The following is a 72,089-nucleotide window of genomic DNA, read 5'->3' as shown; positions in this document are numbered from 1 at the left end:
TTTAAAATAAATTTAAGTTAACTTCGGTGAATATTTTGGTTAAACGGACCTGAACCCGTGATTTGATGGTCCCGGAGGGTTCGTAGGAAAATATGGGACCTGGGTGTATGCCCAAAATCGAATTTCGAGGTCCCAAGCCAGAGAAATGAATTTTTAAAGAAAATTGTTTTCTGAAATTTTAAGAGTTTTTGGAAATGTGAATGTATTGGAATTTGATGGTATCGGGCCGCTATTTTGGTTACGGATCCCTGTACAGGTATTATATGGTATTTAAGTTGAGCCTGTAAAATTTGATAAGAAACGGACTTGAAATGACGTGAATCGGACCCTCGGTTGTTAAAGATGGAACTTAAGAGTTCATGAGAGTTTTCTTTGATTTTGATGCTAAATTCGTTGTTAAAGGTGTTAATTTGGCGATTTGATCACACGAGTAAGTCCATATGATGTTTTTGAGTTAGTATGCATATTTGGTTTGGAGCCCCAAGGGCTCGGGTGAGTTTCGGATAGGTCTCGGGATGTTTTTACACTTAGGAGAAAAATTGCAGGTTCAGAGAAGTTGCAGGTCTCTAGATCCAGGTCTCGCAGTCCGTGGTGGAACCTTCGCGAACGCGGTTGGAATTATGCAGTCAGCGGTTGGCAAGACCATACCTTTGCGGCCGCACTCGATTTCTTGCGGTCCATGGTGGAGCTCCGTGGCCCAGTCCTTTTTATGCAGTTTGCGGAGAGGGTCTGAGAGGAGTATATTTAAGCGGGACTTTTCAGTTATTTCTCATTTTTTTCAAAACCCTAAAACATAAGAGGCGATTTTTCAAACATTCTTTCTTCCCCAAAACACTAGTAAGTGATTTTTAACTTATTTCTTTCACTCCTTAACTTCTTTTTACAAGATTTCATCCTAGAATTTAGGGTTTTCATGGTGGAATTGGGCAAAACCTAAGAATACTGAAATTTGGGGATTTAGAACTCAAATTGAGGTCGGATTCCAAAACTAATTATATATTCGGGTTCGGGGGTAAATGGGTAATCTGGTTTTGGTCCAAATTTCGGGTTTGTCCAAGCGGGCCCGGGGTCGATTTTTGACCTTTTGGGGAAATCTTTATAAAACCTATTTTCATGTATTAGAATTGATTCATTTAGCATTATTAATATCGTTAAGTAAATTGTGGCTAGATACAAGCGAATTGGTGGTGGAAACAAGAGGTAAAGCGGTAGTTGAGGCTTGAATTGTGTTCGTGGCATCGAGGTAAGTATTTCGTCTAACCTTAGCTTGAGGCATTAGGAGTCGTGTCTTATTTGGTATGTGTTAATTGTTGTGTACGACGTATAGACATGGTGATGAGTATCTATACGTTAGTGTCAAGCATGCCCGTGAGTCTTATACTATGATTAACGTGACCCCGTTTCATATTGTTCATGCTTTATATAATGATTTCTATTGATGAAAAAGACTTGTGAAAGTATTTTTGGTAATTGAACATTGTAGAGCATTGGCTCAGGTTGAGAATTGAGTTGTGAAGTACATGTGGAAAAGAGAAGAGGTTTATGATATTATCTCTCTTGTTGGGATGTTATTGCTTTGATATTATTTCCCTTGCCGGGACGTTATTATTCATGATATTGCTTTCCCTTGCCAGGATCTTATTGTAATTTTATTGATTCCCTTGCCAGGATCTTATTGTAATTTTATTGATTCTCTTGCCCTTATTGCTTTGTGATTGTTGTTTGGGTAATGAAGAGTATTAAAGCACGAAGGGTGGTACCGTGTATGATTTTGAGAGTGTTAATGCACGAAGGGTGATGCCGTGCCAATATTGTGAGGTAAAAGCACCAAGAGTGATGCTGTGCCGCACGATGTACAATTCCGTGCTGATTATATTTATTTTATGTTGAGGACGAGAGAAAAAGCACGAAGGGTGATGTCGTGCAGTTTTTATGGATTCTTATGGTGAGGACGAGAATAAAAGCATGAAGGGTGATGCCGTGCACTTGTCTTTTATTTCTTATTTTTTGCTGGTAATTGAACTTTGGTGATCCTTATATTTATCTGTTGTTCTTCTGTTATTATTTGATGTTCCCCGCAGCATGTTTCCCCCTCCCATACTTAACTGTACATTTCTGCTTTTATTTCCCGTTGTATATGATTTAACTACACAGGTTTATTTGTTAGTTTTGTCCTAGCCTCGTTACTACTTCGCCGAGGTTAGGCTAGGCACTTACCAGCACATAGGGTTGGTTGTACTGATACTACACTCTGCACTGTGTGTAGATCTCGGTGCTGCAGCTTTTGGACAGCAGTGAGGGTGCTGTCTTCAGTCCATTCAGGCGACTCGGGGTAGTCTTGTCGGCGTTCGCAGACCCTGGCGTCTCCTTCTATCTTTCTCTACTGTTTCTTCTATGTATTTATGAAACAACTTATATTTATCTTTCGGACCCTTATTTGTAGTACTTTTAGATAGTATGTGATATTGTGATACCAAATTCTAGGTAGAGTTGTACTTAGACTTCCGCAGCTTTTGTATTAATCTAAATTATCAAATTTCATCTTACGCACTGATCTTGTTATTGTTATTTCTGCTACTTATGTTATGTTGTTTTGTAATTACTAAGGGATTAAAACATGAAAATGGTTAAATAATTGGACTAGTCGGCTTGCCTAGCTTTCACTAGTAGGCTCCATCACGACTCCCGAGGGTGGGAAATTCGGGTCGTGATAAGTTGGTATTAGAGCCATAGGTTGCTTAGGTCTCACAATTCATAGACAAGCTTAGTAGAGTCTGAGGGATTGGTACGGAGACGTCTGTATTTATCCCTAGAGGCTACAGAGTTAGGAAAAACTTCACATCTATTCTTTCCTGTCATGCGGTTTGGTTTCTCAACGCTAATTGAATTTCTACTCTGTTCTTTCGCATATGGTGAGAACACACACTTTCTTATCCTCTGATCAGTAGCCCGAGCCCCCAGCAGCAGCTCCCACTAGGGGCAAATGGCGAGGGCAAGGCCATGCTAGAGGGCGAGGCAGGGGTAGAGCTTAGCCCAGAGCAGCAGCACCAGTGGTAGAGCCTCAGGTTGAGTTTGATAATGAGGTTCCACCCAAGCAATTCCGGTGGGCCCAACTCAGGTCCCAGAAGGGTTCATTGCTACTCCAGTATTCCAGGATGCTCTGGTCCGTCTAGTGGTAGGCCTTATGGAGAGTGTCACCCGGGCAGGCTTGCTTCTTGTAGCACCAGCCATCTCTCAGGCTGGAGGAGGAGCCTAGACTCTCGCTACTCGCACTCTGGAGCAGATGGCTCCCTAGTTTTAGACTCCAACAACTCAGCCAGTTGGAGCAGTCCAGCCGGGTGTGGTAGCTCAGACCGGTGATGGAGCAGCTATGACTACTGATGCCTTGTGGAGATTGGACAGGTTTACCAAGATCTTCACTACCACTTTCAGCGATGCATCTTCTGAGGATCCCCAGGATTATTTAGACAGCTGTCATGAGGTTCTCAGGAACATGGGGATAGTGGAGACCAATGGGGTCGACTTTGCTACTTTCCGTTTGTCTGGATCCGCCAAGACTTGGTGGAGAGATTATTGTTTGGCTAGACCCGTTGGGTCACCAGCTTTGACTTGGGATCGGTTTTCTCAGCTATTTCTGGAGAAGTTTCTTCCTATCACTTAGAGGGAGAACTATCAGAGGCAGTTTGAGCGTCTCCAGCAGGGTTCTATGACTGTTATTTAGTACGAGACCAGATTTATTGACTTGGCCCGTCATGTTCTTCTTACACTTCCCACTGAGAGAGAGAGTGAGGAGTTTCATTGAGGGACTCATTCAGCCTATTCGATTGTAGATGGCTAAGGAGACGGGGAGCAAGATGTCTTTCCAGGATGCGGCCAATGTGGCCAGGAGAGTTGAGATGGTTCTATCATAGGGGGTGGTCAGGGGTCTGACAAGAGGCCTCGTCACTCGGGCAGATTTATTGGTGCCTCACCTGGAGACAGGGATTCTTTTGGTAGGGGTCATCCTCCCAGGCCGTTTCATTCAACATTTCAGGCTTCTCATGGTGCTCCAGGTGGCTGTGGTTCTCGTATGCAGTATTCCGATTAGGTTCCCTATAGTACATCGCCAGCTCCTATCATTGCATCTCTGCTCCAGAGTTTTCAGAGTGGTTATTCAGGCCATAAGGGTCAGTAGTCTCATCCTCCAAGAGCTTGTTATACATGTGGTGATATGGGGCATATTTCTAGATTTTTCCCTCGAGCACTGAGCAACTCTCAACATCAAGGTTCCGTGCCATGGTTCAGGCACCAAGTGTTCCACAGCCTGCTCAGCCAGCTAGAGGTGGAGGTAGAGGTGCTATAGGAGGAGGTAGAGGTATTAGAGATGGAGCTCAGGCCGCTAGAGGTGGAGGCTAGCCAGTAGAAGGCCGTCCCAGAGATGTAGTTCAGAGTGATGGGGCCCAGCCCCGATGTTATGCTCTTCCAGCCAGGCCTGAGGCTGAGGCTTCCGATGCAGTTATCACAAGTACTATTTTGGTTTGTAGTAGAGATGCTTCAGTTCTATTTGATCTAGGATCTATATACTCCTATGTGTCATCTTATTTTGCACCATATCTGGTCATGCCTAGTAATTCTTTGAGTGCTCCTGTATATGTGTCTACATCGGTGGGTGATTCTATTATGGTAGATCATGTCTATCGTTCATGTATAGTTGTGGTTGGGGGTCTTGAGACTCGAGTAGATTTGTTATTGTTGGACATGGTTGATTTTGATGTCATATTGGGGATGGACTGGTTATCACCTTACCACGCCATCTTGGACTATCATGCCAAGACTATGACCTTAGCCTTGCCGGGTTTATCTCTTTTAGAGTGGAGAGGGACTCCTGGTCATTCTACTCGTAGCATTATCTCATATATGAAGGCTCGATGAATGGTCAAGAAGGGCTGTTTGGCCTATTTAGCATATGTTCGTGATTCTAGTGCTGAGGTTCCTTCTATGGATTTAGTGCCTGTTTTTCATGAGTTTCCTGAGGTATTTCCTTTAGACCTGCCGAGTATGCCACCCGATATGGAGATTGACTTCTGCATTGATTTGGCTCCGGGCACTCAGCCTATTTCTATTCCGTCGTATCGTATGGCCCCACCAGAGTTAAAAGAATTGAAGGAGCAGCTGCAAGACTTGCTTGATAAAGGCTTCATTAGACCTAGTGTCTCGCCTTGGGGTGCACCGGTGTTGTTTGTTAAGAAGAAGGACGGATCGATGAGGATGTGTATAGATTACCAGCAGTTGAACAAGGTTACAATCAAGAATAAGTATCCATTGCTGAGGATTGATGATTTGTTTGATCAGCTTCAGGGTGCCAAGGTATTTTGGAAGATTGATTCAAGATCAGGCTACCATCAGTTGAGGATTAGGGCATCCGATGTCCCTAAGACAACTTTCTGCACTCGGTACGGGCATTATGAGTTCTTGGTGATGTCATTCGGGTTGACAAATGCCCCAGCAACTTTTATGAACTTGATGAATCGAGTGTTCAGACATTACTTGGATTCGTTCGTGATAGTCTTCATTGATGGTATTTTGATCTATTCCTGCAGCCGGGAGGAGCATGAGAAACATCTAAGAGTTGTTCTTCAGACTTTGAGAGATAGTCAGTTGTATGACAAGTTTTTGAAGTGTGAGTTTTAGTTGAGTTCAGTTGCATTCTTGGATCACATTGTTTCAGCAGAGGGTATTTAGGTGGATCCGAAGAAGATAAAGGCAGTCAAGAACTGGCCTAGACCCCCATCAGCTATAGAGATCTGAAGTTTCTTGGGTTTGGCGGGCTATTATCATCGGTTTATAGAGGGCTTTTCATCTATTGCAGCCCCGATGACCAGGTTGACCCAGAATGGTGCCCAGTTCAGGTGGTCGGACGAGTGTGAGGTGAGCTTTTAGAAGCTCAAGACAACCATGAATACGACACCGGTGTTGGTTTTTTCCACAGGTTCAGGGCCATATACAGTTTATTGTGATTTATCTCGTATTGAACTTGGTGCGGTGTTGATGTAGGATGACAAGGTCATTGCTTATGCTTCGTGGTAGTTAAAGATTCATGAGAAGAACTATCCAGTTCATGATTTGGAGTTAGCGGCCATTGTTCACGCATTGAAGATTTGGAGGCATTATCTGTATGGGGTGTCATGTGAGATGTTCACGGATCACAAGAGTCTGCAGTATTTGTTCAAGCATAAGGAGCTAAATTTGAGGTAGAGAAGATGGTTGGAGTTATTGAAAGACTATGATATCACCATCTTATATCATCCAGGGAAGGCCAATGTGGTGACCGATGCTTTGAGTAGGAAGTCAGCCAATATGAGCAGTTTGGCGTATATTCCAGTCGGTGAAAGACCGCTTGCTTTGGATGTTCAGGCTTTGGCCAATCAGTTCGTGTGGTTGGATGTTTCTAAGCCCAGCCGTGTGTTAGATTGCACAGTCGTTCGTTCTTCTTTATTGGAGCGTATCCGAGATTGGTAGTATGATGATCCTCATTTGTGTGTCCTTAAGGACACGGTGCAGCACGGCGGTGCCAAGCAGGTTACATTAGGAGATGATGGAGTTTTGAGGCCGCAGGGTAGAGTTTGTGATCCTAATGTGGATGGGCTTTAAGAGTTGATTTTAGAGGAGGCTCTTAGTTCCTGGTACTCTATTCATCCGGGCACCGCTAAGATGTATCAGGATTTGCGGCAGCATTATTGGTGGAGGAGGATGAAGAAGGATATTATTGCATATGTGGCTTGGTGTTTGAATTGTCAGCAGGTAAAGTATGAGCATCAGAGGCCTGGGGTTTGTTCCAGAAGATTGAGATTCCTGAGTCGAAGAGGGAGCGTATCACTATGGACTTCGTTGTTGGACTCCCACGGACTCAGAGGAAGTTTGATGCAGTGTGGGTTATTGTTGATAGGCTGACCAAGTCAGCACATTTCATTCCTGTGGTAGTCTCCTATTCTTTCGAGAGGTTAGCCGAGATCTATATCCGGGAGATTGTTCGTCTTCATGGTGTGCCCGTGTCTATCATTTTGGACCGAGGTACGCAGTTTACCTCACATTTCTGGAGAGCAGTTCAGCGTGAGTTGGGCACACGGGTCGAGTTGAGCACATTATTTCATCCTCAGACGGATACTATTCAGATTTTGGAGGATATGCTACGAGCTTGTGTCATTGACTTTGGAGGCTCGTGGGATCAATTCTTGCCTTTAGTGGAGTTTGCCTACAACAACAGCTACCAGTCGAGTATCCAGATGGCTCCTTATGAGACTTTATATGGTAGGAGGTGTCGGTCGCTAGTTGGATGGTTTGAGCCGGGAGAGGCTCGGTTGTTGGGTACGGATCTAGTACAGGATGCCTTGGACAAGGTCAGGATCATTCAGGATAGGCTTTGCACAGCTCAGTCCAGGCAAAAGAGTTATGTCGACCGTAAGGTTCATGATGTGGCATTCATGGTCGGTGAATGGGTGTTGCTTCGGGTGTCGCCTATGAAGGGCGTGATGAGATTTGGGAAGAGGGGCAAGCTTAGCCCTAGATTCATTGGCCCATTTGAGATTCTTGATCGAGTGGGAGAGGTGGATTATAGACTTGCACTACCGCCGAGCTTATCAGCCATGTATCCAGTGTTTCATGTGTCCATGCTTCGGAAGTATTACGGCGATCCATCCCATGTGTTAGATTTCATCACTGTCCAGTTGGACAAGGACTTGTCCTATGAGGAAGAGCCGGTAGCTATTCTAGACTGGCAGGTTCGTTAGTTGAGATCGAAGAGTTTCCCTTCTGTTCGTGTTCAGTGGAGAGGTTAGCCTGTTAAGGCAGCGACCTGGGAGTCCGAGTCTGATATGCGGAGCCGATATCCCCATCTTTTCTCCGACTCAGGTACTTCCTTCTTATGTCCGTTTGATACAAACAGTTGTTTTAGAGGTGGAGAATGTGATGACCCAAAAGGTCATCACTTGTCTTGGAAATAAATTCCGTGTTCCGAGGCCTTAAAACCTTTTTTTGTCTCACCTCGTTATGCGTGCGCAATTTGAGCATGTATCCGGAAAGCTATTATGTAAAAATCTATGAAAAATGATAAACTTTGCTTTTAAAATGAATTTAAGTTGACTTTGGTCAATATTTTGGGTAAACAGACCCGGACCCATGATTTGACGGTCCTGGAGGGTCCGTAGGAAAATATGGGACTTGGGTATATGCCTGGAATTGAATTCTGAGGTCCCAAGCCCGAGAAATGAATTTTTAAAGAAAATTATTTTCTGAAATTTTAAGAGTTTTTGGAAATGTGAATGTATTGGAATTTGATGGTATCGGACTCGTATTCTAATTCCGGAACCCGGTACAGGACTTACATGGTATTTAAGTTGAGCCCGTAAAATTTGATAAGAAACGGACTTGAAATGACATAAATTGGACCCTCGATTGTTAAAAATGGAACTTAAGAGTTCATGAGAGTTTCCTTTGATTTCGATGGTAAATTTGTTGTTAATGGTGTTAATTTGGCGATTTGATCGCACGAGTAAGTCCATATGATGTTTTTGAGTTAGTATGCATATTTGTTTTGAAGCCCCGAGGGCTCGGGTGAGTTTCGGATAGGTTTCAGGATGTTTTTACACTTAGGAAAAAAATTGCAGGTTCGGTAAAGTTGCAGGTCTCTGAAGCCAGGTCTCGCGGTCCATGGTGGAACCTTCGCGACCGCGGTGGGGACTTCGCGACCGCGGTGGGAATTATGCGGTCCACAGAGGGCAAGGCCATACCTTCGCGGCCGCGCTCGATTTTTTCCGGTCCGCGGTGGAGCTCCGTGGCCGCAGTCCTTTTTATGCGGTCCGCGGAGAGGGTCTGAGAGGAGTATATTTAAACGGGACTTTTCTGTTATTTCTCATTTTTTCAAAACCATAAAACATAAGAGGCAATTTTTCAAACACTCTTTCTTCCCCAAAACACTAGTAAGTGATTTTTAACTTATTTCTTTCACTCCTTAACTTATTTTTGCAAGATTTCATCCTAGAATCTAGGGTTTTCATGGTGGAATTGGGGATTTTGGGTCCCTAAGAATATTGAAATTTGGGGATTTAGACCTCAAATTGAGGTCGGATTCAAAAACTAATTATATATTTAGGTTCAGGGGTGAATGGGTAATCGGGTTTTGGTCCGAATTTCGGGTTTGGACCAAGCAGGTCCGGGGTCGATTTTTGACTTTTTGGGGAAATATTTATAAAACCTATTTTCATGCATTAGAATTCATTCATTTAGCATTTATTAATATCGTTAAGTGAATTGTGGCTAGATACAATCGAATTGGTGGTAGAAACAAGAGGTAAAGCGGTTGTTAAGGCTTGAATTGTGTTTGTGGCATCGAGGTAAGTGTTTGTGTCTAACCTTAGCTTGAGGAATTAGGAGTCGTGTCTTATTTGCTATGTGTTAATTGTTGAGTACAACGTATAGGCATGGTGACGGGTATCTATCGTTGGTGTCAAGCATGCTCGTGAGTCTTATACTATGATTAATGTGACTCCGTTTCATAATGTTCATGCTTTATATAATGATTTCTATTGATGAACAAGACTTGTGAAAATATTTTTGATAATTGAACATTGTAGAGCATTGGCTCAGGTTGAGAATTGAGTTATTGAATATTGTAGAGTATTGACTCAAGTTAAGAATTGAATTGTGAAGTAAATGTGGAAAAAAGAAGAGGTCTATGATATTATCTCCCTTGCCGGGATGTTATTGCTTTAATATTATTTCCCTTGTCGGGACGTTATTATTCATGATATTCCTTTCCCTTGTCGGGATATTGTTGTTGTGCTATTGTTTCCCTTGCCAGGATCTTATTGTAATTTTATTGATTCCCTTGCCCTTATTGCTTTGTGATAGTTGTTTGGTTAAGGAAGAGTGTTAAAGCACGAAGGGTGATGCCGTGCATGATATTTGTGAGAGAGTGTAAAGCACGAAGGGTGATGCCGTGTATATTTTGAGAGTGGTAATGCACGAAGGGTGATGTCGTGCCAATATTGTGAGGTAAAAGCACGAAGGGTGATGCCGTGCCGCACGATGTACAATTATGTGCCAATTTTATTGATTTTATGGTGAGGACGAGAGTAAAAGCACGAAGGGTGATGCCGTGCAGATTTTATTAATTCTTATGGTGAGGACGAGCGTAAAAGCACGAAGGGTGATGTCGTGCACTTGTCTTTTATTTCTGATTCTTGCTAGTAATTGAACTTTGGTGATCCTTATATTTATCTGTTGTTCTTCTGTTATTTTTTTGATGTTCCCCGCTGCATGTTTCCCCCTCAAATCCTTAACTCTACATTCCTGCTTTTATTTTCCGCTGTATATGATTTAACTGCACAAATTTATTTGGTAGTCTGGTCCTAGCCTCGTCACTACTTCGCCGAGGATAGGCTAGATACTTACCAGCACATGGGGTCGGTTGTGCTGCTACTACACTCTGCACTGTGTGCAGATCTTGGTGCTGCAGCTTTTGGACCGCAGTGAGGGTGTTGTCTTCAGTCCATTTAGGCGACCCGGGTAGTCTTGTCGGCATCCGCAGACCCTGGCGTCTCCTTCTATCTTTCTCTACTATTTCTTCTATGTATTTCCGAAACAGCTTGTATTTATCTTTCGGACCCTTATTTGTAGTACTCTTAGACAGTCTGTGACATTGTGACACCAAATTTTGGGTAGAGTTGTACTTAAACTTTCGCAGTTTGTATTAATCTAAATTATCAAATTTCATCTTCCGCACTGATCTTGTTATTGTTATTTCCGCTGCTTATGTTATGTTGTTTTGGAATTATTAAGGGATTAAAAAATAAAAATGGTTAAATAATATGGACTAGTCGGCTTGCCTAGCTTTCACTAGTAGGAGCCATCACGACTCTCGAGGGTAGAAAATCCGGGTTGTGACATCGGGGACCCTATCTCGATCTTTAGAGAAAATTGTGGCATGGTGAAAAACTCTTGAGTGTGGGTTTTATCAGCACAACTATTTTGAAACCACTTCTTGAGACGTTGTACCGGTGTGGGATGAAAAAGTTAGTAGATAACAATGTCACCTCACTCTATGGTAAGCAAAAGGAATGAAGCGCCACACCAGGTTGAAGTTAAGAGAGATGAACAACAGTGTAAAGTTCGCATATCTTCTGATACGGGAAGAACAACAACCCAGTATAATCCCACTTAGTGGGGTAAAGCTTTAAAAAAGGGAGCTTTGGCGTAACTGGTAAAGTTGCTGCCATGTGACTTTGTGGTCACAGATTTGAAACATAAAAATAGGTGATTAGAGGAAAAGATCGAGAAGGAAAAGGGCTAAAAGTTGATGAAGAAGGAATGAATGTAGTTTTTGTTCAGCCAAGTAGCCTCCTATTTATAGAAAGCAGTGACGTTTCGGCGGCACTAGTGGCCGACCAATGCTGGCATACATTCAATGCTTTTGGGAAAATGGACCGGCGGGACGTTTAATGCTTTTGGAAATATGGACCGGCAGGATGTTTCGATCACTTCAAGCGCCTACGTCACGAGCATGACATCATCGCGAGGGGATCAGGAAAATCGAGGTTCAAATCATTTCTTATCATCTTATTCTAAGAAATGCGGGGACTATATGTACGGTCAAAACAAAGGAGCTCGATTATAAAGTCTTAAATTGGGCTATGAGTCCGAGTCCGGGCGACTCGAAGTGGGTGTCGGACTCGGGTGAAGGATACACACCTCGAGGAAGCAGATCGAAGGCCTGACACGACCTACATCGAGGGCAGTACATTCTCGAGGGTGCTCAAGAAAGAGCGGGTATTTCTCAAGGATACGTGGATCAAGGCATAAATTAAAGGATAAGATTTGTACGAAATGGTACAGATCCGTACTAGGTTGTTATACACCTGTACCAATAGAATTCTTACTTCAATTAGGAATGTACTATATTGGGGTTTTCTCCTCCTATATAAAGGGGACCCCAATCATTTTGTAAGAATCATCTCACATTATTCACTGCAATAGAATATTCTACTCTGCTTTTCTTGTTTAACGTGCTCAACAAGTGTTCTTCAGCTTTATTGCTTTTACCTTATTATTCATACTACATTATTCTTAGCTGACCTCGAGGTTCCCAAGAAAGTCAAGCTCGAGGTCCTCATTGTCATAGTAACACTGGTTTGGTTAATCAATTCTTCTTATTTAAACTTAATATTACTTGTATATCCACTAATATTAGAATAAATCACATATCTTTAAAATCACAAATTACATTTAATTGTTACCCCATTTTTCAAGGTAAACACACACTGCATGGATCAACGTTAATATTAATGTAATTCACACTTGCACAAATTGTCATACACGTATAAATGTTGATAGGAGAAGAATGTACCATAAAAGTGGCAGCAATCGGCAATGATCTCCGCAGCGAATGTAATGATTAAAATAGCGTGTTGATATTACGACCCTTTCCATCGACCGGTCCAACGAAACATAAATCAACTTTCAGTGGCATATGTTCGTGATTCTTGCTACAAAGTAATTTTTTTTAATTTTTAAGAATTAGATATGTATAACAGAATATATACATCACAACCTATTAAGTCTCGGAAACATAAATTGAAACAGAAATTTTAACTTCACCAATACATTCCTTCAAAATTAGCAGTCTAGGAACTTATAGGCACATTATCGCTATATTATCTCCTAAGCCAGTTCCCCATCAGGAACATCTGGAGAAAGACATGCTAGTAATTTTTGATGTATTTGGACATTAAGGAATCATAGATGTTTTGATGGTATTTGGGAAATTTACATACGGGTACGATTTTGTTATAACTAATTTACATCCACTAACATTTTCCCATACATGAGAATTCGGTGAAATTCCCAAAAATGGAGTGATCAAGATAGTTATAATATAATTGAATAAGATGTTTATAACTTTGAATCCACAACATCTTATTTAACTTTCACAAACATCTTCCGAGACATAAGCAGTTCCGTGAAATTCCAAAAGTGAGGTGATCGAAGTAGTTATAACAAAATTGAATAAGATGTTATAACTTTACATCCACAACATCCTATATAACGCTCATAATTTCATCTGCCTTTCTATTGATCAACACCTTGCATACATCTGTTCTAGTGGTATTCGTAAATTTAATCTTGAATAATATTCAACTCTTTTCCAACAAAACAATGAAACTGAATTAAGCAGTTGTGCAGTATGACATGATATATTGACAAACTTAAATGAATACACAAACAATAAAAGAATATGTACATACAAAAAAAAATAGAGAAGTTCTAGACGACAGAGAAGAAAAGTGCCAAGCACAATGTCACGACCCAAAATCTCACCTGTTGTGATGGCGCCTATCGTGGCACTAGGCAAGCCTCAACTCAATATCTCAATACAGTAGAAATTTGAAATAAAGGCGGAAGCAGTTAATATTAAATAAAACCTTTTAGAACAGAATATAATTCCAAAATACTAATCAATCCATTCCCAAAACCCGGTGTCACTGAGTACATGAGCATCTAAATGATAACAACATCCGACTGATCAAACACTGTCTGGAAATATAGAACAGTACAACATGAAAGGAAAGGAGAGTCAAGGTTAGCGAACGCCATGCAACTACCTCAATAGTCTCCTAAATCTGACTCCTCAATCAGCAACCGCCGTGACCAGAAGTGTCTTGATTTGTACACGAGGTATAGGGGGTAACGTGAGTACACCAATTCAGTAAGTAACAAAAATAAATAAGGAACTGAGAAGTAGTGATGAGCTATGCAAATACAATTATCTCAATAACTTTCAAATAAGAGCAGTCATACATTCAATTTAACAGTTTAAGTCACATCAGTACGTACTTAATAAGCCAGATATCAAATTTGACTGAGCAGTAAATATTATCTTTCAATAATTTTTAAAACAGTGATATGACATCTACGATGCAACAATAGTGCAGCCGATGCTTTCTCTCAAAGTAACAGTCACTCTGTCCTCCCATTCACTCCAACCTCACAATCACTTATTCTTCACATTCACTCATTCCTCCCAGTCGCTTAGCACTCGGCACTCGGCACTCGCACTCAGCACTCGCACTCAGTAGGTACCTGTGCTCACTGGGGGTGTGTACAGACTCCGGAGGGGCTCCTTTAGCCAGGCGCTATAACAAGCCACCTCGTGGCATAAATCACTCAGGTCCTCGGCCTCACTCAATCATAAAACAGTAATAACATGTTGTGGCGTGCAACCCGATCCCATAAATATCCTCACAGATCAGGCCCTCGGCCTCACTCAGTCATAAATCTCTCCAGTCTCGGGCTCTCAAAAATCATATAAACAACCCAAACATAGGTAATGTCATGTATCAACAACGAACAACAAGAGACAGAGGCATAATAAGCAAGAAAAGCTATGACTGAGTACAAAACAACAATTAGCAGCTAATTCAGTAAGTACACGACCTCGCAGGTCTCAATAGTGATCACATAAGGCCTAAACGTGATTTCTAATATGAATTACAATCAATTTCCATGAAAACAGAGGGAACATATATTAAACAGTAGGCCAATTGATTCCACGGTCTCACGGGACGGACTAAGTCACAATCCCTACGGTGTACGCCCATACGCCCGTCACCTAGCATGTGCGTCACCTTAAAAAAATAGTCATACGACATAATATCTCGGGTTTCATACCCTCAGGACCAGATTTATAACCGTTACTTACATCAATCTGAGCAAAATCCTACTCCGCAATGCCTTTGCCTCTCAAATCGGCCTTCGAATGCCTCGAATCTAGCCACAAACAATTCAATTCAATCAATACCATTTATAGGAATTAATTCCCTAGGAAATTCTACATTTTTCATTAAAAATCCGAAATTACACTCAAAATTAGCTCGTGGGCCCCACGTCTCGAAATCCGGCGAAACTCATAAAATTCGATAACCCATTCCGATACGAGTTCAACCATACCAAAATTATCAAATTCCGACAACAACTCGACCTCCAAATCTTAAGTTTTCATTTTTGAAAAGTTTAGCAAAAATTCCAATTTCTTCCATTTAAATTCGAATTAAACGATAAATATAACCATGTATTTCTGAAATATAATCACTTTCGGATATAGAACACTTACCCCTAATGTTTTCCTTGAAAAATCTGTTGAAAATCGCTTTTCCCGAGCTCTACAATCGTCAAAAATGAATACAAATGGCTAATTCCCGAATATAAGTTGTTTTCCAGGAAAGTCGCATCTATGAAATGCGACTTGCACTTATTTCCAGCCAAAACAAAAGGCAGTCCCAGTCTTCACTAAATCTATTATAACTTTCTGTACAAATGTCGGAATGATGAATGGTTTAATTTTCTGGAAACTGGAATGCAAGGGCTACAACTTTCATGTTTTGCAAATTTTTAGATTCCTTATGGATTTCGAGATATAAGCTTCCAAAGTAGCCTCCTTGCATCAAATATTTCTGGAAAATTTCAAAATAGCTTTACCAACTCTTATTCAATTTTGATAATAACTTTCTGTACAGATATTCAAATAGTTAATGGTTTAGCTTTCTGGAAACGTAGATGCAAGGGCTACAACTTTCATGTTTTGAAAATTTTCAGATTCCTTATGTATTTCGAGATATAAGCTTCCAAAGTAGCCTCCTCGCATCAAATATTTCTAGAAAATTTCAAAACAGCTTTACCAACCCTTATTCCATCAATCCTAACTTTTTGTACAAATATCAAAATAATTAATGGTTAGCTTTCTGGAAACTAGGATGTAAGGACTACAACTTTCATGTTATGCAAATTTACAGATTCCTTATGTATTTTGAGAAGCTTCCGAAATAGGCTCCACGATTGCACAGTTGTTGTCCAATACAACTTCTACAGCAGAAAATTCCAGCAACCCTTTTTGTCCGATTTTCATTCCGTTAACCTTTCAAAATCCACCCGAGGCCCTCGGGACATTAACCAATTATACCAACATGTCCCAAAATACAATAAGAACTTAATCAAGGCTTCAAACCACGTCAAACAATACCAAAATTACGAATCGCGCATCGAATTGAATTATGAGTTTTCGAATCTTCCAAATTCTACATTTTGCGCCGAAACATATCAAATCAATCCGGAATGACTTTAAATTTTGCACACAAGTCATAAATAAAATAACAAAGCTATGAAAATTTTTAGAACTGGATTCCGACCCCGATATCAAAAGTCAATCCCCCTGGTCAAACTTCCAAACTTAAATTTCTTATTTTCGCCATTTCAATCCTATTTTAGCTATGGACCTCGTAATAAATATCCGGACACACTCCTAAGCCCGAAATCACCATATAGAGCTATTGGAACCATCAAAAATCCATTCCGGGGTCATTTACACATATTTCACCTTCTTGTCAATTTATTCAACTTAAGCTTTCTTCTTGAAGACTAACTGTCTCAATTTATTTCAAAACCTCACCGGACCCAAACCAATTACCCCGGCGAGTTATATAACAGTTGTAAAGCATGAATTTAGCAGTAAATAGGGGAAAATGGACTGTAATATTCAAAACAACTGGCCGGATCGTTACATCCTCCCCCTCTTAAACAAACATTCTTCCTTGAACGGGTTTAGAAAAATACCTGGAGTCTCAAATAGGTGTGGATATTTTGTCTGCATCTCCTGTTCAGTCTCTCAAGTTGCTTCTCCGACTGGCTATTCTCTCCACTGTACTTTCACTGAAGTTATGTTCTTTGACCTCAACTTTCGAACCTGTCGATCTAAAATTGCCACTGGCTCTACATCATAAGTCAAATTACCATCCAACTGAACTGTACTGAAATCCAAAACATGGGACAGATCCCCAATATACTTCCAGAGCATAGATACATGAAACACTGGATGAACACCTGATAGGCTAGGTGGCAAAGCAAGTTCATAGGCCACTTCTCCGATCCTTGTAAGTATTTCAAAAGGTCCAATATACCTAGGACTCAACTTGCCCTTCTTCCTAAATCTCATAACGCCCTTCATAGGCGAAACCTTTAGCAGAACCTTCTCCCCAGCCATGTAAGACACATCGCGGGCCTTCCTATCGGCATAACTCTTCTGTCTAGACTGCGTCGTGCGAAGCCGCTCCTGAATCAATTTAGCCTTGTCCAAGGCATCCTGTACGCAATAGCCTAGCCTCACCCAGCTCAAACCAACCCATCAGAGACTGACACCGTCTCCCATATAAAGTCTCATACGGAGCCATCTGAATGCTTGACAAGTGGCTATTATTATAAGCAAACTCCGCTAGCGGTAGGAACTGATCGCAAGAACCCCCAAAATCAATAACACATGCACGTAACATATCCTCCAATATCTGAATAGTGCGCTCGGACTGTCCGTCCGTCTGAGGGTGAAATGTTGTACTCAGTTGTACCTGTGTACCTAACTATCGTTGCACTGCCCTCCAAAACTGTGATGTAAACTGTGTGCCCCTATCAGAAATAATGGAAACGGGCACCCCATGAAGGCGAACAATCTCGCGGATATAGATCCCTGCTAACCACTCCGAAGAATAAGTAGTGCCAACTAGAATAAAATGTGCGGACTTAGTTAACCTATCCACAATCACCCAAATGGCATCAAATTTCCTTGAAGTTCGTGGAAACCCCACTACAAAGTCCATGGTAATACGCTCCCACTTCCACTCCGTAATATCAAGTCTCTGAAGTAATCCGCCCGGCCTCTGATGCTCATACTTTACCTGCTAACAATTTAAACACCGAGCTACAAACCCAACTATGTCTTTCTTCATTTTTCTCCACCAATAGTGCTGCCTCAAATCCTGATACATCTTTGTGGCACCCAAATGAATAGAATACCATGAATTGTGGGCTTCTTCAAGAATCAATTCAAGTAACTCATCTACATTTGGCACACAAATTCGATCTTGCATCCTCAATACCCCATCATCTCCGATAGTAACATCTTTGGCATCACCGTGCTGAATTGTGTCCTTCAAGACATATAAATGGGGATCAACATACTGGCGCTCTCTAATGCGGTCATATAAAGAAGACCGAGATACCACACAAGCTATAACCCGATTGGGCTCCGAAATATCTAATCTCACAAACTGATTGGCCAAGGATTGAACCTCCAGTGCTAATGGCCTCTCTGCTACCAGTAGATATGCTAAACCGCCCAAACTTTTCTACTCAATGCATCAGCCACCACATTGGCCTTCCCCGGATGATATAGAATGGTGATATCATAATCTTTAAGTAACTCTAACCACCTCCGCTATCGCAAATTAAGATCCTTCTGTTTGAATAGATGTTGTAGACTCCGATGGTCAGTATAGACCTCACAATGGACACCGTACAAATAATGCTGCCAAATCTTCAAGGCATGAATAATAGCTGCCAATTCAAGGTCGTGCACAGGATAATTCTTCTCATGTACCTTCAATTGTCTGGATGCGTAGGCAATCACCCTACTGTCTTGCATTAACACCGCTCCGAGACCAATACACGATGATTCACAATACACAGTATACGAACCGGTACTTGTAGGCAAAACTAATACTGGAGCAGTAGTCAAAGTTGTCTTCGGCTTTTGGAAGCTCTCCTCACACTCCTCGGACCATCTAAACGGAGCACCTTTCTAGGTCAACCTGGTCATAGGTGCAACAATAGAAGAGAAACCTTGTACAAATCGACGATAATACCCTGCCAAGCCAAGAAAACTCCGAATCTCTATAACTGAGGACGGCCTGGGCCAACTCTAAACTGCCTCTATCTTTGTCGGATCCACCTTGATTCATTCACAGGACACTATGTGTCCCAAGAATGCCACAAAACTAAGCCAGAACTCACACTTAGAGAATTTGGCATAAAGTTTCTCCTCCCTCAGCCTCTGTAATACAATACCCAAGTGTTGCGCATGCTGCTCCTGGCTACGTGAGTACACCAGGATATCATCAATAAATACCACGACAAATGAATCCAGATACGGCTAAAATACACTATTCATTAAGTGCATAAATATTGCTGGGGCGTTAGTCAACCCAAAAGACATCACAAGAAATTCATAGTGACCATAACGGGTCCTGAATGTCGTCTTTAGAATATCTAAATCCCGAATTTTTATGGTGATAGCCAGACCGCAAATTAATTTTTGAAAATACCTTGGCACCTTGTAGCTGATCAAACAGGTCATCAATACGAGGCAATGGGTACCTGTTTTTTACTGTAACCTTGTTCAGCTGTCGATAATCAATACACATGCGCATGGATCCATCTTTCTTCTTCACAAATAAGACTGGAGCACCCCACAGTGATACACTAGGACGAATGAAGTCTTTAACAAGCAGCTCTTGCAACTGCTCCTTTAATTCTTTCAATTCTGCTGGGGCCATCCGATATGGTGGAATAGAAATGGGCTGAGTGCCCGGTACCAAATCAATACCGAAATCAATATCTCTGTCTGGTGGCATACCCGACAAATCTATAGGAAACACATCCGAGAAGTCTCGCACTATCGGTACAGAATCAATAGTAGGAATGTTTGCATCAACATCTTTTACAAAAGCCAAATATGATAGACACCCCTTCCAAACCATTCGATGGGCCTTTAAGTAAGAAATTACTCTACTAGGAACATATTCTAGAGAACCTTTCCACTTGACCTTGGGAAATCCCGGTATCTCCAGTGTCACAGTTTTTGCATGACATTCAAGGATAGCATGACATGGAGACAACCAATCCATACCCAAAATCACGTCGAAATCAACCATACTGAGCAATAAGAGATCAACTCTGGTCTCCAGTTCCCCAATAGTTACCACACATGACCGATACACACGGTCCATAATAATAGTATCGCCCACCGGTGTAGATACAAGAACAAATGAAGTTAAGGACTCACGGGGGCCATTCCAGATAACGAGCAAAATATGATGAAACATATGAGTATGTGGAACCAGGGTCAAATAATATAGAAGCTTCCCTGTGGCATACTGAGACAATACCTGTGATCACTGCATCTGAAGCAATGACATCTGGTATGGCGGGAAGGGCATAGAATCGGGCCTGAACGCCACCTGATCGACCTCCCCTCTAGAGTGACCTCTAGCTGACTGGGCTCCACCCCGAGCTGGCTGGGCGGGTGGTGAAGCAACTGGTGCTGGAGTCATAGTCTAACTCCTCTGCTTCACTGGACCTCCCTGGCGCCGAGGACACTGCCTCCGTATATGTCCAAACTCTCTGCACTCAAAGCAATTCCCCGATATTGGTGGTGGGGACTGAGGAGAACCCCGAGCACTGGAATAACTAGCAGAAGAACCTGACATAGATGAGCCCTGAACCGATGGAGAACGTGACAGACTCTAAGCTGGAAGAGCACTGAGAGATGAGTGACCCTGCTGAGAAGTATGAAAACCATGGCCAGATGATGAACCATGGTGAGCTGGACGAGCAGTCTGAACATGTCTAAAATGACGACCCCTGTCGTGGTGAGACTGACCTCCAGAAGGAACACCACCAAAACTATTGGATCCACGAGGCCTCTTGGCCTCCCTCTCTACTCGCTCCTGGCGATGGACCGACTCTATATCCTGAGAATGTCAACAACCTCCTCAAAAAAAGCACCAATCAACCTCTCTCTAGTCATAAGAATTCACAGATGATAGGCGAGGCCATCAACGAACCTCATAATCCTCTCTCTATCTATGGGAACCAACCAAATAGCATGACGGGCTAACTCAGAAAATCTCATCTCATATTGCATCACAGTCATATTATCTTAACATAACTACTCGAACTATTTGCGCAACTCCTCTCTGCGGGATTGTAGTACATACTTCTCCAGGAAGATAACAGAGAATTGCTGCCATGTAAGGGGCACTGTACCAACCGTCCTACGCCTTTCATAACTCTTCCACCAAGTGAAGGCAGCTCCAGAGAACTGGAAAGTAGTGAACAAGACCCTACTGGTCTCTAAAATACCTGTTGTACGAAGAATCCTCTGACACTTATCCATGAAACCCTGGGCATCTTCGCCCTCTGCACCGCTGAAGGTCGGAGGCTGAAGTCTACCAAACCTCTCCAATCTATATTGCTCATCATCAGGCATGGCAGGAACCATATAGTCCTGAACAGCTGGAACCAGCTGGGCTTGTGGTACCCCAGTGTCTGCAGTCCCTGCACCACCTGATCTGGAGTACGGGCAACAAGGGTATGAGTACCTTCCCCGGCCTAAGAAGTGGCAGGTGCGGCCTGAGCCGAAACCACCTGGGCAAGACAAGTGCAAACATTCAGTATCTGGGCCAAAGTCTCCAGAATGCCTGGAATCACAATAGGCACAACTGGTGCCTGAGCTGGCTCTGTCGGCTCAGCCATATCTGCAATCTGCTCCTGAGCTGGAGCAACTGGTGGTACTACAGGTGCTGCTCCAACTGCTGAATGAGCTAGACCTCGACCTCTACCACGGCCCCGACCTCTACCAAGGCCCCAACCTCTCGCGACCCTGGCTGGTAGTACTAGTGGCTGGCCGTCTGATCCGAAAGTACGTGTCCTCACCATCTGTGAGAGAATGAAATAACAGAAATTTTAGTTTACAGAATTAACAAGTACGTGCGACAGAATACAAGAAAGTGAAATGTTCCTAAGGGTTCTACAGGCTCTCAAAGATAAGTACAGACGTCTCCGTACCAATCCGTAAGACTCTACTAATCTTGCTCATGACTCGTGAGACCTATGTAACCTAGGCTTTGATGCCAACTTGTCACGAGCCAAAATCTCACCTATCGTGATGGCGCCTATCAGGGTACTAGGCAAGCCTCAACTCAATATCTCAACACAGTAGAAATTTTAAATAAAGGCGGAAGCAGTTAATATTAAATAAAAACTTTTAGAACAAAATATAATTCCAAAAGTACTAATCAATCCATTCCTAAAACCCGGTGTCACTGAGTGCGTAAGCATCTAAATGATAACAACATCCGACTAATCAAACACTGTTTGGAAATGTAGAACAGTACAACATGAAAGGAAATGAGAGTCAAGGTCAGCGAACACCATGCAGCTACCTCAATAGTCTCTTGAATCTGACTCCTCAATCAGCAACCGCCGTGACTAGAAATGTCTAGATCTATACACGAGGTACAAGGGGTAACGTGAGTACACCAACTCAATAAGTAATAGAAATAAATAAGGAACTGAGAAGTAGTGACGAGCTATGCAAATACAATTATCTCAATAACTTTCAAATAAGAGTAGTCATACTTTCAATTTAACAGTTTATGTCACATCAGTACGTACTCAATAAGCCAGATATCAAATTTGACTGAGCAGTAAATATTATCTTCCAATAATTTTCAAAACAGTGATATGACATCTACGATGCAACAATAATGCAGCCAATGCTTTCTCTCAGAGTAACAGTCACTCTGTCCTCCCATTCACTCCAACCTCACAATCATTCATTCCTCACATTCACTCATTCCTCCCAGTCGCTCAGCACTCAACACTCGCACTCAACACTCGCACTCAACACTCGCACTCAGTAGGTACCTGTGCTTACTGGGGGTATGTACAGATTCCGGAGGGGCTCCTTCAGCCCAAGCACTATAACAAGCCACCTCGTGGCATAAATCACTCAGGCCTTCGGCCTTACTCAATCATTAATAAGTAACAAATGCTGCGGCGTGCAGTCCGATCCCATAAATATTCTCGTAGATCAGTCCCTCGGCCTCACACAGTCATAAATCTCTCCAATCTCTCGAGCTCTCAAAAATTATATAAACAGCCCAAACATAAGTAATGTCATGTATCAACAATGAACAACAAGAGACGGAGGCATAATAAGCAAGAAAAGCTATTACTGAGTACAAAATAACAATTAGCAGCTAATTCAGTAAGTACACGACCTCGCAGGTCTCAACAGTGATCACATAAGGCCTAAACATGATTTCTAACATGAAGTACAATCAATTTCCATGAAAACAGAGGGAACATATATTAAACAGTAGGCCAATTGATTCCACAGTCTTGCGGGACGGACTAAGTCACAATCCCTACGGTGTACGCCCGTCACCTAGCATGTGAGTCACCTTAAAAAATAGTCATACGACATAATATCTCGGGTTTCATACCCTCAGGACCTGATTTATAACCGTTACTTACCTCAATCCGAGCAAAATCTAACTCCGCAATGCCTTTGCCTCTCAAATCGGCCTCCGAATACCTCGAATCTAGCCACAAACAATTCAATTCAATTCAATCAATACCATTTATAGGAATTAATTCCCTAGGAAATTCTACATTTTCCATTAAAAATCAGAAATTGCACTCAAAATTAGCCCGTGGGGCCCACGTCTCGGAATCCGACGAAACTCATAAATCCAGCAACCCATTCCGATACGAGTTCAACCATACCAAAATTATCAAATTCCGACAACAACTCGACCTCTAAATCTTAAGTTTTCGTTTTTGAAAAGTTTTGCAAAAATTCCAATTTCTTCCATTTAAATCCGAATTAAACGATGAATATAACCATGTATTTATGAAATATAATCACTTTCGGATATAGAACACTTGCCCCAAATGTTTCCCCTGAAAAATCTGTTAAAAATCGCTTTTCCCGAGCTTTACAATTGTCAAAATCGAATACAAATAGCTAATTCCCGAATATAAGTTGTTTTCCAGGCAAGTCGCATCTATGAAATGCGACTTGCACTTATTTCCAGCGAAAACAAAAGGCGGTCCTGGCCTTCACTAAATCTGTCATAACTTTCTTTACAAATCTTGAAATGATAAATGGTTTAACTTTCCGGAAACTAGAATGCAAGGTCTATAACTTACATGTTTTGCAAATTTTTAGATTCCTTATGGATTTCGAGATATAAGCTTCCAAAGTAGCCTCTTTGCATCAAACATTTCTGGAAAATTTCAAAACAGCTTTCCCAATCCTTATTCAATTGATAATAACTTTCTGTACAAATATTCAAATAGTTAATGGTTTAGATTTCTGGAAATGTGGATGCAAGGGCTATAACTTTCATGTTTTGAAAATTTTTAGATTCCTTATGTATTTCGAGATATAAGCTTCCAAAATAGCCTCCTCGCATCAAACATTTCTGGAAAATTTCAAAACAGCATTACCAACCCTTATTCTGTCGATTATAACTTTCTATACAAATATCAAATTAATTAATGGTTTAGCTTACCGGAAACTAGGATGTAAGGGCTATAACTTTCATGTTTTGTAAATTTACAAATTCCTTATGTATTTTGAGATATAAGCTTCTGAAATAGGCTTCACGATTGTACAGTTGCTGTCCAATACAGCTTCTGCAGCAGAAAATTCCAGCAACCCTTTTTGTCTAATTTCCATTCCGTTATCCTTTCGAAATCCACCCGAGGCCCTCGGGACCTTAACCAATTATACCAACATGTCCCAAAATACAATACGAACTTAATCAAGGCTTCAAACCACGTCAAACAACACCGAAATTACGAATCGCGCATCGAATTGAATTATGAATTTTCGAATCTTCCAACTTCTACATTTGCGCCGAAACATATCAAATCAATCCGGAATGACTTCAAATTTTGCACACAAGTCATAAATGAAATAACAAAGCTATAAAAAAATTTTAGAACTGGATTCCGACCCCGATATCAAATGTCAACCCCCTGGTCAAACTTCCAAACTTAAATTTCTTATTTTTGCCATTTCAATCCTATTTTAGCTACGGACCTCGTAATAAATATCCGGACACACTCCTAAGCCCGAAATCACCATACGGATCTATTGGAATCATCAAAAATCCATTCCGGGGTCATTTACACATATTTCACCTTCCGGTCAATTTATTCAACTTAAGCTCTCTTCTTGAAGACTAAGTGTCTCAATTCATTTCAAAACCTCACCGGACCCAAACCAATTACCCCGACGAGTTATATAATAGTTGTAAAGCATGAATTTAGCAGTAAATGAGGGAAAATGGACTGTAATATTTAAAACAACTGGCCGGATCGTTACACACAATCTCTCTGAAGACGCATTCCACAAAGAAGGTCCATAGAGCAAGATACAAAAATTGTTCAACTTTAGACAACATACTTGGTGAATTTTTAAGTTCAATTAATGAGAAAAGAAGAAAGGAAATTGTGAGTTTAAAGGTATCATATAATCATTCCTTTGTCAAACTTGTCAATTGTTTATATTGTTCACAGCATAGGAAACGAAGATGCTCTATTAGGTAATATCACAATATGATAAAGAAAGAGTTTTTGTTGCTTTACATAAGTCATGACAGGGTTAGAATTACCATCAAATATGATTAGTGGCTTCCATAAAATTCATAAGCTTCATATAAGATATCAATGACTCTCGGTTATAATTAACTAAAACATGATGGAAACAAAAATATCTAAATCATAAATAATCCTTTTCCCCCAGTTTATCCTCAAGGTGTCTGAGGCATGACTAATAATATAAATTGAAGCAATTTTGCAGTCACGACTTCAATGACAGTAGAGAGATATGATTTTTTTTACACCTTAAATACATAAATATAGAAATAAACAAATTCTACGCAGAACAGAGCATGCCCATTTGAAACTTAACAAAAGGAGAAGAAAAAATAACTTTGTAAGACAACAATAGATTTTTAATACCTTTTTATCTTGTAGAACCAATTCAATCGAGAAAGTAGTGTCTGCGTTATAACAATCTAGTACTTCACACAAACGGATAACCTAAATTCAACTTCAATTGTATTTTCAAAATTGTTATATCCTTGATAAAGTCACCGCGAATAGCTATATTTTGCAAAAGCAGTAAGTTACAACCAAAATCCATAACAATGTTAAGCCACAAATGGTGTAATCACGGCCAAACTCGATTGGTATCACGGCCAAAATATCCATCAACTTTCTATGCCAACCTCTTTTGAGTTTGTAGAGGGTATCGAGTATAATGGAAGTGGATATCGTGGGTTTCAATCATGACGCGTAGGAGGTTAGACAGTTGAGCGATAATTTTAGGTTTTGCAGAATTTTTTTATGGAAAGTAGTATTTAAATTTGCAAATTGTAAATAATAATCTAAAATTGATTTTCTTTTTTAGAGAGAAAAAAACGTGTCCTTTAATGGTGCCATGTAAAATCAGTTATTTTAAAAATAAAAAAATCTGAAATTTTGAATTCTGAAAAAAAGCATTAGAAGCTCCTATAAAGTTGGAGAATTGTCCAAAATATTTATATGTGTCAATTTAATATTATGCCACTTGTCATCATAATATTTCTTTGCCTCTCTTATTATACTGTGTATTCTAACTTAATCAAATAACCAAACCTGCAAAAGATAATTTAGAGGAAATCACGAAAATGTCGAACCAAACAAATTTGGTTAATGTAAACCTAAGGTAATCAGACTTAGATATATGTTGCCAATTTGCCATGCAATTAGGGATCTTCTTCAGAATTCTTCTCCTAGTTGCTAAATAAAATGAAGATTCTAAACCTGCTATAGTCTCTGTTATTACTCCCTGATCATTAAAGTTGAAAGACCAAACACATGCTTCAACAGATATACAAAGATCAAATGTCATTCAGATAAAGAGTATAAGTACTTTTGTGCCCCGTAGTTTATGTGAGAAAGATCATATCAGCTTCATAAATCATAGCAAAGAGTATTTCTATTATTATTAGAGCAGAATAATCACTTAAGTAAAGATAGATAAACAACAAGGAAAGAAGTTCAGAATAATTGACAGATTAAAGGCATGCTATGTTAACATGCATGGTAAATTTCACAAATGGTCATATAACTATGACTTTTTTTCACCAAAGTCATATAACTTTGTTTTCTCACACAAAAATCATATAACTATGACTTTTTTCACCAAAATCATACAACTTTATTTTCTCACATAAAAATAAAAAACTTTCACTAACTCACCCAAAAATCATAGTTGTCGAAAAATAATTTTTGGGTAGTATTATATTTTTTTTATTTTTATTTTCAGTCTAATTAATAATTACCCAATTAAAATAGGAAAAAAATATGAGTATATTTTTAGCCGCTCCTAAAAATAATAGAAAAGACATTTTATGGATTATACAAGAATATATTAAGATTGTTGGTCAAACCAAAAAGTACTTATAAGGTGTAAAACAATAAGTTTGGGGTGACAAACCTATAAACTTATAAAATGTAAAATATTTACTAACCACCGTGGAGTTATGTTTAATGTTTGTAATGCTACACACTATGTCAAGGAGTGTTCTCTTAGCGCTTTACTTTATGATTTTGTTGCTGAGGCATTTGACTTGGATTATCCCGGTAAAATCCCCGGTTATTATCCTTCGATTGTGGGTTCTTTCAATGGATTGCTTTGTCTTGCTGTCGCAGCAACTGACAGATTATTATATAACTTGTTTCTATGGAATCCATCAATTAGAAAGTATAAGAAATTGCCTAATTATACACTTGATGTAAGCCGCCGTTACAATTTGGACAAACATCGTTACAGTTTCAGATTTGGTTTTGCATATGATGCTTTCCGAGATGATTACAAGGTATTGGGTATTTTTCCTATTAACAGAAATGGACGATTGTGTCATGTTAAGGTCAAAATATATAGTCTAAAGTCTGATTCGTGGAGAGATATTGATGATTTTCAGGGTAGGCAGCTGTTGTCTGTATCGGGTAAGCTTGTGAATCAGAAACTCCATTGGCTTGACAGGGACCGGAACATCATTTCGATTGATTTGGCTGATGAGAAATGGGCAGAGGTAGAGAAGCCCTCTGATTTTAAAGGGTGTGATTTTTTGGTGCTAGGAGTGTTTGGAAATGATCTTTCTGCATTTTGTAATTACGAGCGGATGACTCATGTAGATATCTGGGTTATGAAGGAGTATGGGGTAAAAGAATCTTGGACAAAGATGTTTACCATCAACTTTCCTGATCGTCCTACGGAATATATTTTTACTCCACCCATTTTTATGTCAAATGAAGGTGAAGTTTTGCTTCACTTTGGATCATGTTTCACGAAATACAATCTAAAGGATGACTCGACCAGATATCTAGATGTTACTAACTTTGCTCCATGTCTTGAGGAGGCAGAAATCTATGTTACGAGCCTAGTTTGTCCCTTTTTTACAGAAGGGACCACGAAGGCAACATCAACGGAGCTGAAATAACTCGGACGAAGACAATCCTGTGACTATTCTATTAACTTGTAAGAGTTACAGCGTATCCATTTTTCTTAAGTGCTGTTAAAATTGTGGTCCATATTGCTTGGGGATCTTGTTAGTCATTGAACTATTTTCAAGAAACAATAATCTTTCGCAAGAGCGGTTATTTTGGTTGTATTACCTGATGTCTTGACCTTCAAACTGATGATGAATGCCTTGTGCTCTGCAACTATAGGAGTTATTCTTGTTCTTATCTGGAAAATCAATATCTTTGCCCTTTTCTATTCTCATCCTTTTCATTATATGTGGATTTTTAATATTCTACTCTTGCAGAAGAGAAAACATACCTGCAGCTGAAATATAGACCAAATAGTTAAATGCCAAAAATGTGTCTTTTAGACAAAAGTTTGTTACATGGCCACAGCTAATTATTACTCCCGCTGTCCCAAAAGTGATGATACTTTTCGAATTTCAAGAGTCAAACGAGTTGTTCTTTAACCACGACCTTTCATATACCTTCTTTAAATATTTTGAATTGTTAGTTATTGTGACACATAGTACCTTTTATATAGTTTCCAATTATATAAATTTTATTTAAAAAAAAAACTTAAAGATTCTATGTTCGAATTTATGGTCAAAGTTAAGAAGTTTGACTTTTGAAATCCGAAAAGTATCATCTTTTTGGGACGGAGGGAGTACCATACATTTTCACTATAGTTTGTAACTCTTGAGATTAAATTACTTTAAATGGGTAAGATATTAGGAGTTCCGGAAAGTTTCGCACTAAATATTTTGTTATCTAGTACCCCTTCCTTGAAAAATAATGCCTACTGCTGCATGTCAATTAAATTGAGATATATTCACTTAAATAGGAATTTATGTTAATTGATGCTAGTTTTCAAATGTCATAATGTTCTTAGGTAAAGCTCTTTCAGTTATTCTGGATCTACATGAGTGTTTGCAGTTTTGGGTTCAGTATTGAGCCACTTTAAATGTTTTCCAAAATAAGATATTGAATTGGATCTAAGGTCATATCTTCATGGATTGCAATTGAATGATCATCTCAATGTGTTTTGTTGGACTGGCTCAAGCTGTAGCAACCATAGTCAACTAGATTTAATTCCCTTTTTATGTCCAATTCTTATGTTCACATTTGAATTGATAGAGTTTGTTAGTACTGAAGTTTCACGCCAATATACTCAAATTTTCAGTACAATTACATGAAAGAACTAGTATTGAGATTCTGTCTTACATTGGACCTGCAATGCACTCATAGAAATGTTTTCAGAGACTGTGCAACAAAAAAGGTGACATCACTTGTAAATCTGTTATAAGGTTGGTATATTTTAAAAGCTTCTGCTATAATTAGAAGATATTTCTCTAGCCAGTAGCCTCAAGTGAAATTGAGATGTTGCTTTCCTTCTATCAGGTTTTTTCACCAAACTATACCCTTCGACCTGAAAGGAGCAACTCTAGCGGAAATCACCTACCTGAATTTAAAATGCTTTTCCTCATTTAAAAATAAAATAAAAATCCACTTGGCATTTTAATTAACCCCTCCCCGATCTAATTATTAACCATAACACACACACAAACCCTTCTTTCACCCCCCCCCCCCCCAAGACTCTCATATGTTACCCTCACACGCACACAGACAGAGAAAGGGGTTGTATTTGTGCATCAAAGATGAAGAACACCATCAACAACACTGAGCTCCCAGCGATTACATTCTCCGAACTAGATCTTTTTCACAAACTGCCTAAAAATACTCGTAAACTGCCTCGCCGGAAGACGAACAATTTCCCCACCCCCTCAATGAAGTTGCGGAGAGATATTGGAGGAGCAAGGAGCAAGACTGAAACTCCTCTTCTCTAGTGGAAGTCTAACGAGCATATTCATCGCAATGCTTGTATGATGAAAGAAAAGTCGCCGTCGGAGCTTGATTGGAAATGTAGCCGGGATGTTAGGAGTGTGGTTTTTGCTAGGAAGTTAGCTGCTAGACTGTTTACGCAACAGCTACCACAAGAGCTCCACCCGTTGAAACTACCTCAAACAGCCACCATCTCCTCCTCCTTCGTTTACGTCATCCTGAACTCCATTTTTACCGTCAACGAAACTCCAAAATCAGTTGTTTTTCAGTAACCAGAGGTCCACCAATTTTCATCTTTCTTACGCAGCTCTTTTCAGTTAAGTAGAGGTAGGGTTTGTCGTTCGTGGTCGGCGGTGAGGGGTTGGGATGGGAGCGTGGATTCTATGATTTCTGTTAGATTGGGGTTTTGGGTAGGGGGTGAAAGAAGGGGTGTGTGACACACGACCCTAACGCCGAATCCGATCGTGATGGCGCCTCTCGTGAAGACAAGGCCAGCCAGTCCAACATAGTATACTTCTTTAAGCAGTTAAATACCATAAAACAGTTTAAAGCATGATTTAATAACAATAATTCGCGAAAATATAGATAACAATAGAAGAAACCATCCCGACACAACCCAAACCGGGGTGTCACAAGTCATGAGCAACTAAGGATCCTGATACAAGTCTACTAAATACAATATCTGGTACAACTGTTTGAAGAATATAAAAGTAATAAGATAAGGGAGACACGGGGGCTGCGGACACCAACAGCTACCTCGTAGTCTCCGAAACACCGCCTAGACTGGAGGGATCTGCACTCAGGAGTGGGACCTACTGCGCCTGAATCTGCACACATGGGTGCAGGGAATAAAGTGAGTATTCAAACTCAGTGAGTAATAAATGTAATAATGGCTGAACGCAAGAAACCACGTGAAAATACAAAACAATCTATACCAAAGCAGTAAAATCACTTAAAACAGTAAATCAGTGAAATATCAAGTAAACTTCCTTTTTCAACCAGTAAAACAAGTAATTTGGCAGGTAATTAACAAATAGAGATCCGCCCCTTGGGCAACAACTCAGAATAGTACCAGCCCTTCGGGCTCACTCTCAGAACAGTATCAGCCCCTCGGGCTCACTCTCAGATTACAATGGGTACCCGCGCTCACTGGGGGTGTGCAGACTCCGGAGGGGCCCCTTACGGCCCAAGCGCAATATCAAGTCATCTCGTGGCATCAACTCTCGGCTCTCGACCTCACATCACTCAAGCCACCTCGTGGCGTATAAATGTATCTCAGGCCCTCGGCCTCATATCACTCAGTGTATCCTCACATCTGGCCCTCGGTCGCACTCAGTCCAAAAAAATTATCACAAGCCCCTCGGGCATTAGTAAAACAGTAGTTCTCAGCCCAAAACATCATTTAGAAATATCATTTAAGTCTCAAAACTAAGTAAAAGTGGCTGAGTTGTAAAACAGTAGGAAACCACAGGACTAAGTTCAAGTAATAAATCAAAACAGTGAGGAAATAGTGATAAAAAACCCCGGAGGGTTCAAATAGTTGGCACGAAGCCCAAATATGGCAATCAGCCCAAACCATTATGATAACAAACAAGTTTCAATCAAATACACGGTAAAAACATCAATCGGGACGGACCAAATCACAATCCCCAATAGTAAACGACCCCACGCTCATCATCAAGCGCGTGTCTCACCTCAATATAGCACTATGATGTGCAATCCGGGGTTTCAAACCCTCAGGACATCATTTACAATCATTACTCACCTCGAATCGGCTAATTCTCTAGCTCGCGACGCCTTTGCCGCTCGAATTGGCCTCCACGCGCGTCGAATCTATCCAAAATCTAAGCGAATACGTCACATTAGGCTAAGGGAACAAAGCCCAAGCGAAAACAATCGAATTACCACAAAATTCCAGAAATTGGTCAAACCCGACCCCCGGGTCCACATCTTGGAATTTGACAAAATTCACAAAATTAGAATCCTTATACTCTCACGAGTCTATCCATACGAAAATTATCCAATTCCGATACCATTTGGTCCGTCAAATCATCATTTTATATTTTTGAAAGATTTCACAATTTTCTTCCCAAATTTCATCCCAAATCACGAATTAATGATGAATTCAATGATAGATTCATGTACTCTAGCCAAATCTGAGTAAGAATCACTTACCCCGATGAATTTCTTGAAAAACTTTCAAAAAATCGTCAAAATCCGAGCTCTCTAGGTCAAAATATCAAATAAAACCCAAAACCTCATATTTATAGAGTACCCCACAGATTTCCACCTCCGCGGGCATCACAAAATCAACCGCGGTCCGCATAAAACCAGTGCGGTCCGCACAAAAACGACTATGGCCGCACAGGCTTTCCTCTGCAGTGACAGGCTTTAGTATATTGGCCATAACTTTGGCTACAGATGTCCAAATTCCAATATCTTTACCTTTATGGAAACTAGACACGAAGGGCTACAACTTTAGTTTTTGAATCATCTCAAAAATCCCTGTAAATTAAAAGATATGAACTTCCGAAGTAGGACCAGTGGAATGTTCTTCACCGCGGCCGCACACCATTTTGTGCGGTTCGCACTGCACCTACCGCGGCCGCACACCATTTTCGTGCGGTCCGCACAACACTCACCACGGACGCACTTCATTTTGTGAGGACCACGCTGGTGAGTTCTGAGGTATGCAGCCCTTCTGGACCTGCTACAACTATGATTTTTGGCCTAAAGCATCCCGGAACCTACCCGGAACTCGCCCGAATCCCCGGGACTTCAAACCAATTGTACCAACACATCCCATGACATCGTTCAAACTTGTTCAAAACCTCGGGACGCTCACAACAACATCAAATCACCAATTTAACATGGGATTCAAGCCTAAGAACTCCAAGAACTTTTAAATTATGCTTTCGATCAAAAGTCTATCAAATCTCACCCGAATGACCTGAAATTTTGTACACACATCCCAAATGACACAACGAAGCTACTGCAACTCTCGAAATTCCTTTCCGACCCCTATATCAAAATCTCGCCTATCAACCAGAAATCGCCAAACTATTAACTTCGCCAATTCAAGCCTAAATCTTCTCTACAGCTCCAAAACCCATTTCGATCGCGCTCCTAAATCACAAATCACCTCCCGAAGCTAACCGAACCATCGGAACTCACATCCGAGTCCTCTAACACATAAGTCAACATCCGATTGACTTTTCCAACTTAAGCCTTCTTAAAAGAGACTAAGTGTCTCATTTCTTACCAAAATCCTCTCCGAACTCAAACTAATCAACCCGATCACATAAAAAACGAATAACAAAGCGTAAAGAAGCTGAAATGGGGGGAAACGGAGCGGTAACTCATGAGACGACTGGCCGGGTCGTCACATCCTCCCCAACTTAAACAAATGTTCATCCTCGAACGACTCAAGAAACATACCTGAATCCTCGAATAGGTGAGGATATCTGCTCTGCATATCCCGCTCGGTCTCCCAGGTAGCCTCTTCCACGGGCCGACCTCTCCACTACACTTTCACTGAAGCTATATCCTTTGACCTCAACTTCCGAACCTGACGACCCAAAATTGCTACTGGCTCCACATCAAAGGTCAAATCATCATCCAACTGAACCGTGCTGAAGTCCAAAACATGAGATGGGTCCGCAATATACTTTCAGAGCATAGAAAAATGAAATACCGAATGCACACTCGACAAGCTGGGTAGCAAAGCAAGCTCATAAGCCACCTCCCCAATCCTCCGAAGCACTTCAAAAGGCCCAATTAACCGAGGACTCAATTTCCCTTTCTTCCCAAATCTCATAACACCCTTCATAGGTGAAACCTTCAGCAGAACCTTCTCGCCAACCATGTGGGACACATCTCGAACCTTCCTATCAACATAACTCTTTTGCCTCGACTGCACTATATGAAGCCTCTCCTCAATCACCTTCACCTTCTCCAAAGCATCCTGTACCAAATCAGTCCCCAATAGCCTAGCCTTTCCGGGCTCGAACCAACCAACTGGAGATCTACACCGCCTCCCATACAAGGCCTCATATGGAGCTATCTGAATACTCGGCTGGTAGCTGTTGTTGTAGGCAAACTCTGCGAGCGGTAGAAACCCATCCTATGATCCTCCGAAATTAATGACACAAGCACGCAACATGTCCTCCAATATCTAAATAGTACGCTCGGACTGTCTGTCTGTCTAAGGATGAAAAATTATGCTCAACTCCACCTGATTACCCAACTCTCTCTGCACGACTCTCCAAAATTGCGAAGTAAACTGAGTACCTCTGTCTGAAATGATGGAAATCGGTACACCATGCAAACGAACAATCTCCCGAATATAAATCCCTGCCAACCGCTTTGAAGAATAGGTAGTACACACTGGAATGAAATGCGCGGACTTGGTCAGCCGATCCACAATCACCCAAATAGCATCGAACTTCTTCAAAGTCCGTGGAAGCCCAACAACAAAGTCCATAGTGATCCTCTCCCACTTCCACTCAGGAATAACCATCTGCTGAAGCAAGCCACTCGATCTCTGATGCTTATATTTCACCTGCTGACAATTGAGACACCGAGCTACAAATATCACAATATATTTCTTCATTCTTTTCCACCAATAGTGCTGCCTCAAATCCTGATACATCTTCGCGGCACCCGGATGAATGGAATACCGTGAGCTATGGGCCTCCTCCAGAATCAACTCCCGAAGCCCATCCACATTGGGCACACAAATCCGGCCCTGCATCCTCAACACCCCATCATCACCAATGGTCACATCTCTAGAATCATCATGCTGAACTCTGTCCTTAAGGAAAAGCAAATACGGATCATTATACTGGCGTTCTCTGATGCGATCATATAAGGAAAACCGAGAAACCACATACGCCAACAACCGACTGGGCTCCGAAATATCCAACCTTACGAACCGATTGGCCAAGGCCTGAACATCAACTGCAAGGGGTCTCTCCCCAACTGAAATATATGCCAAACTTCCCATACTCACTGCCTTTCGGCTCAAAGCATCGGCCACCACATTGGCCTTTCCCGGATGGTACAATATAGTGATATCATAATCCTTAAGCAACTCCAATCATCTCCGCTGCCTCAAATTAAGATCCTTATGCTTGAACAAATGCTGAAGACTGCGATGATCGATGAATACCTCACAAGATACACCATACAAATAATGCATCCAAATCTTCAATGCATGAACTATGGCAGCCAACTCCAAATCATGAATAGGGTAGTTCTTCTCATGGGGCTTCAACTGACAAGAAGCATACGCAATAACCCTACCCTCCTGCATTAATACACAACCAATCCCAACTCTCGAGGCATCACAATACACGGTATATGAACCTGAAGCTGATGGCAAAACCAATATTGGAGCTGTGGTCAAGGCTATTTTGAGCTTCTGAAAGCTCTCCTCATACTCGTCTGACCATACAAATGAAACACCCTTCTGAGTCAACTTGGTCAAGGGCGATGCGATAGATGAGAATCCCTGAACTAACCGGCGATAATAGCCTGCCAACCCAAGAAAGCTACGAATCTTTGTGGTTGAGGACGGTCTAGGCCAACTCTGAACCACCTCCATTTTCTTTGGATCAACCTGAATACCCTCGCTGGACACCACGTGCCCCAAGAAAGCCACTAAACCGAGCCAAAACTCACACTTGGAGAATTTTGCATACAGCTTCTCCTCCCTCAATCTCTGCAATACAACTCTCAAATGCTCCGCGTGCTCCTCCTGACTACGCGAGTACACCAGAATATCATCAATGAATACTGTAACGAACGAATCAAGATCAGGCCGAAACACGCTGTTCATCAAATGCATGAACGCTGCTGGGGCATTGGTCAACCCGAAAGACATAACAAGGAACTCATAATGACCATATCTGGTCCTGAAAGCAATCTTAAGAATATCTGAATCCCTGATCTTCAACTGGTGATAACTCGAACGGAGATCAATCTTGGAGAACACCCTCGCTCCCTGAAGCTGGTCAAATAAATCATCAATGCGAAGTAAAGGATACTTGTTCTTAATTGTTACCTTGTTCAATTACCTATAATCGATGCACATTCTCATTGTGCCATCCTTCTTCTTCACAAACAGAATGGGCGTACCCCAAAGTGACACACTAGGCTGAATGAACCCCTTATCTAGGAGTTCTTAAAGCTGCTCCTTTAATTCTTTCAATTCTGCTGGTGCCATATGATATGGCGAAATAGAAATGGGCTGAGTGCCCAGCACCAGGTCAATACCAAAATCAATATCCCTGTCCGGTGGCATGCCCGACAGGTCTCCAGGAAAAACATCGAAAAACTCCCTCACAATTGGGACAGAATCAATATTAGGAGTCTCAGCTCCAACATCCCTCACGAACGCTAGATATGAAAGGCAACCCTTCCCAACCATACACTGGGTCTTCAAGAAAGAGATCACTCTACTAGGAACATAATCAGTCATACCACGCCACTTGATTCGCGGTACACCCGGCATAGCCAAAGTAACTGTCTTAGCATGTCAGTCTAGAATAGCACGACACGGAGATAACCAATCCATGCCCAAAATGACATTGAAATCCACCATGGTCAATAGTAATAGATCCACTCGGGTTTACAGACCCCCAATAGTCACCATACATGACCGGTACACACGGTCTACAACAACAGTATCGCCCACCGGGGTAGATACATGAACAGGTAAAGCAAAAAACTCACGGGACGTACCCAAATAACGAGCAAAATATGATGAGACATAAGAAAAGGTGGAACCAGGATCAAATAATACAGAGGCATCTCTGTGGCAAACTGAAACAATACCTGTGATAACAGCATCTGAAGCAATAGCATCGGGTCTGCCTGGGAGTGCATAGAAACGAGCATGGCCACCTCCTGATCGACCTCCCCTTTCTGGGGCGACCCCTGGCTGCCTGACCTCCACCCCTAGCTGGTTGGGCAGGTGGTGAAGTAACTGGAGCAGAAGTCGAGGGCTGACCCATCTACTGAGACGAACTAGCAACACGACGAGGACACTGCCTCCACACATGCCCAAACTCTCCACACTCAAAACAACTCCCAAGTGCTGGAGAAGGGGACTATAGGGAACCCCTCGCACCAGAGTGACTAGCTGATGCACTCGGCATAGAAGAACCCTGAGCTGATGGGGCATGAGATGAACTCTGAACTGGGAGGGCGCTGAGTGAAGGCTGGCCCTGCTGAGACCCATGATAACCACAACCTGAAGATGCCCCGCGATACTCTGGAAGGGCTGACTGAGCAGACCTGAAAGAATGACCTCTACCACGCTGGAACTGGCCCCTCGAAGGGGCACCACTATAACTGCCCGATCCTCGAGGCCTCTTGGCCTCCCTCTCCTCTTGCTCCTGACGGCGAACAGTCTCAATCTCCCAGGCGATATCAACAACCTCCTCGAAGGTAGCACCCATCACTTTCTCTCTAGTCATAAGAATACGAATATGATAGTTAAGGCCATCAACAAACCTCCTGATCCTCTCACGATCTGTCGGAACCATCCAGACGGCATGACGAGCCAACTCAGAAAATCTCGACTCATACTGTGACAGTCATATCCCCCTGTCGCAACCACTCAAACTATCTACGCAGCTCCTTTCTGCGGGACTACGGCACATACTTCTCCAAGAAGAGAACTGAGAACTCCTGCCAAGTGAGGGGCGCTGCTCCCACAGGCCTATGCCTCTCATATGCCTCCCACCAAGTGAAGGCAGCCCCAGAAAATTGAAAAGTAGTAAATGCCAAACCACTAGACTCAAGAATCCCTGCTGTACGGAGCATCCGCTGGCACTTATCCATGAAACCCTGGGCATCCTCGCCCTCTGCTCCGCTGAATGTCGGAGGCTGGAGTCTACCAAACCTTTCAAGACGACGCTGCTCATCATCCGACATAACTGGCACAACAAACCCCTGAGCTGGTGCAACCGGCTGGGCTGGAGGTGCCCTGGCGTCTGAAGTCCCTACACTACCTGCTCAGGTGTGCGAGCAGCGGGGGTCTGATTGCCTCCCCCGGCCTGTGAAGTAGCTGCTGCTGTGGTGGCTGAAACTGCCTGAGCCAGGCTAGTGCAAACTGATAAGATCTGTGCCAAGGTCTTCTGAAGACCCGGAATCACGATGGGCACAGCTGGTGCTTGAACTGGTGCTCGTTGGAGCATCCATAGCTGGAGCCTGATCCGGAGCTAGGGCAACTGGTGGATCTACAGGTGCTGCCCTCGCTGCTCTGCCTCTGTCGCGACCACGACCGCATCCACGGCCTCTGGTGGTCTCAGCTGGTGGCACTGGTGGTCGTCCACCTCGTCCGGTAGCTCGCGTCCTCACCATCTGTGAGAGAATGGAATAACAGAAGTTTAGTACTCGGACCAACAAGTTCGCACGACAAGAATTTCAAGAATATGAAGTTTTTCCTAAAGGTTCTGCAGCCTCTCGAGGATAAATACAGACGTCTCCGTACCGATCTACGAGACTCTACTAAACCTGCTCATGACTCGTCAGACCTATGTAACCTAGGCTCTGATACCAACTTGACACGACCCTAACCCCGAACCCGATCGTGATGGCGCCTCTCGTGAAGACAAGGCCAGCCAGTCCAACACAGTACACTTCTTTAAGGAGTTAATTACCATAAAACAGTTTAAAGCATGATTTAATAGCAATAATTCGCGGAAATATAGATAACAATAGAAGAAACCATCCCGACACAGCCCAAACCAGGGTGTCACAAGTCATGAGCAACTAAGGATCCTGATACGAGTCTACTAAATACAATATCTGGTACAACTATTTGAAGAATATAAAAGTAATAAGATAAGGGAGACACGGGAGCTGCGGACGCCAACAGCTACCTCGGAGTCTCCGAAACAGCGCCTAGACTGGAGGTATCAGCACTCAGGAGTGGGACCTGCTGCGTCTGAATCTGCATACAGGGGTGCAGGGAGTAAAGTGAGTAAGCCAACTCAGTGAGTAATAAATGTAATAATGACTGAAAGCAAGAAAACACGTGAAAACACAAAGCAATCTATACCGAAGCAGTAAAATCACTTAAAACAGTAAATCAGTGAAATATCAAGTAAACTTCCTTTTTCAACCAGTAAAACAAGTAGTTTGGCAGGTAATTAACAAATAGAAATCCGCCCCTAGGGCAACAACTCAGAATAGTACCAGCCCCTCGGGCTCACTCTCAGAACAATATCAGCCCCTCTGGCTCACTCTCAGAACAGTATCAGCCTCTCAGGCTCACGCTTAGAATAGTATCAGCCCCTCGGGCTCACTCTCAGATCACAATGGGTACCCGCGCTCACTTGGGGTGTGCAGACTCCGGAGGGGCCCCTTACGGCTCAAGCGCAATATCAAGCCATCTCGTGGCATCAACTCTCGGCTCTCGGCCTCACATCACTCAAGCCACCTCGTGGCGTATAAATATATCTCAGGCCCTCGGCCTCATATTACTCAGTGTATCCTCACATCTGGCCCTCGGCCGCACTCAGTCCAAAAAAATCATCACAAGCCCCTCGGGCATTAGTAAAACAGTAGTTCTCAGCCCAAAACATCACTTAGAAATATCATTTAAGTCTCAAAACTGAGTAAAACTGGCTGAGTTGTAAAACAGTAGGAAACCACAGGACTGAGTTCAAGTAATAAATCAAAACAGTGAGGAAATAGTGATAAAATCCCCGGAGGGTTCAAATAGTTGGCACGAAGTCCAAATATGGCAATCAGCCCAAACCATTATGATAACAAACAAGTTTTAGTCAAATACGCGGTAAAAATATCAATCGGGACGGACCAAATCACAATCCCCAATAGTAAACGACTCCACGCTCATCATCAAGTGCGTGTCTCACCTCAATATAGCACTACGATGTGCAATCCGGGATTTCAAACCCTCAGGACATCATTTACAATCACTACTTACCTCGAACCGGCTAATTCTCTAGCTCGCGATGCCTTTGCCCCTCGAATTGGCCTCCATGCGCGTCGAATCTATCCAAAATCAGAGTGAATACGTCACATTATGCTAAGGGAACAAAGCCCAAGCGAAAACAATCGAATTACCACAAAATTCAAGAAATTGGTCAAACCCGACCCCCGGGTCCACATCTCGGAATTTGACAAAATTCACAAAATTAGAATCCTTATACTCTCACGAGTCTATCCATATGAAAATTATCCAATTCCGATACCATTGGGTCCGTCAAATCATCATTTTACATTTTTGAAAGATTTCACAATTTTCTTCCCAAATTCCATCCCAAATCACGAATTAAATAATGAATTCAATGATAGATTCATGTACTCTAGTCAAATCTGAGTTAGAATCACTTACCCCGATAAATTTCTTTAAAAAACTTCGAAAAATCATCAAAATCCGAGCTCTTTAGGTCAAAATATCAAATAAAACCCAAAACCTCGTATTTATAGAGTACCCCACAGATTTCCACCTCCGCGGGCCGCACAAAATTGATCGCGGTCCGCACAAAAACGACCGCGGCCGCACAGGCTTTCCTCTGCAGTGACATGCTTTAGTATTTTGGTCATAACTTTCGCTACATATGTCCAAATTGCAATATCTTTACCTTTCTGGAAACTAGACACGAAGGGCTACAACTTTCATTTTTGAATCATCTCACAATTCCTTATTGATCAAACGATATGAGCTTCCGAAGAAGGACCAGCGGAATGTTCTTCACCGCGACCGCACAACACCTACCGCGGCCGCACACCATTTTGTGCGGTCTGCACAGCACTCACCGCGGATGCACTTCATTTTGTGCGGACCGCGCTGGTGAATTCCGAGGCCTGCAACCCTTCTGGACCTGCTACAGCTATGATTTTTGGCCTAAAACATCCCGGAACCTACCTGGAACTCGCTCGAATCCCCGGGACTTCAAACCAATTGTACCAACACATCCCATGACATCGTTCAAATTTGTTCAAAACCTCTGGACGCTCACAACAATATCAAATCACCAATTTAACATGGGATTCAAGGCTAAGAACTCCAAGAACTCTTAAATTATACTTTCGATCAAAAGTCTATCAAATCTCACCCGAATGACTTGAAATTTTGTACACACATCCCAAATGACACAACGAAGCTATTGCAACTCTCGGAATTCCTTTCCGACCCCTATATCAAAATCTCGCATATCAACCGAAAATTGCCAAACTATTAACTTCGCCAATTCATGCCTAAATCTTCTCTACAGCTCCAAAACCCATTTCGATCACGCTCCTAAGTCACAAATTACCTCCAAAAGCTAACCGAACTATCGAAACTCACATACGAGTCCTCTAACTCATAAGTCAACATCCGGTTGACTTTTCCAACTTAAGTCTTCTTAAAAGAGACTAAGTGTCTCATTTCTTACCAAAATCCTCTCTGAACTCAAACTAATCAACCGATCACATAAAACACGAATAACGAAGCGTAAAGAAGCTGAAATGGGGGAAAACGGAGCGGTAACTCATGAGACGACTGGCTGGGTCGTCATAGTGTGTGTATTAGAGTTTATTAGATTAGGCCTATTCATACCCTATCGTCACACTTTTTGTTGGGATTTGGCTTTTTTGCCACGTGAAGCAGGGGTACGAATATGCCATTTTTTAAACGGAGGGTAAATCTGTTCTAAATCGAATACTTTAGGGGAAAATTTAGACCTTTGCCCAAAATATATTACTATGTCTCATGTTGGTTGAGGAATGAGCTATTATTTCATTATATGGATTTGAGCAATATTCATCTTATGAGGTTTTTGGAATCGGTTAGCTCCAAGGTCCATTTTCTCTAAACTCATCCATGTTCTTGGTTTACCGGATGTTGGGGCCATCTCATATTCTCACACTCCAAATGTCTAGTCCTAGGCATGCGAAGAAGGGAGGTGCTAGAATGTCTCATATTTGATGAGGGAATTCTTTTTATTGTTTTGGGCTATCCTCAGCTTTTGGGGTCAAGTTAGGTCCTCAGTCTATTTTCTTTACATAATAGACACTTAAAATCTTGTTATGTGAAATTTTATTAGTAGATCTGATATTAGTGTTCTCTAATCTGTGCAAATGATCGAGTACCCAACGTAATATGACTATAAAACCCAGAAGTTAAAATTCACTGGGGAAGGGCTGGGGGAATGACATGGTTCCGTCTTTCTCTGTTCTTTGTTTCAAGGAGTCGAGATTTATAATCATGTGTAGTTTTTTCCAGGACTGTGTTGAAAGTATCATTTGATCTTTTTATTTCTCCAGAGGTATTGGATTCACGTGTGTCTGAATGATATAGGTGCTGTGAATCATTTTTGAACATCTAGGAGCTGCTTCTGTTCTAAGCTCTCCTTAATGAGAACTGTCTCATGTTGGTCGCTAGCAAACAATTGACCCTGTGCATGAGCAAGTTCTTTACCTTTATAGGCTAATTAGGTTGTTTGTGTGGAAAGTAGCTAAAGAACTTTGACGAGAATTCTTTTGGGAAATCAATCATTTTGAATTGTGATTTGGAACTCATATTAAAGGTTGTTGCATAAATTTTATTCTTATAGATTACAGAATTACAACAGAATCTCCTATTGTTTTATTTATATCAGTGGTCAATGGTGAAGCAGCACAGTAGGAACCAACTACACATGTATATATTCTCAAATGTCATGTTTCCGGTATCTACCTAAATACTCTCTTTCTGATTGAGATTTCAAGCTTTCTAACTTTTTTTCCGTCCTATTGCTTAAATCAGGCAAGCATGGCCCTTAATTTTAATCTCCGATAAAATTAACAAATAGTCACTTTTCAGCCATTGTTAATTTGGTAAAAATTGCATGGGATCGCCTTATTTGGTTGCCCCCATTTAACCTATACCAATTTTTTAAAATTTTTTTAACTTGTACCCACTTTTTAAACAACTTCAGCCCCCTTTCTCCTCCTCCTTCTCATCCTTTGTATTCTTCTTCTTCTTCTTCTTCTTCTTCTTCTTCTTCTTCTTCTTCTTCTTCTTTCTTCTACTGCTGTTGGTGCTGCTATGAAACTTCAGTTCATGGGGATGATGTTGTCATAAGTATGTTTATCTGATTATTTAAAAAAAATTATAAATAATTTTCTAAAGTAAGTACGTACATGTATGTAAATATAAGTCCATTTCCTTTAATTCACATTCTATTGTTTTTTTGGATTCAGTTTTGTACATTATCAATGCATTTTAACCTGTTGTGCTAAATCATTATCTAGTTTTTTAAGTTACTAATTCTACTTATGATAAACTTATTATCTGTATAAAAAATCAATTACATGATAGCATAAAATATGCTGAAGTTCAGCAAATATAGAACAAAACTTCAGCTAAAACATGCTGAAGTTCAGCAAATAGAGAACAATACTTCAGCTACTAGAATGTTTAAGTTCAGCAATTACAAACAAAAACTTCAGCAAATAGAGAACAAAACTTCAGCTACTAGAATATTTAAGTTCAGCAATTACAAACAAAAACTTAAGCAAATAGAGAACAAAACTTCAGCTACTATGCTTAAGTTCAACAATTATAAACAAAAGCTTTAGCAAATAAAAAACAAAACTTCAGCTACTATGTTTAAGTTAAGCAATTACAAACAAAAATTTCAGCATACTTGGTTCAGCAATTTTTGCTACTTCAGGCCCGTCTACATGAACGCTGAAATTTTGCGTGATTGTCTTTGCTACTTCAGACCCGTATGCTGAAGTTACACAAAAAAATGGGAAATTTGTTATGGAAATTCAAGTTCTATAGTTAAAATAACAAATAGTCACTTTTCATGTGAAAATTGAAATTTGCAAGAGATTAATATTTTAATTAAGGCTGAAAAGTAATTGGAAAATACTCAATTTCATGGAGATTCAAAACATATACATTGACATGTGAAATTTGAAAACTTTTGTGACTATTTTCAAATTACAAGGCTGAAAAAGTAGCTAACTATTGTTCTTTACAACAAAAAGTTCTTATCCCTTTTAGAAATCTTTTGGGTTTGAGAACGAATAAGATTTATATTCATTTGTTTCAATTATAATAAATTTTCTGCCCTTTAATGATTATCCAAGCTTAGTAGAATACTCAAATACCTAAACTGGATTTGAAAGATATTAGGTGTTAAACTCTACGGATCTTACAATTTTGATTCAAAATTTATAGTTTCATTGTAAGCTTTTGTTTACCAAATCATTAAGAATTGGATTGAGGGTTTTGCACATTACGAACCAATGTTTTAAAAGACAAGGGCGTGAGACGGAGCGTCTTACTTAATTTTGGGTGAGACGAAAGCCTCGAATCACAAAGTGTAAGCCCCACGGATCTTTAATTTTTTAATTTATGAATTAATAATATAGCATTATAACACAATAAAAATATAAACGATACATTATAAGTTCAAGAAAAGTAAGAGTTTGTTTGGAAAGCCACCCTGTAATTGGAATTGGTGTAATTACTAGAGTAGTAATTACACAATTGTATAATTACGACGACCTGTTTGTTTGTCATAGTGTAATTACAAGTTTACTGTTTAGTTGCACAAGTGTAATTACACAGTTACATTAAATTTTAAATTAAACAATTATCAAAACTTAAAATCTAATATAATAATATATGCCTATAAATTTATATAAGTGTAAATGGTATTATAAATGATAGAAGGACGGATAATTTATTGGGAAAATTTCACATGATAACAACTGAGCTCCCTACTTTTCAATTTTATAGCCCATATTTCAATTTACAACCAATTAGCCCAAAAATAATAGGCTAATACTCAACATTAAACTCCAATAGGTTCTCGAAATTACTATTTAATTTTTAAATACGATTACTCAAGCTTTTAAGTTAATTTTCGAATCAGTAACTGTGACTCCAATATTAGTTCAACAAACCAAATCTATTTGGGTGGTGCAAATTAGATTTTTAACAAACTTAAATATGTGGGTTTAAATTCCGAATTTGATTTGTGAGAAATTTAGAATGGGTATTTTTTAGACTTGTTAGAAATAGTTTAAGGAGGTTATATATAAAATTTGAAGTCATTTAATGGAGATTTGGACTGGTTTTGAACAAGAATTGCAACAGAAAATCGTGAAAAAGTTTGTCTACAGACGCTTGTATAAAGGTGTATAAAAGTATATAATAGCGTATAAGAGATGTTTTTACACTCGTATACACTATACAAGATTATACATAATTATACAAAAAATTGACTTCGTCTTCTTCCTTGCGTCTTTTCCGAAATTTTGACTCAAATCTTGCTCAAATCTACTCCAAATCACTTCAAATTTAAAATTTGAACTCCTTTTGATATTTTCAATCAATTGGAACAATACCCAATCCAAACAACTAACAAACTAAAAAAATACTATTTTCGAAAATAAAGCTTTGAATGGCCTTCAATGGTGGACTTCTACTCTTCAATTTTCTTACACTGCAACCAGGTGACACAGGGGGAGAAGCAGTAATGGCGGACGACCCCTTGAAGCATATGTAGAAGATGTGAGAAAAAGAGAGAGTGAAAGCAATGGTTGTGAGAAAACAAATTTAACTACATAACTTTTAGAAGCATTTGGTTGTAAGAACACAGATTTTGAGTTTGTTAGTGCTTTCAAAATATGTACAATATATGCTATGTCGGGTAAAACTTAAAAACATGAGCCATTTTTTGTTATGATGTGAAGTCATGTGTATTTTTTTGTAATTCTTTCTAATTTATTTTGAACCTTGCTCGCATAAAGTCTTATTTCTATTTCAATCCAACAATCAGGATGGATAGAAAGACATACCATATGTCCTTTGATTCTCTGGCCGAGTTGGAATTGCGGGGAGAGCTATAGCTCTAGATGAAGATTAACGACTTGGCATTACCGGTTAAGGAGAAAGTCTTGAAGCTCGACTGATTAGAGAGTAGGTCTTGGTAAGGACAGTAAGCATTACAGACCCTGGTCCTGGGGAACAAGAGTCAGAGTTCAACCTACTTGAAAGCGGTCTTTAGCCAATGAAATCGGGACAAGCCTGCCGATATAATTTCTTATAGTAAGGTAATAGGATGGTATGGTTTCCGCGGCAATAAGAGTTGGGGTTAGCTCACAAGGTAGCTCAGTCCCGCGAGGGGATCCATCAACAATAAAGTCATTCAAGAGAAGATGATACTATTTCCTTAGCTAACTTGGACTAGGAAGAATGAATTGTCTCTAGAACCCTTGGTTGGTATATTTGGTATTTAAGATGTATATTTTTTGTGAATATACATTAATTAGTAGTCATATATTTATAACTAATATTGTAAAAATAATTTATATGTATTCTTCATCAAAAAATCAGGCAAGCATGGCCCAAGAGTGGATATTTGAAATCGTTATTTTTTTCCTGGAATTTGCTGCAGCTGAGCGTCAATTCCTGCAACCAGAGTATGATGATTGTGCCGTTGCATGCAGTGGGAATCTAGCATGTCTCCGCTAAGTTGCAATCATTATAAGTAACTGTGTAATGCTTCTATGTTTGTCTTTCTGTTTGTGAGCACTTTATGAATGAAGGCAGTTGATGAACCTTCTCTTTCTGAAGATATCTGTATTTATCTTCCAAGGGACAATGTTAATCTAGTACTTTGGTGCTGAAAATCCCTTATCTCTGTGAGCTATATATAATCTCTTCCCTAGCTTCTCCTACTACTATCCGTGAACTCGGAAACAAATGTAAATGTGAGGATTTGAGTTCACAGGCTGTTTTCAGCACCTTGTCCTATAATCTCAGATATTGGATGTCATTTAAATCATCGAACCTCGTAGGTCAAGATCATTACCAGCTTTTGCCAAGTGTTACATGTCTTTATCTGTCTTAATTAGTCTATGGGGAGGCAATACTAATACCAAATTATTCTATGTTAATTGAACTTGGCTTGTACCTAGAACAGAGAAAAAGGGTATCAGATTGAAATCCAGGCACTTTCTGTTCTAGCAAAGGTTCAAGTTTTCTGTGCTTACACTAGGACTTTAACATATACGTCATATCTATTTTTGTTGCAGTTCAATTCTTGAAAATTTAGTAGAAAATTTTGGTGAAAAGCTTAACTTTTCAATTTTGAAATTCTCTTTTCAGTGAAGCAAACATTTGCTACCAGTTATTTCTCCTTTTTTTGCCGAAATAGTCTCTCTATTTTACATGGACAGGAAGCAGTTCTTTATAAAGTTTAGTTGAAAGCTAGTTTTTGTTCTTACTCTTCTTTTTTTTTTCCATAAAAGCAAAGTGGTTTAACCAACGTTAAGACTTCTATTTTTTTTTTACTCTCTTTTCTTAATTTGGTTTTAAGCAAAGAAGGCTTTCAAGAAATTCAAGATGTTGAAAACTGATAAATGCAAAGATACATACATTTCGAGAGGAGGTTGTATACATGAATAAATATAATAACATTGGACCTAAGAAAATAATAGCAAAAAAAGAGAAAAGTAGACAAAAAATAATTTAGGAAGCAAGTAAAAAATTAATGCACTGAAATGTATCCGAATAAACCTATCATATCATTGAAACATGCAAAAAACATAGTTTTAGCCCCCCCCCCCCCCCCACCCCCCACCCCCACTCCCACCCCACCCCAAAAAAAATCTGAGAATCAATAATTGTACCATGTAGGATAAATAAGAGTTATCATGTAAGCAAAATATCATTACATAAAATTTATATGATTTTTCGGTAATAAATTTATATGATTACTCTTTATAAGGACTCAAATATAAAGCAGATGTAGATTTCAGGTTTGTAATTCTTCTTAATTGGATTTTTTTTCACATTCACAGTGTTTCAGAGAGTAAATTAAAGTACTTTTAGACGCAGTGAATATATAATTGAAGTCCATAAAGCATTTTTTGGAGTGCATGTAAGACTTATCATTTCTCCATGATTAATCAACTTGCTATAATTCAACAATATTAAAAGATAGAGATAAATATAATACAGTAGCTCTACTTTTATACATACATCTTTCACCAAAAGCGATATCACAAGGAAATGGAACACTAGTTTACGCTTTTTTTTCTTTCTTTTTTTTGGAATAGAGGAGGCAGGATGTTCGACTAAGTAAACTTGGGCCAAATTTATAGTGAGATGATGGGGCATGAACCCATGGTCTTTCCGTAAGATTAAATATTTATGTACATATTTTTTAAAATTGATATTATATTAATTGTTTGCACCCATGCTTCAAGAAGACTGAATGATGCACTTGATTGAAAGTTGAGTTATTTACTAAGAGGAATAAGGATCAATTCTCACTTAATATAATTTTTCTTTCTTTTTTAAGTAGTGCACGCATGTACTAGAAATTCTAGATCCGCCCGTGAAGTAAACTATATGATGTTCCAAATAACACAAAGTACAAGAAATTCTACCAATAATCCAAACAAGAACAAGTCCCATTTCTGAAGTGATGAAACCTAGATCTATCTCTTACTATAATTTCCCTCTCATAAATCCTTGAAATAAGCTTAGTAGCTGCATGGCAGTCACTGCAAACCCTTAGGTTCTTTATAATTCTAATAGGGGAACCAGAATCAGATGCAATAAGAGCATAAGCAATGGCTAACCTTTCACTATGGTATGAAAGTGCATCTTCCTTCTCTTCCTCTTCAATGTCAAACAACACTGCTCTTATTCCTGACTTATGACCCTATTCTTGCAGCCTTCTATTCATCTCATCTAGCTTCAGATATATCCAGTTAGCATGTAGATGAGTCTTATCCCCAATAAGTAACTCGTGCATAGAACCATCAATATCGACAATGCTACTACCAAGAGCTTTGTCGATTCCATAATTTTTCATCAACTTCCTTATATTTTTTGCATCATCCCACTTGTTCATGCTAGCATACATATTCGATAACAACACATAATTCCCGCTAGTCTCTGGCTCTAGCTGTATCAACTGTTTCAATGCTGATTTACCTATCTCTAAGTTACCATAAACACGAGCAGCTCCTAGTAGAGACCTCCAAAGAACTGTATTTGGCTTCATAAGATTGGTCTGAACTATTTCTTCAGCCTCCTTCACCCGATCTGCTCGACCCAAAAGATCCACTAAGGTCCCATAGTGCTCAAGCTTAGGCTCAATTCCATAATCCTCTTTCATTGACTCAAAAATTTGCAGCCTTGATTAACCAACCTCACATGAGAGCAAGCACATACTATAACTAGCATAGTTACATCATCAGGAACCAAACCTTCTAATTCCATTTTCTTGAAAAGGTTAAGAGCCTCCAGCCCAAGGTCGTGCACTACAAGTCCTCTAATCATGGTATTATAACAATACGTGTCTCTTTCAAGCAATAGATCGAATAACTGTCGAGCAATATCAAGACGGCCACAATTTGCATACACAGCGATTAAAGTTGTGCCAATGAAGCGGTTGAGCTTGAGGCCGCTCCTAAGCACAAAAGAATGAGCCCATATCCCTGACTAATCACACCCAAATCAGAACAAGCACTAATCAACGCCCCCAAACTAACCTCATTAGGACTAGCCAAAGATTTCTGCATTTGATTAAACAAAAGCAAAACTTCCAATGACAAATTAGTGCTATCATAAGCATTATCAAGACTGGCTTCATATTGAACAGAAGTATTATGGGCATAAGCTGTAAGTATGGAGTTCCAAGAAGCTAAATCCGGTCTTGTGATTTGATCAAAGAGGAATCTTGAAACCCCCAATTCGCCACTCCTGGAGTTGAAATTAAGCAACGAGGCTTGAACAAAATGATCATAAGGTGGTTCAAGGAATTTCAAGACATGGTTGTGCAAGGCACGACCATGTTGAAGCCATGGTTGAGAACAACAAGCCTTAAAAAGAGACAGGTAAGTGTAATTATTGGGCTTGAGAGTGATTTGAGTGAGAATACGAGTGTAAAGAGCTAAAGAAAAGTGAACTTGATCATCTTTCCTAGCAAGAGATGATGAGATTAGGGTGTTGAACAGGAAAATTGTTAGATTTCTTGCTTGGTTAAAAATGGTTAGCGCATAGGAGTTGGTGGCGGTTAGGGTGGAGGACAAAATGAGTATGCGACTGAGAGGGTAAGTGTGGAGAATAAGTCCTGTTGTGATCATTTGAGCATGCACTTGCATGAGGGTGGCTATGTTTTTGTATTGTTCTATGAGTTTGAAAATTGGGTGGGCAGATTTTGGGCTCAATGTTTTCATGTGATGTGCTCTAAGCTTTGCAAGACAAACATAAATTTTCACAAGTCATTAGTGCAGAATGAGATTTCTTCTTTTGATGGTGCACTTGCACAGGATTAACCGCACGGCAGAACCCAACAACAATTCAGATCATGCCCACATCTGAAAATTAAATAAAGACATAATTAGCTCATCATTTCAACATATACAAATTTAGCACCTATGTGAACAAAAATCATACATTTGGTCATTATGGTCAAGATTTCTTCTTTTTCTTAATCGATTTAGTTACAAATTGATATAAAAATTTGTTCAAATAATCTTACCGCCATGCTTAGATCACATCACTTTCAATTAGGATAGTCACAATCTTCCATTATAAATAAAATAAGGAAAAACATAAACATAATCGAAATTTGATAAATAAACTAAAATTCAAAAATCCTTAGGAAAGATACACAAATTACCAATAAAAAGAAAGTGAAAATGTGAATCACAGCATCTTTCCGTAAAGTGAGAAAGTTAGTACTTCCAGTCATTTAGAACAATATATATCAAACATCACCAGGGTTTTGCAGTCTAGAAGTCATAGTTCATATGAAAAAGCGAACCTAATGCCATAGTCAACTGAGGTGTTCAAGCATTTAGTCTCCTACGGAGCCCAGCAAATGCGCGACAAGCTTAGCGCTAGCTTAACAGAATAGAAGCAACTCACAGAGGTTGTTAACAGCTTGTGCATGAGCTCATGTTGCCACATGGGAGGCAGTTAAATGCAAGTCACGGTAATTTTACTGAAATTAATTAGGAGAATAGCTTATTACTCATGCGATATATAGAGTATTGAGTATTAGCAGTAGCCTTGTGTCGGTGATAACTTATACCAGATATAGTTTCCTGGACCCAAATTTTTGCATTCAAACTCATAGTTCCTAAGCTGATGGTCATTGACTCATTGGTATCAACTGGTATTAGAGTCATTTGAATCCTCGAAACAGTGTTGAAATGGCTAAAAGACCGCCAGAATATACTGAAGTGGATGTAAAAGAACTCATTAAATAGCCTAAATAGTTGCCACCTCACAGGGGTAGATGATAGAATACCCTCGGTCAGTGACTATATACCAGTGAATAAGGAGGCTTATATATTTTTTGATAAGTAAAAAAAAGAAAAACATCACATGTTTGTTTTGGCTGGAAAGAAATTTTGTTCTTGTCATTTGTATACTACCACAAGGACTCAAATAGATGCACCTGCGGAGCATAAGTTTTACAAACCACTCACTGAGGACTTATTAGATGAATTGGATGAACCAAGATATTTTCTAAGGTAGATCAGAGAGTAGATTACCATCAATTTAGAATGATAGCTAAGATTATCTTCAAAACAAATATACTGGTGATGCCATTTGGCCTAACCAATGCACCATCCACCTTAAAAGCTCGACGAACACCATCTTTAAGCCTTAATCATGTAAATTTGTATTATCTTTCTTCAATTATCTACTAATTTCCTTCTTTAGTAGTTCAGTAAGAGGTTTAATTTATGCTCTTGATCGTAACCTTTCAATTTTATTCGGGATTTATTGTGGAGACAAATGCTAGTGATCGTGGTAGTAGTAGCAGTGTACTTTCTTATCAATTATCAATTACTATCAACTTAGACTTGATCTATTTATGCAATCTTTAAGTAGTCATATCACCTTTTTCTGATAAGCCAAAGGTGCATACTAACTTTCAGTTTCAAGCATTGCCAAGTCAAAGGGAGTTCAAATTCGCCATTTTTATCAAGTGGCTTCAACTATAAAATATTACAAAAATACACTGCTTGATTTAGCCATCATATTAAAAAAGAAAACGTCAAGTAATAATACAAGAACATAAATAAAGGGGAAGAGAAGAACGTAGACCTACTTGGAAGAAGAAACTTATGAAGAAGTAGCCATTTGACTCTTCAATTTCACTTCAGTCCCTTTTTTATTTTCCCTGCACTAGAGATTTTCTCCCCGCCGCCTCCTTCCAAAAATGACGAGAATGTCAACCTGTTAAGGAGACCAGAGCATTCTTCTCTAAGGGCAACTTTGGCATTAAGGGAAACTTTTTTTTCTTCTGTGTTAAAAGAGATACTTTACCCTCGGTAGAGAGGTTTTAATAATATTATAGCCTTTTAATTTGATAAATCTCTTTAAACCCTCACAATTCCTTTCTTCCGTCGACAAATCCCAACCACAGTTCTTTCTAAAGAATTTTTCTCTTTCTCTCTTTGAAATCAACCCTCTTTCTACACTGATTTTATAAGATTTGCTTCAAAAGCTCATAATTTTCTCTAACAATATAAAAGAAAGGGATAAATTTTTTGTCAATCTGAATTTTGCCGTGGCCAGAGTTTGGAGCTTTTCTGGGTTTTCCCTTTTCTTGTTGGCGTTCCGATGGAGGGCAGCACAAGATATATATTTATTATTTGACTCGATTGTTCGAATTAAAATTGTCAATCAATAAATTTTGAATGTGTTTGACTCTCCACTATTGACAGCCAGGTTTCGAAGCTTTGAAATTGAATTCGGATTTCAAAAAATATTAGTTGTTTGGATTAGGTGTTATTGCAAATGATTGGAATATTCTATGGAGTTTGTATCTCAATTTTGAGGGTATGTGGTGAGGATTAGATTTGATTTGGGCTGGATTTTCAGAAGAAGAATGCATCGCATACAATATACATATAAAATTGCATTAAAGTTGTATAATAATTGCATGAAATTTGTATGAAAACTATATTTGATTGTATTTTATTTTTAGTTGTATTTTTTTTATTTGAATATTGTATGAAAGTTAAAAATTAGTTGTATAGTGTATGAGTTGTTATATGAAATTTGTATTTAAGTTATAAATACTATTTTTTTTTTACATAAAGTTATTGATATGTATCAAATTGTATTAAGAGTAAAAGTTTTGATTGGAATTTCAGAGATGAAGAAGAACACACCACATACAAAATATATACAAATCATATATAAAGTACATACACAAAACATATTGTATAAAATTTGTATGAAAATCGTATATATATATTGTATAATGTTCTAGGTATTTAATATATATATATATATATATATATATATATTGTATAATTTTGTAGTTGTATTTAACTGGGTAAGAATACAAGTTGTAGACTACGAAAATTGTTGGATTGTTTACTTGGTTGAAAATGGTTAGCGCATAGGAGTTGGTGGCGGCTAGGGTGGAGGAAAAATGAGTATGCGACTGAGAGGGTAAGTGTGGAGAATAAGTCCAGATGTGATCATTTGAGCTTGCACTTGCTTGAAGGTGGCTATTTTTTTGCATTGTTCTATGAGTTTGAAAATTGGGTGGGCAGGTGAAGTCAACACTAAATACTTCCATAGTCTTATTAGAGGCAGAAGAAGGAAACTCTATATCCACAAAATCAAAGACGAGAATGGACAGTGGATCCAAGGTGATGAGGCTATTGGTAAAGCAACATGTGATTTATACCAAGACCTTTTCACAAATCCAGGAGGAGTCATCAGGGAAGATCTGTTGTCATGCATCTCCTCCATGATCATTCCTGAGGATAATGTTATTCTGTCAGCAGACCCAACCTTACAGGAGCTCAAAGAAGTTGTGTTCTCTATGAATCCCACAAGTGTTGCTGGGCTAGATGGTTCAATGGCAAATTTTACCAATCTTGTTGGGAAATCATTAAGGATGATCTGCTAAATATTGTACTACCTTTCTTTGCGGCTGCAATATACCAAAATACATGACAAGTGCATGCTTAATTCTTCTCCCCAGGGTGGAATTTCCAAACTCTTTATCGGAATTCAGACCTATCAGCCTCAGCAATTTCATAAACAAGATCATCTGTCTTTTTTGCTAGGGGTATGAATAGGCTACTTTAAACGGAGGGTAAATCTTCTTTAAATGAAATACTCTAGGGGCAAAGTTAGAACTCTGCCCAAAATAAATTACAAGGTCTCACATTGGTAGGGGGTGTGGGCTATTGTTTTATTATATGGTTTTGAGCAATTCATGAGCTCTTTTGGGGTTGGTTAGCTTCAAGGTCCATTTTCTTTATGTAGTATCATAACCAAACTCATCTTTGTTCTTGGTTTACCCAATGTTGGGGCCCATTAGAGGCGGATCCATGATTTAAATTCTATGGATTTAACTTTTAAGAGTCTTAACATGGAACCCATTATATTTTTAAAGTTATGGGTTCATATTTAATATTTTTGCAATTTTAATGAATTTTTTACATATAAATTTTTACTCTGTGTCAAAAATCATGGGTTCGATAGAACCCATTGCTAACACACAACATTTGCCCCTGATCTCGTATTGTCACACTCCAAATGTCCAGTCCTAGGCGTGGGAGGTGCTGGAATGTCTCACATTTAATGAGGGGATTTCTTTTATTGTTTTGGGCTATCCTCAAGTCACTAGCTAGCTTTTGGGTCAAGTTAGGTCCTCACTCCATTTTCTTTACGTAATAGACACTTAAAATCTTGTTATGTGAAATTTTATAAGTAAATCTGAAATTAGTGTTCTGTAATCTGTGCAAATGATCGAGGTCCCAAAGTTATATGACTATAAAACCCAGAAGTTAAAATTCACTGAGGAAGGGCTGGGGGAATGGCATGGTTCCGCTTTCTCTGTTCTTTGTCTCAAGGAGTCGAGATTTATAATCATGTGTAGTTTTTTTTTTTAATTTCTCTGGGGCCAAAGGCATTGGATTCACGAGTGTCTGAATGATATAGGTGTGGTTTGTTCTAAGCTCTCCTTAATGAGAACTCTCTCATGTTGGTCGTTAGCAAACAATTGACCCTATGCATGAGCAAGTTCTTTAACTTGATAGGCTAATTAGGTTGTTTGTGTGGAAATGATAGCGTTGCAATGAATTTTTTCTGAAATCAGTAGCTAAAGAGCTTTCACGAGAATTCTTTTCGGAACTCAATCCTTTTGAATTGTGATTTGGAACTCATATTAAAGGTTGTTGCATCAATTTTATTGTTATAGATTACAGATAGATTTACAACAGAATCTCCTATTGTTTTATTAATATTAGTTAAATGTCATGTTTCCAGTATCTACCTAAATACTCTCTTTCTGATTGAGTTTTCAAGCTTTCTGACTTTTCTTCCGTCCTATTGTTTGTCACACCTCGTTTTTACCACCCGAGATGGTATACAAGGGTGTTTTTTCAATTAATGTGACATTATTCGAAATGAGATTATTTTATTTAATTTTTCAGAGTCGCCACTTGAAATAGTTTATTTGGTGTCCTAAGTCACCGATTTATTTTAAAATCCCAACTCGAGGAAATTTCGACTTTACTTTATAAGTCTGTGAACCAGAAATTCTAGATTAGGAATTCTGTTAACCTGGGAGAAGGTGTTAGGTATTCCCGGGTTCCGTGGTTCTAGCACGGTCGCTTAAACTATTAATATTGGCTTATTATCTGATTTACTACATGTTTTAAAATTATTGTGTATTTTTAACTTTATAAACCGCTTTTAATTATTTATTATTACATATTGCAAATTATGTCACGGGAACCATACCCACGATCTACAATATGTTTAAATTATTAAAGATTAAATTGTGGTCGGGTCACATAAATGTACCCTGAATTTTAGTAACTAAGCGTCACAACTACGTTACGGGAACCGTACCCGTAGCTATGACAATTATTTAATTAACGCGCCTAAAGCAAACTACGAAAGTTCAAGGCATTTTCTATACTAATCTTGTATTTATGTGAGGGCCATGGGTTATGGGTTTGAAATGGGGATGACACACCTCAGTTTATTTTAAAAGAATTGTACTCAATTAAGGCAAACTAATGGATGTTCATATTTAAAACTAATTAGGTATCACAACCACGTCACGAGAACCGTACCCGTAGTTGTAGCGAGCTACAAATGTTTATGAGTTATTTATTTACTATGTTTAGGCTTAAGTATGGAAGGCTAGAATTCATGGATGTTGATATGTGGAGAGTCGTTCATTCTTTCAAATTATTAACAAAGTTATTGTGGAGAAAAACATTAAAACTACTAGAATTGCATTGACAATTATTTTTATATAAGCCCGTATGCGCCTACAGTGATTTCTAAGCAACTTTATAATTTCCAAAGAATTTGGGCTTCCGGAACAAGCCCACCAATATTGAGAATCGGCCGAAACACCAACATCAACACATTTCATAGTCTTGCAAATCTATTCAACAAATAATTATAGAGAATTAACAATCAATAACGTGAATTACATGATTTATTAACTTAAAACTAATTCTATCTGTCCATTACCCTCAATGGAAGCAGCAGCTAAGGCCATTTTTAACTCAAATACAAGCAATTCCCATTCAATTTTTAAAAGCCAGATGAACAGATATAGCAAGTCGAACAATGAACATATGAAACTAAAGATGAACAACAATATTGGATAATTCAAATCTCATTCACCTAATTGAAGGAATTACAGAGAAGTCATGACATACCTAGCAGCAAAACGGGAATAAATTTCAAGAAAACCGAGCAAAGGTTGGAATCGTCAAGATGAAAGCCAACAGAATTTCGGCAGGAGCAGCAACAACAATCGCAACACTGAGATTCTACAACTTATATAAATCCAGGAAGAAAAGAAATTTGAGCCGTGAAATAAGTTTTTCTTCAAACCTTCTTTTGAATTCTAAGTTTCCTTCAGTTTTTCAGTTATTAGCCAGTGTCAAATAGAGCCAGATTAGTGTGGATTTATGTGTGTATATCGACTGACTTTCAGAAAAGAAAGAGTAAGGTCTGGTTTCGCTCAAAATGAGGAAGATGAAGCTAGAAATGGCGTCTTTGATTGTGTTCATGTGTGTGCGTTTTTCAGAGAAAATGAGAGAGTGTTCGAGCATTGGCCATGGCTGGCCGTGGATGGCCGACCAATCCCACCGGTAATCAAATCTGGTGACTGAAGAGTGGTCGTTTGAGAAATGGGCTGGCGGAGATTCTTGGAGAGGAGGTGGGGCGGCTGGAATCGTGTGCGGCTGAAGATCTGGGGGTGAAGAGATGAGGAGTCACCTGATTTCTTCGGTTTTGGGTGTGGTGAAGATCAAGAAGGGGTGTTGTTTTGTGTGTCCCCTAAAGACGATGAAATTCTGGAAAGGGGAAGGAGGGGGGGCTATGATAAAACGACGCTGATGATCAAGTAATTAAGTCTAGCCCTAGATTTTAGGAAAGTGGGGTTTTAAAGAGGAGATTTTTTCCTTCACATACTATATATGAAACTTTATTACCAAATATGTGCATAGTTTCTAATTTACCCGCTATGTTCACAGTTTTTCTACAATTATTATACAATTCATTAAATGCTAATTATTAGTAGCTGAATTTTCCTAATTAGGCGCGCTACAAATCAGGAACAGAATATTCTAATTGATTTAGCGACCTTCAGATCAAATTTGAAACGCAAATCCTATATCTTCAATTTAAAATCAAATTACATAGACTCTTTTCTACAAAAACTCTGTTCTTCGATATTTTTCCTTAAGCCACAAATCAAAAAAGACAAAATCGTCAGCAAATTCGAATCAAATTGTAGAAATCAGTTCTGCAAAAAGCTTAGTTCGTCAACATTCTCTCTACATCTCTCTCTATTTCTCAATCTCAAAATTCAGTAATACAAAGCAAATGATAAGAGAGCAGCAATTCCACCATTGACAACCATTAAAAAGTTTGAAAGCTTTGAATTCAAATTTGGATTTTCAAAAATCATATTTGTTTGGATTGGGTGTTGTTGAAAATAATCAGGAATATGGTTTGGAGTTTATATCTCAATTTTGAGGGGTTTTGGTGAAGATTAGACTTAGTTTTGACTGAATTTCAGATTGAAACTCGAAGAAGAAGAAGAAGAAGAAGAAGAAGAAGAAGCAGACATATTGCAGAAATTGTAGATAAATTGTAGATTATTTGTATTCTGATTGTAGCTGTTTTATTTTCTGCTTTCACAAATAAAAAACGGCTAAAACTTCTACAAATCTTCTAAAAACGGAATTATGTCAAAAATCTCAATTATGCTACAATTGAATAGGAATTGGGATATAAAAATTTAATGTACCCAGTTTGTAGATATTTTGTAGATAAATTGTAGATTATTTGTATTCTAATTGTAGATGCTTTATTTTCTGTTTTCACAAATCAAAAACGACTAAAATTTCTATAAAACTTCTGCGAAAAACGCTATTATGTCGAAAATCCCAATTAAATTACAATCCAATGGGAATTGGGATATTAAAATTCAATATACCCAGTTTGTAGATATTTTATAGATGAATTGTAGATTATTTGTATTCTGATTGTAGATGCATTGTTTTCTGTTTTCACAAATCTAAAACGACTAAAACTTCTACAAAATATTCTGCAAAAACGCAATTATGTCGAAAATACCAATTAAGCTACAACTGAATGGGAATTGGGATATAAAAATTTAATGTACCCAGTTTGTAGATAAATTGTAGATTATTTGTATTCTAATTGTAGATGCTTTGTTTTCTGTTTTCACAAATAAAAAATGACTAAAACTTCTACAAATTTTCTGCAAAAAACGCAATTATGTCGAAAATTCTATTTATAAGATTGGACGAATCTTTATGATTTAAAAAGAATAAATATTGAAATAACACACGGAGCTAAGTTAAAGTTTGTGACAACTTGTACATATAATGTGCAAAAATCTCCAACACAAAAGAAGAGTGTCCAGCTAGTGGAAGCCTGGGAACAACAGATTTTGTAGATCTGAATGAATTTAACTAAAACATCATTCAACTCCAACCCGAAAGAATTGCGTTCTGGATATTCTACACAACTGAAACATAAAGCAATGCTTATTCTGGAAGCCCAGGAATCAATTTCTGAACTGATAAGCTACATAGATTTCAAAGAACCGAACGCCTAGTGAACAGTTCTAATTTTAGTATTAACAGACCATGTTACAACCTCATCTTTTTATGGAATTTCCTGATAAACAAATCATCCACATTATCGATCTCGTCTTATAGTACGAAATTCTGTCCTTCTTCCTCTTTGAAATTCCTCACCATATCTATAGCTGATGCATTTGGATTACCTAAATATTCATCCTCTTCATCGAACAACGAATGTGTCAAATTCGGATACTTATCATCATAATCATCATACTTTTTGTCGTTGCTCAATACTTTATGTTTAATAACATTACATAAACGTGGGTGAGGGTGAGGGTTTGGGAGAGAGAAATGTGGGAGGGGTGGGATATACGGTACCTTGAATTGAGGAGAGATATAAGTTACATTAATTGTACCCTTAAAATACACTATGGTATAGAATTGGTAATTTGGTATACTAAATGTAATTATATCAAACCTTAAACATTGAGGATAATAAGGTTTCCTATATGGTATAGGAATGTAAAAGTTCCTTTAAAGAGAGGGGTTGGGCCAATCTGGGTCGGGTCAGGCGGGTTTGGGGCTGTTTTGGGGGGAATTTTGGTATTGTATTTGGGCTAGTTAGACTTTGGCCCAACTTACCAAGACTAAGACAAATTCTTTGCCTATTTTCCTTTCTCTTTGTTTTTTTTTCTTTAATTTAAAATCCTAATTAAATTAATTAAATCCTAAATCAATATATTTTTATAGAAATTAATTTTTTTTTATTTTTAACATTAAGACGATTAATTAACTTAAAACTAAAGAAAAATGCTAATTTTAAAGGCTAAAATCTAAATATGTAAAAATGATCATTTTTGTAATTTTTCGCTTAATAATATTAATTCCTACATGCAATTTGAACCTAAGATGGCATGAAATTAAAACATGACAACTTTATGATTTTTCTATGATTTTAAAATACCAAAAAGGCATGAAATGCAACTAAATAAAGAAAAACTTCTAAAATCCCTTAAAACTATTTTTGGTCTATTTTTACGAGTTATTTTCATGTAGGGCAAAAATTGGGTGCTCACAGCTGCCCCTCTTTGGTCGGAAACATGAAGAGTTTTCGGACAAAGATAAAATGAGCAACTACGAGCAATTTTTGCCCGTTTGAAACTCCATTTGGAAGCATTTTGAAAAAGTTTGACTGAACCTTGCTTCGGAGATTGGCTACATATCCTTGGCTATAAAGGAATCAGGTCAGTGTAGTTCTTAAAGTTTTGGTAGCTGGGACTACCGGAAAAAACTGTGATTTCACTACTGTTGCTACTGTTTCTGCTCGCTGAACTCCTTATTACACAAAAATAAAAAATAAAAAGCTAAACTAACTAAGCCTATCAACTACCAGTTACAAGATTCCTATCTATAAATCTTCTAAAGCTTGATCTTGAGTCTTGGTTGGTTCTTCCTATAGACTCTGATATGAATCTTGATGCTCGTTAGCTGCGAATACTGGTTCATTTTTCTTCAGCTCTTCGGATCAAGGCGGGACATACAAAACTTGTGACTTCAATCATATCTTGAGCAGTCCGCATCTTTTCTCCGCTTCTACACTTAGAGTTCTACTTCTTTTCTTGTTCTTCCTTTCTTTTATTTGGGTTGAGACTTCTTCTTTTGGTCATCTCAAACCTTGTGCCTCACGGTGGAAACCTGTTCAGGCACCGAAGCAAACAAACGAACGAAATTTTCTGCCCTAGTTTTAACTAGGAAAATTTCGTGAGTTATTTGTAACAAAAATCTAAACTATTCTTTATGGAAAGCAATAAAACCAGGATTGTGTATCCTTTGGAAAAAGAGATTATGGAGTGGAGCCCTATACCTAAAAATAAAATCAACTAGGGAGTGAAGACTCTATGTTGGAAAAAACAGACTAGGGAGTGGAGACCCTATGCCTAAAATAAAATCAACTAGGGAGTGGAGACCCTATGTTGGAAAGGTAGACTTGGGAGTGGAGACCCTATGCCTAAAATAAAATCAACTAGGGAGTGGAGACCCTATGTTGATAAAGCAAACTAGGGAGTGGAGACCCTCTGCCTAAATAAAATCAACTAGGGAATGGAGACCCTATATTGGAAAAGCGACTAGGGAGTGGAGACCTTATGTCTAAAATAAAATCAACTAGGGAGTAGAGACCCTATGTTAGAAAATCGACTAGGGAGTGGAGACCCTATGTCTAAAATGACTTTAACTAGGGAGTGAAGACCCTATGTCTAAAATAAAATCAACTAGGGAGTGGAGACCCTATGTTGGAAAAGCGACTAGGAAGGGAAAAGCGACTAGGGAGTGGAGACCCTATGTCTAAAATGACTTCAACTAGGGAGTGGGGACCCTATGTTGGAAAATCGACTAGGGAGTGGAGACCCTATGTCTAAAATAAAATCAACTAAGGAGTGGAGACCCTATGCCTAAAATAAAATCAACTAGGGAGTGGAGACCCTATGTCGGAAAAGCGACTAGGGAGTGGAGATCCTATGTCTAAAATAAAATCAACTAGGGAGTGGAGACCCTATGTTGGAAAAACGGCTATGGAGTGGAGAACCTATGCCTAAAATAAAATCAACTAGGGAGGGAGACCCTATATTGGAAAAGCAGATTAGGGAGTGGAAACCCTATGTCTAAAATAAAATCAACTAGGGAGTGGAGACCCTATGTTGGAAAAAAAACGTAACTAGAGATTGGAGACCCTAGGCTACCATGTTTTGAATTTTTTTTCTTTTTTTTTTATGTTTTAAGAAAATGAATAAAAATGCAGGAAAGAATTTGGAGGAAACTTCCCTTTTGGATTGATTATTGCTGCAAAACTGTTTCTAGCCCTTGCGTAGTTTCTCTTTGGTTGCACCTGCTTCTTGCAAGGTTGCTTTGGATTGCACTTGTTTAAATTTTTTCAAACAAAGAACAATTGTTAGTTTGAAACGGTGGTTGATTTTGTAGCCTTGATTGTTTCAATCACTTGATCTCGGCCCGACTTCTTTGACAAAGATCTCAATTGCAACTGCTCGTTTCTTGGGGACCGATTTCATTTCAGGCCCTGAGAACCTCTGGTCTTTTCCAGATTTTGCCATGATAGTTGATCGGTGGAACTCAACCTTTTCGACTTTATTTTGCCTTCGTAGGCCTTTCACTTTTGACTTGTTGCTTTTCTTTTTCTTTTTTTTCCTTTTTTTGTTTTTTTGTTTTTAACCATTCGGAGCATTGGGGAACTTTTGGCTCCTTAAACTTGCTGCAACGGCTAGTCGCGCGGGACTTAACCTTTTCCAACTTTATTTTGCCTTTATAGGCCTTTCATTTCTGGCTTCTTTCTTCCAACTTCAATTTCAGAGCACTTGGGGTAACTTGACTTTTCAAATCTTTGCCGGGACGATTAGCCACGTGAGACTCAACCTTTTAAACTTCCAAAAGTTCTCAATTTCAAAACATCAGCCAACATGGCCGGTCGAAGTCGACTGGCCAAATTTATTTTGTGCAACTGAAAAGCTGGTAACAGATTTTGAAATCTTTTCTTGCTTGTTTTGACAAGGACGGACTCAGAGTGAAGGACACAAATGATGCAAAGAAATAATATTAACAAGAAATGTCCCTATCGGGAAGGATAGAACGAAGGTTTTTTTTAATAACTAGCCTTAATGAATCATGACATGTATTTTGGACTTAATGACCGATCTATCAAATTGACCTAATCTTTTCTTTTACCATTCCTATGACCTTCGAAGGCAGGCTTATTTGTGCCAATTCTTTGCATCAGCTTTATGACTCACTTTTGACTAGTGGTGCCCCGAGGAGTTTTCACCAATAAGTCTCTCTCATTTATTCATCTCTGCTTACCATCGCCTTACAATGCCCGTGAAGGTTTTCACTAGCAAGACTCTCTTATTTTTTCTTTCTCTCTTTTTTTTCTGTTGCTTTCTTGAGCAACTTGACAGTGCTCTTATGGACAACTTGACAGTGTTCTTATGGCATGTGACCACCGTTGCTCATTGCATGCTTGTCTTGGCATTCTCGAAGGCATATCGGGAGGTCTTTATTTGGAAGGTTTTTGGATCGGGTTGGAAAGAAGGGTCGGCATGAAGGCTCAAAGTAGATTCAAAATGAGGGGTTGTAAACTTACAACTCTTGGAATCGGCTCTTTCAAAAGTGAAACAATCCTTGGACTGAAACACCGAAATTTCAAACCGGAACCTCGAATCGACACCGGAAAACTTAAAACCAAAACGACCTCAATTTTAATTCCCTATGCTCGCTATTGCCGAAATCACGTCGCAGCCACCAACATGCTTTCCCCTAATGAAGATGGTTTGCATTTAAGCCAAAGTACAATAACTGAAATGTCCAAACCACCACGATAAGCTAGAACCACTTTGTTCAATTTCTTGCGCAGAGGCTTTTCCCCAACCACGCAACTAGCCGCCTCTTTGTCATTGGTCAAGACTACCTGGATACCATGAGTGGCACAAGGCAAAGCAAAGCTAGACCGTCTATGAGCAATTGCAAGACCATTAAATTCACTAGCTTTTACCCGAAGCTCTCGTAAAGAATCCAACATTTAGAGCAGCAAAGCTCATCTTGAATTCGAGGTGAACTTTTATGGAGCCCCGAAAGAGAAGATTCACTGAATAAATCGCTTGAGCCTAAGCCATCTCAGTAAAATAGGTTTACAAATTGATAAGCAGTAATGGGTCCAAAAGCAAAGGTAGAGAAAGACACTGAAGAACACTGTAAGGGGAAAATAACGAATAAGCAAAGAGTAGGTTTTGTTTTGGGGTGACGGCAGTGTCTCCCGTTTTTTGAGTGTCTTGGGTCTAGATTAGGCTTTAGGAATTAGGCATTATTTATAGGGGGTAGGAATTAGGTTAGGTCAAATAAGGAATGGGTATGGGCTCAATGTTTTGGGCTATTCGAAATTGGGCCTTTTCAATTAAGACCAAATAAAATTAGCCTCAAATTTCATACTCTTTATTCTAAAATAAGACCAAAAATACTACACCATTTATTAATTAATCCTACTTAAGTAAAATAACTATTAAAATAAAACAAACCGTTAAAACAAACCTATTTTTCTGTATTTTTCAAATATCATACTAAAAGATAAAAAAAATTGAAAAATCATTGTAAAATTAAAATAATATTCCTGAAAATAAGGTGGAACTATTTTTTTGTATTTTTTGAATTTTATGTAAAGTAGATAAATTAAAAGTAATTAGATTAGCTAAAAAGAAAATATTTTTGTATTTTTTATTTTTTGTGATAAAATAAAGTAAAATGGTCAAAACTAGCTAAAATATCGATATTAGACCTAAACTAAATATTTATATGCTAAAATATGTAAAATCTTGGGGAGGGTAAAAAATCACATGTCTACAAACCTCAGAGAGAGGCTGCTTACGTATCCTTTCGGAATCAAGTTGAACGTAGTTCAGAGAACTTTTTTCTGTTTTTTTCTGTTTTTTTTTCTGTTTTGTTTTGTTTCCTCTTTCTTTTTCCTCTCTTTTTCATTTTTTTCATTTCATTTTCTTGGTATTTTCTTCCCTTTTTTGTATCTTTCTTTTTCTTCTCCTTTTTCATTTTTTTCATTTCATTTTTTATTTTTTCAATTTTTTTTAACACTTTCAGGTTTCAAAGAGGGTAATCAAAGAAGAGTAACTGGCTCAAAGGGTTTACAAAGGGTTGAATATTTGGATACTAAGAAAGAAAGCCTTCTTCATCCCAACCGGAGAACATTAATGATGTATAAAAGATCCAACATAGTACCTTTATCTGCATTTGCATTGACAGTTGTTTCAGGGACATTTCTTCGATGTGTCCCAAGTACAACACACTCTTTTAGCGGTACTCTTGTTGCAATACATGGACCTTTCCAATCTGGATCCAATTTTTTTCCAGTTGTTTCAACTCTTTGTTTTATTTCCTTAAACTTATTTTCATTGCGGTCTAATTTTTGATTCATTATTTCGAGGTCTGACAGCATTTCAGGATCTGGGCGTGAAGTCCGCAAGCATGTCATATTATTGAAATCTGCATTTAACAGAACTAAAAAGAGAATAAAAAAAGTGAAATTAAGAAAAGAGACATTCCTGGACAATAAAATATTAATTTTATTTAATTTTTAATTTTGATTTTTTTAATTTCAAAGATAGAAGGATTTACATCAGAAAGTAAGACAATAAAGTAGAACATCCGGATCACACCCTCAGATAATCCGAACGCAGAAAGGATAACAAGACTGGCTACGGAGACTCCCGTCTGATGGGGAACTTTCATGCTTGGCGACCGTTCTTTGGTTTTTCTTCTGTCTCAGCAATGGCTGCAATGACTTTCAGTCCCGGATCAAATTCATAATCTTCACAAATCATTCGGACTACTAGCCCGATGTTGTAGGCAGGCAATAGATTGTTCATTACATTAGGAGCTTCTTCATCCCGAAAAATAATTCTTTCAGCTTCAATCAAATCTTCAACTGCCCTTTTGAGGGTCCAAAAATCCTCTGTACTGTCTCCCACTACTTCAGAGTGGTATTCACATATAGCATCAGCTCGGTGCGAGGGGGATTCAGGGTTCGGCCGGTTCGGGGCCACTGGCTGCAATAGATCTAACCCGATTAGCTTTTGGAACAAACTTGAATACGATTCACCAATATGGGTGAACTGATTCTTTCTGAAAGGCTCTCTTGGGCGAGAATTGTATTGGGGATCATTGGTTGAGGATTATATGGAGCTTGGTAAGGATGGACATTTCTGGAGGCAGAGCTCGGTTTTGTGTATAATGTTGTGGCCGCGTGTAAGGTTGCCTTAATTGAGTACAATTCTTTTAAAATAAACTGAGGTGTGTCATCCCCATTTCAAACCCATAACCCATGGCCCTCACATAAATACAAGATTAGTATAAAAAATGTCTTGAACTTTTGTAGTTTGCTTTAGGCTCGTTAATTAAATAATTGTCATAGCTACGGGTACGGTTCACGTAACCTAGTTGTGATGCTTAATTACTAAAATTCGGGGGTACATTTATGTGACCCGACCACAATTTAATATTTAATAATTTAAACATGTTGTAGATCGTGGGTATGGTTCCGGTGACATGATTTGCAATATGTAACAATAAATAATTAAAAGCGGTTTATAAAGTTAAAAATGCACAATAATTTTAAAACATGTAGTAAATCAGATAATAGGCCAATATTAATAGTTTAAGCAACCTGCTAGAACCACAGAACCCGGGAATGCCTAACACCTTCTCCCGGGTTAACAAAATTCCTTATCTAGAATTTCTGGTTCGCAGACTTATAAAGTAAAGTCGAAATTTCCTCGATTTGTGATTTTAAAATAAACCGGTGACTTGGGACACGAAATAAACTATTCCAAGTGGTGACTCTGAAAAATTAAATAAAATAATCCCATTTCGAAAAATATCACTTTAATTGGAAAAACTCCCTTGTATACCCTCTTGGGTGGTAAAAAGGAGGTATGACAACACTGGCGACTCTGCTGGGGAAGTGAACCCAGAATCTCTGGTTCAGGGTTCAAGAATTCGAGCTTAGAATAACTGTTATACTTGGCTTTATTTATTATCTGATTTTTACATGTTTGGGCCTAATGTGCTAAATGTCGCTTTTTACCGCTTTGATATTATTTGTATTGTATTTAAACTGTTACGAAACCCTTCTCTTCTCATTTTCGGGGATGTGCACACTGACGTGACTCCTCTTCTGTTAGTGTCATACCTTAAATTAGAAAGAGGCTCGGACAAGTTACAAAGCCGGATGGCCTTTTGGTTCCCGGTATGTAACCCCCCTTCGGCTCGAGTTGTCCGCTCGGGTAAACCAAGTCTAGAACAATATACCCAGGTTTTAAACCTAGAATAACTCAGCCTCATGCCGGATCCCTAGTGTTGATACCCAATTTTTTCCTGTATATATTTATATACAAAATACTTTTAAAATAGCATGCATATGCATATGTAAGTATGTCCTAAGGTTTTAATATTTTTCTCTTAATTTTTAAGGATTTTTAAATCAATTTATTGCCATATTTTAGCAAGAAAAACCCAATAATTATTTACAAAATTATCATTTTGGTGAGTCATTTATTGGATTCTCATATTTATACTAAAATATAGCTAAAATAATTTTTTTGCATATTTTTTACAAATTTATTTGTCATTTTTAAATCTAAATTGCATATAATTGCTATATTGGCCTCTTTTAAGATTTAATTGTATTTATATATATAAAATTAACTTCAGTATTTTTTTAATGTGATAGTTATGTATTATTAATCATTTTAATGCTTTTAATTTATTTCTGGAAATTATTTATTATTTTTTATAAAATAAATAAGGAAAATGGCTATTTAAATGATAGCCCATTTGTATTTCAATTTTGGCAAGATTTGAACCCCTAATTGAACCCAATCTCAAACCCAATTACCTAGCCCAAATCCTAAATCTACCCGACCCACAACCCGTTTGAATAACCCACCCGGATCCCCATTCAATCCAGGTCGTTGATCAAAATGATCAACGACCACCATTTAACCTTTCCTAAATTAATCCCGACCTACCCCTCAAACCCTAGTCATTTGCACCTGTAGCCGTCTTCAAACTCCCTCCTCTCTCATTTCTCTCTCAACTCCCCTCTCAAACCCTAGCCGCCTCCCTACGCTTCCATCCTAAAATCGCCGGAATCCATGGCTTCCAAGGCCATTGAAGCCCTATACCGGCCTCTTATAACTCCTACACGCCTGGTCACTATAGTTTCAAGGCCTGACCATGAAGAAGCTTGGTCCAGACCTCAGATGCTTTCAGTGTTATGGCTATCTCCGGCCATTTTTGACCTTGTTCCGGTCAGCTATGGTTATTCGAGCTTGATCTCAACCTTTCCTGCTTAGATCGATGATTTCCAAGCCTCTCTCACCCTTTGGGTTTCTTCTGAAACCCTAACCTTCGAGGTTTTTTTGATTCTTTTAGATTCGTTGTAGATCTGTGCTTACCCTAAGCTTTCAAACGTTTTCTCAAAGTTTCTTTCAAAACTCTACTTTCAAAACTTTTATCTTTTCCGATCTAGGGTTTTGTTGAGTTGTTTAGAAGTTTCTCTGATCTTTAGCATGTTCTACTGTGTATCTTATGTTGATTCTTCTACCATGTTTCTTATGTTGCTTCCCTACTGTGTTTCTTATGTTCTTCTGTGTTTCTTATTCTGTATTTCTTATGTTGATTCTTCTACCATATTTCTTATGTTGCTTCCTTACTGTGTTTCTTATTTTCTTCTACTGGAATACGCATACTAAGAGTCTTAGTTCCCTTTTTAGGATTTCTGATCTTATTTCATTAGTATTGCTGCCTGATTTACTTGTCTTTCATCTCTACGCTCGATTGGTGGTAAAACCCTAAAATTTAGGGATTCATTTGAGTTTTGAGACCACTCGCTATGTGATTTGCTTGTTCTTCATCTTTGAACTTGTTTGTCTTCAAAACTCTAATTTCTTTGAACCTATTCGAGTTTCTGAAAGATGTTTCATCTACTGCTCAATTGAACTTCTGAATCTTTGTTTCTTTATATGATTCTAATTTCTTGCTAAAACTCTATAAGGTCTTTTACTTGACCCTTTGTTATGCTATTCGATACTCTCTCTTCTCTGTTACTGAGTAACTGGAATCGACCTATGTGACTACCTGTGTTTGCTACTATACGATGTTTCTCTGTGTCCTAAATTCAGCCTTGCCTGCTTAATACTCATATACTCTTTTATATGTTGAGTTTCACTCTAAATAGGCCTTCAATTTGGGACTGATTTCAGACCTCCTTGTGTGAGTCTGATTGGTTCTTTCCTTGTTTTATTGATTTCCCTGATTCTTGGGTTGATTCGAGAACTTTCTCTTAGCCTTTTGATTCTCCTATTTTGACTTGGTTTATTTATAACTTCGAATCCCTGACTCCTTGATTTACTATGTTCTGATTGATTTATTGTGTTTCTTACCTTATATGGTTAACCGTGTATTTCAAAGATTCTTCATTAATTCTTCCCTTAAGTAAACTCCTATGTATTTACCCTCAATTGTCTACTTTGCACAAGATGTTAACTTGATCTCCTTCCTTAAATAATTTCTGTCCATTACCGTTTGGTTTTAACTCCTTGATTAAAGGAGGTCTTTGATACTGATTGATTTATAATTGATACACAGTCCCATAATTATTTTCTTGCCTTATTTTCTGTCTGTTTTCACACTATAAATACCTGGCTTTTGCATTGACACAAACAAACAACCCCTCACTCATAGTTTTCTTCTGAAACTACACTTACACATAATAATGTTCTCTCTTATTTGCATGCATTGTGGCTTGTTTACAAGACCTACTGCCTTTCTTTGTTGTGTTTCTTCGAAACTGGTATGTTCTGATTTAAGTTTCAGCACTACAACAATTGTGTTTATTCATTTTTTTGTATCCCTGACTACTTACTGTTTCTGTTTAGTTCAGCATTACTGATTTCTTTTCCTGCCTGTTCTGTTATGAATCCCTATTCCTCCACCCCTTGTGTGTCTGAGCTATGGTTTGGAGCATGGCAATGTGTAAATTGTTGCCCATGAATCAAACCTGATCCCTTGGGCATGCTAACATTAATGTGTGTTTTGACAAGCTTATGGCATTACTGATTTCCTCCATTAATGTGTGTTTTGACAAGCTTATGGCATGCCAGCATCCGCCGTTGTTGAGCATGCCTAAAGCCTACCCTTGCCTAAGCAATAGGCTCTTTACAACCTCCTCATTCCTCTGTACCCCTATGTGTACTTATTTGTAGCTGTTTTCCTTCCCCTTTCCTTCTCTCAGAATTCTATTTCTACACTTGCACTCTCTCTTAGTCTTTAAGTTCTGCCCCTTCCTCTTGTAAGTCTTGCCTTGGGACCTTGAGTTCCCTCTGAACTTGGACACTTGAGGGCTAGCCTTTCCACACCACACCTGTCCATTTTTGGTAATACATTTGGGTGTGAGCACTGCTCGGAGTTCATTTGAGACTCTTAGGGAACTTTGACACACTCAAATGGGAGAAAGGCTTTGAATCATGATCTCATGGAGTTGGTTTACATCATATTTCAGACATGAAGTCTGAATCAGGCTCTCCTTGGTTGTACTTTTATTTTTTTTCCTGATGTTTTACTTTACTTTATTCTGGACTGTAATAAATTTGTAATAAACTCTTGGGGATGGTTAGAAAAAAAAGTGCGGGTAATTACGTATGCAAAATGGTAGATACCATGTCTATAGAAATTCTAAATTCTGCATTCGCATATAGATACCATGACTATAGGTTTTCGAATTCTGCACATTCAAATGCATATAGAAAGCATGTCTATAGGGAATTTTGAATGCCCATTTTCATATAGAAATCATGATCATAAGTCTGCTACTATGGTCTAGAAATCATGCCTATAGGTCCTTCTAAATCCTGTATATTCATTATCATCTAGAAATTGTGTCTATAAGTATCTGGAATTCGAATTCTGCATATGCATATAGAAAATATGCCTATAGGGCCTTTTAAATCTTGTGTATTTATTTGCCATCTAGAAATCATGCTCATAAGACTTAAGCGTTCAATTGCATCTAGATACTATGTCTTAAACCAAATTCAGCACCTAGATATCATGCTTTCGCATTTTTACCATACAAGGCCTAAAATCAATTACACGTAGAGAGCATGTCTATAGGAGATAATAATCTAATCAGAATCGTTTCATTCATGTACAGAACTAAAATCAGTAATAACAAGTATCATCAATTTCAGAGTCTATAACTTTTGTTAAAGTGTGCTTTCTTTTCATAATCTGATTTCTCTTTTTTACCAGTATGTATTCAGTTTATTTTTTAGACCTTATTATTTCATGGCTTTCCTGAATTCAATAGATACCATGCCTATAGGATCCTTGTCCGACACTTAGGCAATCCTTAGAATAAAAGTTATAAACTGGATCTGTTAACTACAACTAGCAGGCAGGCCTGATTCGGGCTTCTTATCTGAAATATATAATAAATCAGTCTGCCTCAACCTCTAAGTTCTTTCACATTCATTATTTAATCAGACCCTAAACAATACGTACAAGACATGCTAAACTACGTGCTTCTTTGACTAAAGGAGGTATTTATGAGCCCTTTTGCCTGTTATGTGCTTTCCCCAAATTTGTTATACATGTTCTTGTGTGTCGCCTTAAAATTTTGCCTTTGAAACTACAAATAAGCTGATATCCCCTCCCTTTAGGATTAGTAGTCCTAAATGCCTCCAGGACTGACAGGATTGGGGCGGGTAATAGCATGTAATGAGAAATGAGACCATTCCGCGCTTTAATACCCTAACGGGGTAGGAAGGGTAGATATGGATATGATGACCACGCGATAATGCCACGCGTAACCCCTCATTGAGGAGTGATTACCGGGCATTGTGTGGGGTGATCCATATTAATAATAAACCTAGGACCCCCTTTCCTTTATTTCTTATCTCTTTTAAAGAATTTCAAACTCTTTTTAAGAAAAATCAGCTTTCTTTTAGTTATTTCCAACTTTATTTGTTTGTAAACCTTATGTGAAAATCCCCTCTTATTTGAAGCTTTATTTGTTTACGTGTTATTTGCACCTAAGTTCACAACAATAGTCTGGCCGGGAACCACACTAGTGGATCCTGAGGGGTGCCTAACACCTTCCCCTTGGGATAATTTCAAGCCCTTACCCTATCTCTAGTTACTCAAATCAAACTTTCTTGGTGTCCTAATTCACCCTAATCATTAGGTGACGACTCTTCAAATTCAAACCCAGTTCCCAAAAGGGAATGAGTTGCCCTCCCAAATGTCATAGACCTAATTTTGCGAGAAAGGTGGCGCAA

At 38.9% G+C, this 72,089-nt stretch overlaps 1 protein-coding gene and 1 pseudogene across 1 annotated transcript; one reads left to right on the top strand and one right to left on the bottom strand.

The window, feature by feature from the left end:
• Positions 1–27,239: 27,239 nt before the first annotated feature.
• On the top strand, positions 27,240–28,199 carry LOC107792385 (F-box/kelch-repeat protein At3g23880-like). Its single transcript, XM_016614597.1, has one exon. The coding sequence runs from the start codon at positions 27,240–27,242 to the stop codon at positions 28,197–28,199; it is 960 nt and encodes a 319-aa protein (XP_016470083.1).
• A 20,233-nt stretch (positions 28,200–48,432) lies between these two features.
• On the bottom strand, positions 48,433–57,491 carry LOC107792387 (pentatricopeptide repeat-containing protein At5g43790-like; annotated as a pseudogene).
• Positions 57,492–72,089: the final 14,598 nt, after the last annotated feature.

The sequence above is a fragment of the Nicotiana tabacum genome, chromosome 5 (genome assembly GCF_000715075.1).
Source record: "Nicotiana tabacum cultivar K326 chromosome 5, ASM71507v2, whole genome shotgun sequence".
Classification (NCBI taxonomy): domain Eukaryota; kingdom Viridiplantae; phylum Streptophyta; class Magnoliopsida; order Solanales; family Solanaceae; genus Nicotiana; species Nicotiana tabacum.
The sequence above is the reverse complement of the archived record's forward strand: the minus strand, read 5'-3'. Positions and strand labels throughout refer to the sequence as shown.

Coding starts and splice junctions, on each gene's coding strand:
- LOC107792385 (XM_016614597.1), top strand. CDS start 27,240: ATGTTTAATGTTTGTAATGCTACACACTATGTCAAGGAGTGTTCTCTT.